The sequence below is a fragment of the Denticeps clupeoides genome, chromosome 10 (assembly GCF_900700375.1).
Source record: "Denticeps clupeoides chromosome 10, fDenClu1.1, whole genome shotgun sequence".
Taxonomy (NCBI): Eukaryota; Metazoa; Chordata; class Actinopteri; order Clupeiformes; family Denticipitidae; genus Denticeps; species Denticeps clupeoides.
The window spans coordinates 20,074,706-20,138,028 of NC_041716.1; the positions used below are offsets into that span (position 1 = coordinate 20,074,706).

The 63,323-nt window shown below is 41.4% G+C and overlaps 6 protein-coding genes across 7 annotated transcripts in view; 2 read left to right on the forward strand and 4 right to left on the reverse strand.

Moving 5' to 3' along the window:
• Nucleotides 1–11,897, forward strand: part of phactr3a (phosphatase and actin regulator 3a) — a 22,075-nt gene extending 10,178 nt beyond the window's left edge. Inside the window, exons 2-12 of the mRNA XM_028993643.1 lie at nucleotides 1,491–1,652; nucleotides 1,730–1,885; nucleotides 2,168–2,392; nucleotides 2,482–2,701; nucleotides 2,873–3,015; nucleotides 3,571–3,724; nucleotides 11,037–11,092; nucleotides 11,173–11,234; nucleotides 11,326–11,466; nucleotides 11,555–11,631; nucleotides 11,720–11,897. Coding sequence (XP_028849476.1) covers nucleotides 1,491–1,652; nucleotides 1,730–1,885; nucleotides 2,168–2,392; nucleotides 2,482–2,701; nucleotides 2,873–3,015; nucleotides 3,571–3,724; nucleotides 11,037–11,092; nucleotides 11,173–11,234; nucleotides 11,326–11,466; nucleotides 11,555–11,631; nucleotides 11,720–11,750 — 1,427 coding nt within the window. The 3' untranslated portion in view covers nucleotides 11,751–11,897. The remainder of the gene's footprint in view (nucleotides 1–1,490; nucleotides 1,653–1,729; nucleotides 1,886–2,167; nucleotides 2,393–2,481; nucleotides 2,702–2,872; nucleotides 3,016–3,570; nucleotides 3,725–11,036; nucleotides 11,093–11,172; nucleotides 11,235–11,325; nucleotides 11,467–11,554; nucleotides 11,632–11,719) is intronic.
• A 539-nt stretch (nucleotides 11,898–12,436) lies between these two features.
• sycp2 (synaptonemal complex protein 2) lies at nucleotides 12,437–28,753 on the reverse strand. Its single transcript, XM_028993531.1, has 46 exons — nucleotides 28,539–28,753; nucleotides 27,435–27,485; nucleotides 27,224–27,361; nucleotides 27,016–27,144; nucleotides 26,832–26,936; nucleotides 26,711–26,735; nucleotides 26,315–26,400; nucleotides 25,983–26,074; nucleotides 25,865–25,899; nucleotides 25,588–25,730; nucleotides 25,443–25,495; nucleotides 25,321–25,366; nucleotides 25,139–25,243; nucleotides 24,992–25,055; nucleotides 24,774–24,922; nucleotides 22,777–22,851; nucleotides 22,109–22,201; nucleotides 21,929–22,031; nucleotides 21,592–21,746; nucleotides 21,170–21,250; nucleotides 21,041–21,083; nucleotides 20,909–20,966; nucleotides 20,699–20,811; nucleotides 18,863–19,131; nucleotides 18,704–18,780; nucleotides 18,381–18,414; nucleotides 18,229–18,299; nucleotides 18,055–18,094; nucleotides 17,920–17,963; nucleotides 17,746–17,803; nucleotides 17,506–17,665; nucleotides 17,356–17,414; nucleotides 16,697–16,864; nucleotides 16,447–16,624; nucleotides 15,901–16,118; nucleotides 15,573–15,809; nucleotides 15,060–15,114; nucleotides 14,829–14,987; nucleotides 14,489–14,653; nucleotides 14,185–14,351; nucleotides 13,530–13,624; nucleotides 13,366–13,465; nucleotides 13,214–13,272; nucleotides 13,002–13,080; nucleotides 12,653–12,709; nucleotides 12,437–12,585 (listed from the first exon to the last, which is right to left on the reverse strand). Exons 2-46 carry the CDS (start codon nucleotides 27,456–27,458, stop codon nucleotides 12,514–12,516), a joined length of 4,536 nt encoding a protein of 1,511 aa, XP_028849364.1. The 5' UTR covers nucleotides 27,459–27,485; nucleotides 28,539–28,753; the 3' UTR covers nucleotides 12,437–12,513.
• Nucleotides 28,754–34,719: 5,966 nt separating this feature from the next.
• ppp1r3da (protein phosphatase 1, regulatory subunit 3Da) lies at nucleotides 34,720–37,076 on the reverse strand. Its single transcript, XM_028993535.1, has 2 exons — nucleotides 36,830–37,076; nucleotides 34,720–36,532 (listed from the first exon to the last, which is right to left on the reverse strand). Exon 2 carries the CDS (start codon nucleotides 36,504–36,506, stop codon nucleotides 35,622–35,624), a length of 885 nt encoding a protein of 294 aa, XP_028849368.1. The 5' UTR covers nucleotides 36,507–36,532; nucleotides 36,830–37,076; the 3' UTR covers nucleotides 34,720–35,621.
• An 88-nt stretch (nucleotides 37,077–37,164) lies between these two features.
• On the forward strand, nucleotides 37,165–40,253 carry fam217ba (family with sequence similarity 217 member Ba). Its single transcript, XM_028993532.1, has 3 exons — nucleotides 37,165–37,768; nucleotides 37,879–38,040; nucleotides 38,116–40,253. The coding sequence occupies exons 1-3, from the start codon at nucleotides 37,671–37,673 to the stop codon at nucleotides 39,449–39,451; spliced, it is 1,596 nt and encodes a 531-aa protein (XP_028849365.1). The 5' UTR covers nucleotides 37,165–37,670; the 3' UTR covers nucleotides 39,452–40,253.
• ttll9 (tubulin tyrosine ligase-like family, member 9) lies at nucleotides 40,226–45,912 on the reverse strand. 2 transcript variants are annotated; one of them, XM_028993534.1, is made up of 14 exons: nucleotides 45,813–45,912; nucleotides 45,421–45,470; nucleotides 45,260–45,352; nucleotides 43,986–44,064; nucleotides 43,686–43,871; nucleotides 43,542–43,610; nucleotides 43,085–43,175; nucleotides 42,559–42,599; nucleotides 42,343–42,430; nucleotides 42,054–42,112; nucleotides 41,767–41,963; nucleotides 41,567–41,680; nucleotides 41,353–41,477; nucleotides 40,226–41,211 (listed from the first exon to the last, which is right to left on the reverse strand). In XM_028993534.1, the coding sequence occupies exons 1-14, from the start codon at nucleotides 45,825–45,827 to the stop codon at nucleotides 41,141–41,143; spliced, it is 1,278 nt and encodes a 425-aa protein (XP_028849367.1). In that variant the 5' UTR covers nucleotides 45,828–45,912; the 3' UTR covers nucleotides 40,226–41,140. The 2 variants fall into 2 exon arrangements, with proteins under 2 accessions (XP_028849367.1, XP_028849366.1); XM_028993533.1 differs by having other exon boundaries at nucleotides 43,953–44,064.
• A 2,940-nt stretch (nucleotides 45,913–48,852) lies between these two features.
• Nucleotides 48,853–60,139, reverse strand: edn3b (endothelin 3b). Its single transcript, XM_028993536.1, has 4 exons — nucleotides 59,902–60,139; nucleotides 59,602–59,788; nucleotides 50,645–50,797; nucleotides 48,853–50,418 (listed from the first exon to the last, which is right to left on the reverse strand). The coding sequence occupies exons 1-4, from the start codon at nucleotides 59,960–59,962 to the stop codon at nucleotides 50,370–50,372; spliced, it is 450 nt and encodes a 149-aa protein (XP_028849369.1). The 5' UTR covers nucleotides 59,963–60,139; the 3' UTR covers nucleotides 48,853–50,369.
• Between the last annotated feature and the right edge of the window lie 3,184 nt (nucleotides 60,140–63,323).

Below are 63,323 nucleotides of genomic sequence, written 5' to 3' on the forward strand. Positions count from 1 at the left end.
CAATGGTCTAATGCAATAACATTAGTCACTGAACGTGACATGATCGCAGCAGATCATCATGCAAGGTGATGATGCCACACTGAAACAGGAACATGTCTGCCTTCACCATTTTTAAGCCGTCTCCCCATATTAAAAATTGAGCAATACTTGAAACATAAATATATAAAGAATACCTGTCCTCTGATTGGATCTCTTGTGAACACTTCTGTATAGCAACAGCCCGCCCCCTCCTCTCCCCTTTCTCTGGCTCCCCTCCCTTCCCCCTCCTCCTCCTCTTGGCAGCCCCCTTCGTGCCCTGGCGAGGGGCTTTTCTGCAGCATCTGGCGGCGTCGCCATGGCAACAGCGGCCCTGACCCCGAGTCTCCGGGCTTTGACCCGGATTGCTTTTGCTGTGGGTTACTCAGGCAGACGCCGTTGGTCGATTGACCTGCTTCTTATTGCCGGGGGGGGGGGGGTTCGGAGGTGGCTCCCTCCTTTGTGTGCGCGTGTGCGGAGTTCTGCTGGTGCCGGAGACACCACCGACTGGCTCAGCCCACTCTGCACTATTTCGGTGATGCTGTCTCACCGAGGGCTCATGCACTTGGTGAATCAGACGGTGGCTGCCTTTGAATATTTAAAGGGAGACGTCTGACTCGCCTGAAAAGCAACAGCATCCGCATGTAATATGACAGAAGAATAAGACGTGGAGCGGCTCTGTCTGGGGGGGCCATTAGATACATTTCACTGGGACTGATTCCCAGACATCAGATTTTGGTGTTTGGCGCCCAACACACCTTCTGTCCTGCAGGATAAAAGATTTCTTGTTCAGAAAGTCGGAATGCTTCCTGGAATGCTGGCCTGGGAAGAGACATAGAAAGCGAGCGTGTGTGTGTGTCCCAGCCTGTTACGTTGCTCGTCTGAATGTGTCGAAGTGAGGATCAGACATTGGTGGAGATGCATCAGTCCTCGTGACGGTCGGCAACCCACTCAGACTATATCTGGCTCTTTCCTTTCTTCACACACCCACAGATGCCGTTCACACCCATAAGGGTGAAACGTGTGCGTGAGCCTCACGGCCATTTTGACGCCCAGCCTTTGCCCCACATCTGCGCATTTGCTTTCAGTCATCATTTACGAATGGTTGGGTAATATCAACGCACACATACCGCACACATTTTTCTTTGTAGTTTATGGTCTGGGTGTGAATATTGAACATGAATAATCATTTTTTACTGTTATTATTAGTAGGAGTAATACTACGTACATTACAAAAGACATATTTTTGTTTTGTATATTGTTGCAGACCTTATTTATGTGTATTTTGTTTATCCAGCAGTATCCCTTGCATTGTGATGCTGAAACAGCATCTGACCTTATTGCAGCACCGAAGGTCGCTTGAATCAGTCTGGTATCTGGCAGCGTTGCATTTGACTGTATTAGCACAGCCAGTGCAGCAGTTTATAAGACAGGACCAGGGCGATGAATCCTCACCCCTCTGTCTCCATCCGTAGAGATGATTGACCAGCAGAGGGTGCTGCGCTCCAGCTGCCTGGTGACCGGGGTGCACACGCCTCCAATCCGGCGCAACAGCAAGCTGGCCACCCTCAGCCGTATCTTCCGGCCTTGGAAGTGGAGGAAAAAGAAAGGCGAAAAGCTGAAGCAGAGCTCCACAGGTCAGTGTGTGTGTTTGGTGTAATGGCAGCCATATGACTCGTCATAATTCCAGATTCCATGCTTTCCGGACACACAGATGTGGCGCTGGCCTGCGGGCTGCACACACCCGACCCTGGCTCTCCGTTCCAGGGGGTCTCGGACGTGGAGAGTCGCCTCCCCATCACCCAGCCCAACATGCTCAGTGTCAGCAGCATGGAGTACCTGGGCTCAGACCAGGAGAATCCCCGAACAGGTCAGTGGGTCAGGGAACACCTTCCCAAAATAGAAATACTTTTGAAGAAGAAATATTCAGAATATAAAATGACTACAAAGCCTGAACATTATGCTTGCAGACGTAGTAAATTTGAGTTGTTACTAAAGTAGGCCAAACTGGAAACATCTGGAAAATGTCTGGCTGCCCACCACTGGAAATCAAGACGATCACAGGACTCTTCCGGAAAGAAACACTAGATGGCAATAAAGACTCAGGTTCTAGTAACAACTATTCGCACTGCTTCGCTCATTATTTGTGCAGTGGCTGAACACACCACGGAAGACAGTGAGAATGCAGAGGAGCGATCGGAATTGCGAGACGAGGATGAGGAGGAAGGAGTTCTGCATACAGGCTCTCAGGGTGAGAGTGCCGAGGGACTGCATGACTGTTTAGAGAGAGTAGATGGCCGAGGGGAAGACCTCCCACATGGCCACTGCCCACCAGGCGTACCTGGTCCCATGGCATCGCACCTGTGCAGTGAGGAAGGTGAGATGGCATGATGGGAAGGGGGTGGGGCATCTTCTTTGGGAGTGATGAGTTTTTAATCAGATTTGTCTATATTTGTGGTGCTCCAGACTCCAGCCCAGCCGCTGTACCCCTGAATCAGACAAATGCCTTCACCCCTAAAGACACACCACGAGGGCCAGAGGGTCCCTGCATGATCGCAGCCCTGCGAGGACCCCTCACCAACGCTGTGGGGTCACCACACCTTGTCAACATCCACCCACCCCTTCCTCCAACCTCCATCATTGAGGAGCTCCATCGAGCTCTGGCCAACAAACTCAGACAAGAGAGGTGAGACCATTTGGTCCTGTACAGAACCACGACCACCTAAATGATGACAATATCAGGAAAAGCAAAGTAATTAATAACACAATATTATGTAATATTATGTTCTGTGGAGACCTGAGTCCATTCTGAACCAGTTGGCTTAAATGTGAACACTGTTGGTGTTCATGTTCTCAGCATAGAGAAGGAGTCGAGTGGAGAAACGGAGGGCAGGAAGGAATCTGAGGAGAACAAAGAGAATCTGCGGATGGACCAGTACTTCACGGACGCCTCAGGCCGAATATTTGACCAGGACGGCTGGAACGAGTCGGTTATCTCTGGTGGGTCTCACAGATCACATGCAGTCCTACACACATTCTGTCAATGCTTGTTGACAGAACCAATTTAGAATTTTCATCGTGGTTTTCATCATGGTGTCTTGGTATGTTATAGACATCACAAAACGAAGCTTATTCAGCACTCCCAACATTCGTATTTGAGTGCAATGCTGGAAACAAATGTGTGTAGTCTGATCCTGGATTCATCAGATGAGTCCTTCTTAGCCCAAGCTGAACTGGGACAGCCACTAATGTCACATTCCATCTTCAAGTGTGTTTTTAAAGGACCTGGCTTCTGAACTGAGACACACACAACAATGTGGCTAATTCTACTGCCTCTTACTCTAATGCGACCTGAAATAATTTTATATTGAAAGGTCCATTTTGGTTTAGCTTCCACCAAGCTGTGAAATGTATAAAGACATTTCAGAAAGACGTTTGCTTGTTGCCCCTCTGAGGACATATGCAGGATCCTGCTGGGGCTGTGTGACAGCGTGGAAAGGCAGCCTGTGGAAAATGCTGGACTGGGCTGAGCTCACATGTGCGTTTTGCACCCAGGTACTTTACCACGCCGGATGAGGAAGGAGCTGCTTGCGGTTAAACTCCGCAATCGACCAAGCAAACAAGAGCTGGAGGACAGGAACATCTTCCCGGCACGCAGTGATCAGGAGCGGCAGGAGATCCGGCAGCAGATTGAGATGAAGCTGGCAAAGTAAGATGAACCACGTGATCAATTTTGTGATGGGCACTGTGTGGGAAACAGAAGGGAAATGGAGGAGAATGGTAGGATGTATGAGAGTTGTCAGTCATGCATTTAGGCTCCTCCCATTTCCTGCTTTGTTTATAACTGTGTATTACTCCACAACACCAACCAACCATATCCTGACAACGTGGACCTTTCATGTTACAGGAATGAAGATTATACTTCAGAGTGAAACATTGATGGTTATTGTGAGATTATTATTGTCTGTGTGCAGTGGTGGGTTATGAGGGGAAACTGAAAACGGAAGTAAAGCCCCGTCAGGTTATCCTGAGTGGCATCAGTGTTGTCACGCGCAGAGATTAGAGAGGTGGTGAACAATCTGATGGGATAGTGAAGGATTATCCTCTCTGTCTTTTATTGGATTCATTAATATTGTCAGCATTTCTGGAGCAAATCAGGCATTACTGGTTATTGTGCAGATTAAAAATTCATGCGTTCTGTGTTTTGAACAGATTCTGCTCACAGACATAATGACTTTAACACATACACATGCATACACATTTAACAAACAAATACAAAATGTATAAATACATTATAATTTTTCTTAGTCTAGCACCCAACACTCTCCGAGCATGTTCTTCAATGACAAGTCTAAGCCTTATCAGGGCTCTTAGTTTGTATACTTGATATTCTATAGAAATCGAACGAGAATTGCTGGTGTCTTCCCATTGTAAGTCGCTTTGGATAAAAGCGTCTGCCAAATAAAGTAAAGTAAAGTGACTATTGAGAACCCATAGCACTTCAGCAGCACTCATACTGCTGACTTCTAAAGGATGTTGCTCACAGGACAGCCAGACAGATAACAGGCAGTATTTACGTAGGTAGTGAACAGACACCTGAACCACAAGGCTGCCAAATGATCCAGAAGCCTACAGCAGGATAACAAAACAATTAAAAATCATATTCTTGTATAGAAATACATCTAATCTAATTTAATATTACAAACCGGATTCCAAAAAAGTTGGGACACTATACGAATCGTGAATAAAAACTGAATGCAATGATGTGGAGGTGCCAACTTCTAATATTTTATTCAGAATAGAACATAATGGAACAAAAGTTTAAACTGAGGGAAAATATGTTGATTCAGAATTTCATGGTGTCAGCAATTCCAAAAAAGTTGGGACAAGGCCATTTTCACCACTGTGTGACATCTCCCCTTCTTCTTGCAACACTCAACAGACGTCTGGGGACCGAGGAGACCAGCTTCTCAAGTTTAGAAATAGGAATGCTCTCCCATTGTTGTCCAATACCGGCCTCTAACTGTCTTGGGCCTTCTTTGTCGCACCTTCCTCTTTATGATGCGGCAAATGTTCTCTATAGGTGAAAGATCTGGACTGCAGACTGGCCATTTCAGTACCCGGATCCTTCTCCTACGCAGCCATGATGTTCTGACTGATGCAGAATGTGGTCTGGCATTATCTTGTTGAAAAATGCAGGGTTCCCTGAAAGAAATGACGTCTGGATGGGAGCATATGTTGTTCTAGAACCTGAATATATTTTTCTGCACTGATGGTGTGTTTCCAGACATGCAAGCTGCCCATGCCACATGCACTCATGCAACCCCATACCATCAGAGATGCAGGCTTCTGAACTGAGCATTGATGACAACTTGGGTTGTCCTTGTCCTCTTTGGTCCAGATGACAAGAACTTCGAACTCGTCTGACCACAGAACAGTCTTCCATTTTGCCACATTCCATTTTAAATGATCCCTGGCCCAGAAATGGCTTCTTTTTTGCACTGTAGAGTATCAGCTGGTAAAGTCGGACGCCACAGTGGATTGTGTTCACTGACAATGGTTTCTGGAAGTATTTCTGAGCCTATTCTGTGATTTCCTTTACAGTAGCATTCCTGGTTCTGGTGCAGTGTTGTTTAAGGGCCCGGAGATCACGGGCATCCAGTATGATTTTACGGCCTAGACCCTTACGCACAGAGATTGTTCCAGATTCTCGGAATCTTTGGATGATGTTGTGCACAGTTGATGATGATAGATGCAAAGTCTTTGCAATTTTTTTGCTGGATAACACCTTTCTGATATTGCTCCACTATCTTTCTACACAACATTGTGGGAATTGGTGATCCTCTACCCATCTGGACTTCTGAGAGACACTGCCACTCTGAGAGGCTCTTTTTATACCCAATCATGTTGCCAATTGACCAATTGACCTAATTAGTGTTTCAGCTCTTCGTTATGCTCAAATTGACTTTTTTTCCAGCCTCTTATTGCTATTTTTCCCAACTTTTTTGGGATTTGTTGAGACCGTAAAATTATGAATCAACATATTTTTTCTTTAAAATGATACATTTACTCGGATTAAACGTTTGATCTGTCATCTACGTTCTATTACAAATAAAATATTGACATTTGCCATCTCCACATCATCACTTTTTTGGAATCCGGTTTGTATTAAAGCACACACACACTTTGGAACCTTGGAATTAATAAATGGTTGAACAGCTTTTGGCAGCAATACCTGCACATGATTCAGGAGGAATCTTGTCATATTCGTCCTGGCAGGACTGAAAGTGAAGTGAAAGTGAAGTGATTGCCACAGCACAGCACATGGTGACACCACAAAATGTGTCCTCTGCATTTAAACATCACCCTAGTGAGCGGTGGGAAGCCACAAAACCTCTGTGTGTATGTATTGATGGCTTTGCATGAAATTTTTTTCTGAATTCCTATAAAACAAGCAGTGACCCAAGAGTTATCAGGGCCTTTTTTATAGAAGCTTCAGAAATATTAAATAACTGTCCTAAACTTGAGCCCACAGACTGTGGTACAGAAACATAATAACAAGATGATTTAAAAAAAAATAAAAGTACGCGCTTTTTCCCCCCATCCCATCGAGATCGCTATGTCAGAGACCAAGACACGACCGAGACAACAAAAATGTTCCTCCCAAACAGTTCAATCTTGGCCGCCTCAGTCCACATCTTTATCAGCATGCTCTTTCACAATCTTTGGGCATGTAGCGATGTGCTTTATATTTAAAAAGTGTCTTCCTGTCTGCTTGTTCAATATTTTACATGCTGTAGACTCATGAGTACAGATGTTAGCCAGTTCCAATGATGCCTTCAAATCTTTGCCTGTTTCTTTACTTCACTGATGAGCCTTTGTTGTGCTCTTGGGGTCACTATTATGCCCACTTCTTGGTAGAGTAGCCACAGTCCCAAAGTGGCTCAATTTTTAGATCAAAGATTTTGTAGATCAGTATGCTGATGAATATCTAACATTTATTCCAGCTTTATGGGAACCAAAAAGTCCTGACCGTAGATCCCCTGAAAGTTAGTTTTGGTGAGGTATGTCTCATAGAGGCATATTCTTCTGGTGTAGGGAAAACTCAAAATGTTTGAGTGGATTTTATTAGTCAAAGTTTTATTTTAGGCACATTATATTTCTCAATACTCTTGACTTGTCCGATCACATCACATATTATGAGAAATGAATGCAGAAATACACCAAATCATTCCAAATCATTCAGTTTCGTCATACTTTTTCTTGCAACTGTATATATAGTGGTGTGAAAAAGTGTTTGCCCCCTCCTTCATTTCTTACTTTTTTCCATGTTAGTCACATTTTAATGTTTCATTTGATCAAACAAATGAAACATTACATCCACATTTAGAGCATTTAGCAGACCCTCTTGTCCAGAGCGGTGTGCATCAGTGCTTTATTATACCTGATATCTGATCGTCACACCTTCAGGGAGTGCAGAATTATTAGGCAAATGAGTATTTTGTCCACATCATCCTCTTCATGCATGTTGTCTTACTCCAAGCTGTATAGGCTCGAAAGCCTACTACCAATTAAGCATATTAGGTGATGTGCATCTCTGTAATGAGAAGGGGTGTGGTCTAATGACATCAACACCCTATATCAGGTGTGCATAATTATTAGGCAACTTCTTTCCTTTGGCAAAATGGGTCAAAAGAAGGACTTGACAGGCTCAGAAAAGTCAAAAATAGCCAGATATCTTGCAGAGGGATGCAGCACTCTTAAAATTGCAAAGCTTCTGAAGCGTGATCATCGAACAATCAAGCGTTTCATTCAAAACAGTCAACAGGGTCGCAAGAAGCGTGTGGAAAAACCAAGGAGCAAAATAACTGCCCATGAACTGAGAAAAGTCAAGCGTGCAGCTGCCAAGATGCCACTTGCCACCAGTTTTGCCATATTTCAGAGCTGCAACATCACTGGAGTGCAAAAGCACAAGGTGTGCAATACTCAGAGACATGGCCAAGGTAAGAAAGGCTGAAAGACGACCACCACTGAACAAGACACACAAGCTGAAATGTCAAGACTGGGCCAAGAAATATCTCAAGACTGATTTTTCTAAGGTTTTATGGACTGATGAAATGAGAGTGAGTCTTGATGGGCCAGATGGATGGGCCCGTGGCTGGATTGGTAAAGGGCAGAGAGCTCCAGTCCGACTCAGACGCCAGCAAGGTTTGGGCTGGTATCATCAAAGATGAGCTTGTGGGGCCTTTTCAGGTTGAGGATGGAGTCAAGCTCAACTCCCAGTCCTACTGCCAGTTTCTGGAAGACACCTTCTTCAAGCAGTGGTACAGGAAGAAGTCTGCATCCTTCAAGAAAAACATGATTTTCATGCAGGACAATGCTCCATCACACACGTCCAAGTACTCCACAGCGTGGCTGGCAAGAAAGGGTATAAAAGAAGAAAAACTAATGACATGGCCTCCTTGTTCACCTGATCTGAACCCCATTGAGAACCTGTGGTCCATCATCAAATGTGAGATTTACAAGGAGGGAAAACAGTACACCTCTCTGAACAGTGTCTGGGAGGCTGTGGTTGCTGCTGCACGCAATGTTGATGGTGAACAGATCAAAACACTGACAGAATCCATGGATGGAAGGCTTTTGAGTGTCCTTGCAAAGAAAGGTGGCTATATTGGTCGCTGATTTGTTTTTGTTTTGTTTTTGAATGTCAAAAATGTATATTTGTGAATGTGGAGATGTTATATTGGTTTCACTGGTAAAAATAAATAATTGAAATGGGTATATATGTTTTTTGTTAAGTTGCCTAATAATTATGCACAGTAATAGTCACCTGCACACACAGATATCCCCCTAAAATAGCTAAAAATAAAAACAAACTAAAAACTACTTCCAAAAACATTCAGCTTTGATATGAATTAGTTTTTTGGGTTCATTGAGAACATGGTTGTTGTTCAATAATAAAATTATTCCTCAAAAATACAACTTGCCTAATAATTCTGCACTCCCTGTATATCGATAGCTAGGCTTCAGCCAACAATGGCTGTTAAACACAGACTCTCAGCTGAGTACTGCATATATACAAATACATACATTGTTTAACAATAAATAAATAAAATTCTCATATATGAGAACCGGCTGTCATAATGCAAGTGATTAAGGATGACGGGTGATTATGTGGGGATTGTGCGAACATTATTCCATATTGTTTTGTTGCTATTCTAACATAATTTAATTTTCACTTTCCTATAGTGCCAATAAATAGTGCTTTACTGTTAAATGGACGGCCATTCATTCATGAATATTACTAAGAAATGACATTTGTTATGTACTGTGTAAAATTTAGGATAATAAACCTGCATTTTTACACCTAGACAAGTACTACATGCTCTCACAATGATCCATCTGGTATCATGTCTATTTTTTGCTCTGTGTGATTAGTTAGGTGTTAAATTTTGGAGATAAAAAGACACTGCCAGACCAGAATGTGTGAAGGATTTTTTTTTTCTTTCTTTTTGCCCTACTGGGATTAACCCAGTCTGGAAATATCCAGATCACGGGACCAGGATCTTAATTACCGCAGCAGCTCCCGTCAGGCTGCTCTGTATTCTTGACACACTGCTCTGTTTTCAGGTGAGCCAGCCTCCCCGTTGTCCTACTGAATGTGACTCTGTTCACTGCGACCTTGCGTGAAACGCTGCAGCACTGCGTCGTGACCTTACTATCTTAGCCCCCGACGCCCAGTGCTCCCACTCAGCCACTGCTATTTTTAGAGCCACTGGCTGTTAAATAATGCAGAGTGCTGCGATTCCCTGTTGTCTGGAGAAAGGGATGGAGGGGGCGGGCACTCTGCACCAATGAGATCCATCGGAGAGGCCACGAGGCTCAGGTCTGTCAGGAATCCTTATCAGTTTGTCCTTCGCTGCTGGGTCATTATCCCAGAAAACAAAGCCCTGCTGTTACAGTGCAGAGTAATGAGCCTTACCCAAACGGAATGCTTTTTTTTTTTTTTTAGATTTCCCTGAGCCTCTATGGAAACCTCGGTTGCTCGGCAACATAGGATACAGGTCAATAATATCCCAATTGCTCCCACAGGGGATTTGGGACAGATCCTCCATTTCACTTAATGAAATATTAATGCCCAGCATCTGTTTGGTATCCGTTCCAGTGTCTTCATGTAGAAAAATGCCTGTGTGGTAAACATATGCAAAAACCAGAGTTGAGCCATTTAACACCAGTCATACTGTTCCTGCACATAGTTAGACGGATCAGGGGATTAACCATTGGCCTGTAAGCCCCCTGCCTCCCTGCTGCTTTACACAATGATGTTTGCTTTACAAAATGTTGTTGTTAGCAATGCAAAAAAAAATAGCTTTGCACCTTTATAGTTAATAGAATAATACATTAAATGTGATTTAATTGGAAATGCATGGAATACACAGGGTTTATTTCGAAGCGTCCGTGCTGCGGTGTGTTTTATGAAATTATGCGCGCAGACGAAGAAAGGCTCTCTGTTGCCAGATCAGTTGGAAAGTTATTTTTTCTTAAATAATAAATGTGGTATATATGTGGATTCCGCTGTTTGGCTGTACATGGAGTGTGGGGGCGTTTTGGTAAAACCGGGTATGATTTCTGTTTAATTGCCCCATGCTGATTTGTTCGTTTTTTCGCGTAAAGGCGCCCAACCTGGCCGCCCAGAGGCAGGGATGCCCTGGTAGTATTTGAGCGGGCGGTGTGTAGTAATGTGAAACTGTCGAGCAGGGAGCTGCAGAAGCCCGAAGCTCCGGGAAAATATACGTTTATTCTGTTTTTATTTATTCGTAGTTCAGGAGCGAGCGGATTGTAATTGGGCTTTAGTTCATCCAGATGTGGGGAAGATCTGCACCGAAGCTCCGCAGCTCTCGGGCGTCCAGTTTGAGATGGAGAGATTTTGAGTTCCCGTTCAGGATACTCCAGCAGACCCGCAGGTTCTGCTGATCCCGCTTGCAAATGGTCCAGAACGTCATTGTGGTGTTTTTCCGTAGGAGGCTCAGCCAGAGACCCGCGGTGGAGGAGCTGGAGAACCGGAACATTTTAAAACGTGAGCTGAAATCCCATCATATAATTATTCATTTTAATACTATTATTATTTGACATCCCCTTTTTATACACGTGCCGTAGAGAGGAATGACCAGACAGAACAGGAGGAGAGAAGGGAGATCAAGCAGCGATTAAACAGAAAGGTAATAAATAAGTAAAGTTAATATTGTTACTATGATACGCAGTGTGATATATTATGAAATATTGAATATGATTTTTGTGTAAATGATGCAGCTCAACCAGAGACCCACAGTAGATGAACTGAGGGAGAGGAAGATTCTGATCCGTTTCAGCGACTACGTGGAGGTGGCCAAGGCCCAGGATTACGACAGGAGGGCAGACAAGCCGTGGACGCGGCTCTCTGCGGCCGACAAGGTGGCGCTTCCCCCCGAGCCCAGACGTCGCAACAACGCACACGGCTGCAAAGTCGCTGATTTCTCTTCTCTGGCTCTGCATTCAACAGGCAGCGATCCGAAAGGAGCTGAACGAGTTCAAAAGCACCGAGATGGAAGTGCACGCCTCCAGCAAGCATCTGACGAGGTACCTCCTGTAGCTGGGTTCAAACCCGCTCTGCATCGATTCCCGGTCTGACGGCGTCGTGCATCAACCACAATGTGTCTCCGCGCAGGTTTCCACCGTCCCTAGAGTTTCTTCTGTGAAGAAAGCAGTGCAGTCCTGGAGCTGATGACACCAGAGCCACCAGAAGTCCTCCAGTGGCCTGAGCGCGAGGCTGGGCGCCCATGGGAGGCCGCTCCTCCGTGCCGGCTGCCCGCCTGCGGTGTGGAAGGAGTGGAGCTGCGGTGGAGGTTTTTTTTTTTGTGTTGGAAGACAGCGAGCTGCAGGTGGAAGTTGTGCATGTCACCAGCTCCACCTCTAAAAAATACTTTAACACTGGAGGGTGGCTGTGAATTTCATATCAAACTGTACAAAATTGAACAGGGTTGTTCACGTCTTCACTTGAAGAACAATTTTACTTTCTAAGCACTATTTGTCTTCATAATACAAGCCTTTCGAAAGTATTTTGCGTCTGTTCTAATTAAACAGAAACCGTTTGCCATTGGAAATGAAAAGATGTGTGAGACGTTCATTGTGTAATAGTCATGGTCAAATCAATTTGCCTTTGTTTTGTATGTTTTTTTTAAATCATGACTAATATTGTATTATAACAATTTTGTTTTTATATTTAATTAAATATTTTCATTTAATTGCATATACATTCATTATTTTAAATGGAAGATCTTGAAGATGAAACCTCGTTCAACACATATGTGAAATGTTTTCTATAAAATTTCACATTCTTAGAACATTTTGAACAGAGTTTGTGTTGAATAAGACTAAACATGCTAAAATTGAACATTTCTTTAAATGCAGAACATTTCTTTAAATGTAGAACATTTTTTTAAATAAGGTTCCCAGTGCATATCAGAAGCTGTTGGCTTCAGACAGGAAGAGGGCCTGCAGTGCCCTGCGCATGGTCAGCAGCTCCTCGTCTCGCTACACAACAACAAAAATAGCATTTTAAAAATGAAAAGGGTCAAACTCAGAATTCTGTGCATCTTACCATTTCTTGAAGGAACTGCTCCTGTATGGACTTCATGTCATTCTTCATCACATTCATCTGAAAACAAGTGACCAAAAGAGGATCATTCTGATCGAATCAAAATCTCATCATTCCATCTTATTACATGGTTTACAGTAGTGATAATATCACATGACCCGTTACTGAATGCCCTTGCTCTGGAACAGCTGGGTCAGAGATGAACTCGTTTATGATGAAAGATGTAAATCTCATGTTACAAAGTAATAAACAAATATGAGCAATTGAATAAACCACAGTCATCCACTTAAGATGGTCCTATCAGCATTGATCTACTAATCTGCAGCAACAAAACGGTTGATGAAACCATCACCTCAGAAGTGAAAATCTCCTCCTCGTACTCTAGGTTTTGGAAGATGTCAGTGTTGAATGTGTTCTTCAGCCTCTGTAGTCTGATAGACATTAGCACAGAAGATGCTAATAATGTCAGTAAATATCAGTTAAATAAAAAAACGTATTACATGTCTAATAAGTTCACAAGTTTCTACGGAGGCCTTATAGGTGAGTTGCTTCCATCACACTCACCTTCTGGCTTCTGCCTCGTGGTATGAGTGAAAGGCCACCTCCTGCTTTTTCCAGTAGTTCTACCAGAAACACATGGTCAGATTCCTCACCGTGGTACAACTCGTCTTACTGCAGTCTCGCTCTTTATCGTACCAGTATTAGTGAGTATTTACCATCAGCTCTTTCTCCATATTCTGGAGGATAAAGTCATCTTGTTCCAAGTTGCTAAGTTCCTCTGTCAGAACCTGTTTGACATGTTCCAGCTTCTGAGCCCTGCGAGAAAAGAGACCTTACTATCAGCCGTCACTGTGCAGAAGCAGCAGGGCTGGACACTGACCTGTGCTGGTGTATCTGTATTCCAATGGAGGACACATGCTGCTGGACTGCCTTCACAGAATGCCTGGTGAAAAGCTCCATCCTTTCAGAGCGTTTCTGAGAAATGACCATACACTGATGAATTATTTCTACTTTTGCGAAGTGTAACTGATGTAAAATACAAATACAATGAACAGGAAATGAAACAAAAAGACAGGCGATCTCAACATTTATCTAATGAAGTGCAGGATGTAAATAATTCACAGAAGAGAACATGGACAAAACAAATAAAGCAGGCAAGCATGCATATAAACGGCATGCACGTAAACATTTCATCACATGGTGAAGTCTATGGGTTAACTAATCAACTAATTAATTAAAAATGTGTATTCTTTTTGTGTTTCATAAATAGCAGAGAACACTGTGCATTATAAAAAATAATCACGTTTGCATGGACAGAGGCATCACAACCAGAAAGTGAGCAAAAGCAAAGACCAGAAGTCAAAAGAGATCTTCAACTCATTTATGGTGGCATGGCCTCTCTCTGAACTAGCCTCATTCATGAATGTAATTATCAACAGACCTACCCCACAAGTAACATGATTTAACCAGTGTATTTTTATACTCTCAGAGTGTATTTATAACTGCATGAGGGCAGAAGAGGTGTAAAAATGGACCTGAAACTTCCTGCTGAGCTCAGCACCGAACTCGCGGCAGATGTTGCCCATCTCTTGCGTTGAGCTGATCTCTGGGTGAGACGGGTCCACCTCAGCCTCTACAGTGGCCTTGCAACTGCTGGATCCTGTGTGGGACATGATGGACTCTCTCTCTACTGTCTCAACTACTGAAAAACAAAGAACAATGTGTATTGTCATTGGTTAATGGTATGAGGGGGTGCTGTAGTTATAACAATGAAGAGTGCACTACATGAAGACACGTCTGTGCAAAGTTCTTACAAAATCACGCATATGTGACTCGTACCTTTCTTGCAGGTGTCCTCATCTTGTCTTCTGTGATGGGACGTCCTGGTCAGTCTTTGTCGTGCTATTTTCTTATTTATGCCCTCACCTGCCTTTAACTTAAACTCATTCAGATTCCTCTCATCTTCTTCGGCCTCATCACAATCTGCCTGCTTTGACCCAGTATCTTAATTGTAAAAGAACAGCAGCTTAATAAATTAAATGTATTACAATGAAATAGAAAAACTATGTTTATTTTCCAATCATTTCTAACCATCATCATAAACCACATTATAACCATTATTATATGGTTTACATTGAGCCACTGTAAATAGACAGTGTTCAAAGGTTTATAAGCATACTTTTCTCTTTTTCCATTTCACTCTTATCAGCCCTGAACAGCTTCCTTGGCTTCATTTTGATGATGTGCTCTTTAGGTGTAATATTCTCCTTCTCCTCGCAGTCAGAATGTGAGCTGCTGCTGCTGCATGAAATCTTCCGCTTCCAGCTGAAGCCAGGGCCTGAGGAGGGTAAGAATATCTTCTCTCATGAACAGTCCACATCCCTTTATTACCACACAAAGTCCACTTTACCTGACTGAAATTCCCACAATGCAGACTGGCAGTCTCTGTTGGAGGATGGTGTTCTCTACAGACAGAGTGAAGCATTTTTACAGCTGTGATAATGTAAAATATCTCAAAATTCAGGGTGAGTTTTCTTCCTAGTCCCAAGACAGCTTGCATTGACAGGATAAAAAATTTCAAGTTCAAGTCTGACAAGTTCTAGCAAGACTGGAAGAAAACCTGCAGGTACATCAGCCCTTAACACTACACGTGTGAAATGTCGAACAAAAACGAGGAAAGGCAAAATATCTGTATAACAGGCATTTTTACATTACACTACTTTTTGTTCATCAAAATATGTTAAATATTCAATTGATAATGGCAACTGCATTTTCTATCATGTGATAGAAAATGAAACGTGTGCACACACACACACACACAAGACAAGATGAAATAAGAGTGACGTGCTAGACTTCTTCACACTGATAAAAAAATTAAGCTTCGCAATGACAGACTGCTCGTACTGGGGAAAATCTTCAGCACCTCATGTTCATGCAGAGGCTTCACTTTTCCAGGCGATGACTGGCGCACGGTCCGTGCGGCAATTGGAGACTCCCCGTCAGACCAGGTCCTTTGGTCGCATTGCACAGCCTCAGGGTCTATCAGCTCCAACCTCAGGTCAGAAGACTTGTGTGAGAGGGCATCCAGAGACCTCTCTATAGCCGTAGAGGTGAGCAGGGGCTGGTCATGCAGGACCTCAGCAAGACTGTGCTGTGGTTGCTGTGGAAACCAAGACCGACCAAAATCAGTTGCATTGATTTGCTAAAAGTTAGTCAGTTAGCTACACCACACCGCCTCAGCTGCCACTGACCTTGGAGGCGGTTACAGTCATCTTGTCGTCTATGGTTAAAGAGGCCAATGGGGTGGCATTAAAGCTGTTTTTACCAACACATGGCCGATAGAAAGAAGAGGCCCTGATTCCCTTAAAGCTTCTACGCATTTTCACAGCCGGAGCCCCAACAGGCGAGAGGGAGAGCTGCCGGAGAGGTGTAGTAGGTGATGCAGGTGAATGTGTAGACTTCTCTGAAGCTGTGAAACAAACAGAGAACATCTAGGCTGAGGGGATGGTGTGCAACCAAAATTCAATACTTTTTTGCAATAGTGAATCAAATTTTCAGAAGCATAATACTGAAAATAAATTCAGCACAATATATACAGTCTATAGTCACAGTTTGAAATTTGTATGTACTTGTTTTTTTTGCATACCATCTATAGTCACATGGTTGTGGCATCTTTACACTAACATAGTTTCAAAACATCGACACATTCCCTTATGTACATTGTCACAATATATCGTGATATGTATTGCACCATTCCCCATTACACAATCATAGAGTCAATCTCATTAATTGCTTACATCTCATTATCTCAACAGGGGACGGGCTGGGGCACAAAGATGCCACTTTGGCAACCCAAGATCCTGCGTGCTTTTCTCTAGTTTCCTGCATGTGAGAAATCTTTTTCTTCTTTATGTCCTGTTCCAGAGAAGATTTCTCACTCTCTTCTGTTTGTACGACTGCCCTCTTCAATTTGGTCTGTAGATAAATTAATATAATTAAGACCCTTTAAAGTCACAAAAGGTGACTGTGTACATTTTCAATGTGTACCTTCAAGGCTGGAGATTCCTCCACCTCTGATTGGCTAGAGATATCAGATGGGTCTTTGTAGCTTTTTGTAGCTTTGGCCACAGCTCGCTGCGGTCTTTGGCTTAATCTGTTTGTAACAGCAGGCACCGGGTTGTCCTTCAGTTCTTCAGGCTTCTTCTGTGGTCTTTTCTATGATTAGGGAAGTTAACAAAAGACACAGAAAAGTTACAGAAAAATCGTTATTGATGCCTCTATTTTTCAGGTGCACAGACAGCATGAACCAGCTTTACAAGGGCACACGGTACCAGTTGTCATTATTCCGTTTCAGCTCCTGAACTAATCAGTTGCAGGCTTTTATTTGGGATGACCGAAGACAGTGTAGGATTAACAACAAGGGTTCTGTGTTTCAGTATTTAGCTGCTTAGTATGTGCAGTGTATGTACATTCATGTCATATAAGTTGCTTTCTGCTTAAATATTGATTTCTTAGCAATAGCAGGCACTACACCGATCTTCAGATCTATAAACACGAGTACTAAATCTCAATGTAGCCTAAAGGCAGAAATATAATATTGCTGTTAACAACATAGCTCACAGCAAGTACATTTCTGGCTTAAGAGCAAACGCTGCACATTCATGACAGCACCCTTCAGTAGAGTACCAGCAGTGCATCACACCAACCCTTTTGGCCTGTTCTTTCACTGCTTTTGGAGACAGACACTGCAAATCCGGGAACTTATCTGAAAGACACAGACCAACATTTCAGCTTGTTTTCTAGCATGTTCTGAATGAAAAGGCAAATGCTATAATACACGATTCGTTGATACACACATGCACTGAAGGCTACTGGAAGGGGTTTATTTGGCTGCCTGCTGTAGTCCACCACTTTAGGCTTGGGCTTCCGTCTGGATGACTTCAACCAGCTGTGCTCAGTGGCATTGTCTGTGTCTGTGTCACTGAATAGATACTTCTTATCATTACGTCTTGGGGCCTTGGGGTAAAATCATACACATTGTGTGCATGGCATAAATTGTGCATGTGATTGTAGTTGCTAAAGACTAAATAGCAAACCTTAAGACCTGGAGCTTTCTTTGTAGAGCTGGGATAAGCATAGGAGGTACTGATTTCACTATAAAAAAAAGTGATTGAGCATTTAAATGTAGTCAAAAAGCTTTTAAATGTAGTCATAAGCAACACATCAGTTGCCTTAATATTTCACCAGAGGGCAGTGTTGCAACATTTCACCTGCATCTTATCCCAGATCTATCCAGGTCCATTCCTCCAATTTTCTATTAAATACAAACATGAGACAAAATTAGGCCTTGTTTTTTTTAAGCATTTTTATAATATATGTTAGAAGAAAGCAAATTATGTTCTCACATTAGTCTTAAGCGTGTCCCTTTTAAAAGTGTAGACATCCCTAATTAAAAAGAAACTGTTAATTTCTGTGGTAAAATGTGTTAATATTATAACTGGAAGCACATATTTCTTTAAATGTACATCAAGGATCTTGAAAAAAAACCCCACAACATTGTGGTCAAAAAAGGGCAATACTCATTTGTCTCAGCGTTCTTCAGCATGCTGCATGATTTCTGAAACCCCGATGCACGGCTTTCTCTGTTCTCCTTCAAGAACCAGTGAATGACAGTAACGGAACAATACAAACTCAGACTATACAAAGCAGACATACAGTTATCCAAACTCACCGCAATAGTATGAGATGACCTTTTATTTAAAAGTCTGTCAGAACAGAACAAGAATAATTCAGTATTATGTTATGTCAACTAGTAAAATCTTATATCATATGCCACTGTGTTGTGTATCTGTCATTTTTCAGTGCCATTGGCTAGCCAGCTGGCTTCAAGGACTGAAACTGCGCTTCTATCTACAGATAAAAACACATTACCAAACATAAAACTGACCAACTGTGTTTTCTTTTATGTTCAGTCATTATACATACCATCTGACAAATGCCACTGGAAGAAAATGGACTGCCAATTGTGAGACTACAGACTAAAGCACAACTCACCTATTGGTTGCAGGTGTAGAGGTGGTGTGTTGGTAATGACTAGAGATTATCATGCTGCCTGTCATATTTTCTGATTTCTAAAAGAATGAGACCAACAAAACAATTAACTCATTAACATAATCAAACTGGATAATACAGAGATGACAGTAAAATGCTCACTTTGTCATTCTTTATATCCAGTGATGTTACTGGTGCGCTTGGTCTTTGCTTCGGTAAGGGGCGGGCTGGCATTGGCCTTTCTGAGATCCGTTTGGACACGGACCTTGGTGTGGTTTTACCTCTACCATACCCCAATGATGAGGCCTGCTCCCTCTCCCTGAGAACAGCTTCAAGGCGCTGTGTCAGCTGGGCATGCAGTGTTTTGTGGCTTAGGTCTACAGAGCAGTGTTCGGTGGAAGAGGGACACTTCTGCTGAACCGAACACATAACTGGGTGCAAAGAAGATAAAAAAAACACACAAGAAGTTATTAAAGAAGCATTTTACCTTTCTGATCAAATCAGGAAAACAATCCTGGATGGACCATTCCATCTGCCCTTTCTAACTCCAGAGAAATAAAACATTTACACGGATTCTGAAAGAATCATGACTTATTGCTGTATTGTTTTGTTTACAATTCTTAATTATTTAGAATCAATAAACAAGTTTGTGGCTATGTATTTTTCTATTGCACCATAAGTCATTACCTCTATACTTGTAATCAAACTGAAACAAGAAAATATGGACACCTCTCATGTACTGTAACTCATCCACTGTAAATTTTGCTCTGAACAGTGGAAGCTATGGAGGTAAAAATAAATGATCAACAGTCACTCCAGGAGTGCTCCATATGAAACAATAGGAGTGAAGAAGGATGTGATGCTCTCAGAAAATAACATAAAAAATGTAGAAAACAAGCCATGTGATGCCCAGACATTTATTCACACCAAAACCACAGGCTGTGAACTGTCCATCATGTATTCATGTATTGGGGCAGTGGTGGCCTAATGGTTAAGGAAGCGGCCCTGTAATCAGAAGGTTGCCAGTTCGAATCCCGATCCGCAAAAGGTGCCACTGAGGTGACACTGAGTAAAGCACTGTCCCCACACACTGCTCCCCGGGCGCCTGTCATGGCTTCCCACTGCTCACTAAGGATGATGGGTTAAATGCAGAGGACAAATTTCACTGTGTGCACCGTGTTGCTGTGCTGCTGTGTATCAGAAGTGACAATCACAATCACTTAACTTATTTACTTATTCAGTGGGTAAAATTAGTATTCAACACAAAAGTATTTCTAAAAGAGCTACTGACATGAAATTCTGTCTAGATGTTGTCATAAACCAATCCACACATGCATAGAAATCAAACCATAGATGTACATAAATTATATGCAATAAATGGAACGAGAAATTGAGAATTGTATTGAACACACAAAGAAAAGAAGGTGCAAAAAGGCATGGAAAGTCATGACACCAACTGAAATCTGGCCCAGTTCCATCTGATGGCCTATAAGAAGGTGTCTCATTTCCAAGGTGTCACACAAAAAACATCTCATGATGGATAAAATCATCATTCAATCACCATCATTGTGACCTTGCACATTGTGATCTTTACAACCTTATTGTTGTAAATCATACTGATTCCATTGGTAAATAAACAAAGGTTCCAGTGAGCACTGTCGAGGTCATAATCTGGAAATCCAAAGACCACTTGTGGAGAGCTTTAGAAAGAATTAGCAGGTCCAATTGTTAAAGAAATGTACTTATTGTAATGCAACTGCCATGGCCTGTATGCACGCTCACTTCACAAGACGTCGTTGCTGAGGAAAATTCATGTTGGAGTGTGAGTTTGCTGAACAATTTTTACACAGCCCTGAGAATTACTGGGATAATATAGTCTAGTCAGATGAGACGCTTTGGTAGTCATAAATGACACCATGTTTGGAGGTCAAAAGGCACTGCATATCTTCCAAAAGACACCTTACTAACAGTCAAATGTGGAAAATAAATCAGGGTCACCTGTTTTGGACACACTCTTTGAAGCGGCCATTGTTGGTAGCTGTGTCAGTGAGTTGGACTCCTCCAGTGAGAGGTTCCTCTTGCTGGATTCAGAGCTCTGGTGGCCTGCAGATCTTTTAAACACAGCCCACTGGTTCCAATGCAGCATTTTACCACAATTAACTATTCAGCAATGTCCCCCACCAAACCAAACATTTAAATAAACCTTACACAGAACGTTTCTTTTTCTTAGCTGGTTGAGAGTCTGGAACCACGTTCAGGCTACTGTCTAAAAGAAGAAAAAAACTGAATAAATAAAAAAAAAAAATCACATTTTAATTCTAGATAAAGAAGAATTTGAACCTAAGTGTTCTTCTCTGCTGCCTTTATCTGTTTGCACCATTCGCTGTGAAGGAGATAATAAGATTCCTAAACAGATAGACAATAGACAGGTAAAGGAAACTCACAAGTGCAGAACAGTGCAGAACATACCCTGAGGAACTTCTTACTGTACTGTTTTCTCAAGTCAGCATTAAGGTCCTTGTGTGGTGTAAGCACTGCAGTAAAAGAGGACTGAGAAGAAGAAAACTCATAAACAACCAATGCAGAATTAAACCACAAGACAAAATACAAGATCAGTGAAATATAACTATACAAATAAAATAAGTATTAAAATAGATTGTAAAAATCATAGAAAATACTTTTTTCAAAAAAGGATGATAAATAGGAGCAATAAAAGTGACTAACATAAATACAGAAGATAGTTATACCACATAAGAAATATTCCTTTCAACGAATGAAAACACTACCAAGCCCACTGCCAGGGCTGAGGAATGTAAAAGAATTTGATTATGGCCACTGTTAACTGTTGAAATGTTTATTCGGCCATAACCCTGGCATCATATGTGTGTCACCTGCTCTCTTTGCCCATCAGTGCTCTCGTTAACGGCAGAGATGCTGCAGCTCCACTTTGTTGCCATAAGGTCTCTCAGCTCAAACTCCCTCTTCCTCTCAGAGGAACTTGTCATCTGTAACACTGGCTTAACTTTAGCCTTCGAAAGGTGAATTGCTGATATAAATTAGAAAAATATATTATAAACAAATGATGTAACTGTTCAGCCTGTTAAAAATATAGGGACATTGAACATCTACAATACAGGCCAAAAGTTTGGACACACCTTAACATTTACATTGGTAAATTCTCACTGACTATTAACGAACACATGTGGAGTTATGTACAAGGCCACCTACGTGTTGTTATGTTGCTCTCAGATTTCATACTCTGTCTGTGCCCGGCAGTGGTGGAGATGAACGTGGTCGACTCAGACACCTTCTTCCTGGAAGGGGTGGAGGTCTGTACAGAAAATACAGTTATAAGTGTGTTGTTTGCTCAGTGAAATTAGAGCTAAAGGAGTGCGTTGGAACTCTTGCCTGAAGAAATGTGTTAGCAGGACCCTCAAATGCTGGCAGAGCTTCATATGGCAAAATCTCTTGGGCAGAGAGCTGGCTCTCAGGAATAAGGACCTGTTTGTATTTCCCCACAACCAAAGTTATGAATACATATTACAAATTTTGCATTTATACTTTGACATTTGAAAGTTTCATAAGGGTACCAGCACCTAAAATACAATACACATGGTTTAACTGAATCAACTTTGCAAATCCTATGAGGAACAGGCATGATTAAGGCATTATCAGCTCTACTATATACTTAGCAGCACTACTTGTTGGTCATGAACAGTAGCAAACTCAAACAACATTATTTAGAACATTATTTAGAATTTATGAGTATAATTTAATAATGGAAATGGACAGTACAACAAGCCAGGCATTTCACTGCCTGAATGTGAAGGAACATCGCTTGATGTTTGGACAGATTGCTTTTGATTCCACCATTGGAAAAAAGGCAGTGAGCACTGTAAGCATCACCTCAAGCAAAGTGCAACCAGAGAGAGTCATACAGAGTACACAGGTTCATTTGGTCAGATAAAATGTCAACAATATCAGTTTACATTCCTTTACAGTGATTTAACCAGATCTGTTATGTCTACAAAGAGTCAGAATCAGTTGGGCCTTTAAAGTAGAGATGAAAATATCACCTGTGAACCAGTTTCATCCAAGAGGATCTGGACTGCAGTCTTCACCACAGAGGTACGATTACTTTTGACATATTTCTAAATTAGGCAGAAAAAAAAGGTGATTACAATCTGTGTTTCACCATTTCATCTGAAAATGAGGTTACTAATATGCTACATAGCTTACAAGGTTGATTCATTGTAAGGTGTATTCAGATTTATTTGTACATAAATAATTATATATATGTGTATCAATAAATTATGTATCTAAAATACTGTGCGAATATCTGTGCTATTAATGTTACAGCGGCTTCTCCTGCCCCCTACTGGATCAAATTTAATACATAGGACTGGGGTTGGGAAACACTGCATTACAATACCTCTTACATGAGTTATACTTTCAAATGTGTTATATAGACAAGCAATAGTGTAAATAATAAAATTATCCTTATCTATTTTATTTTTAAGTAATTATAAAGTGAAGACTCAATAATTATAAAAAAATAATACAAATGAAACATATCTAAACAATAGGACTGAAATTATCAAATATATTTAGTCTTTTAAGTGTTACAGCTATCATTCATTTACATTTACAGCATTTATAATACGGCCTTATCCAGAAACTTACAATCAGTAGTTACAGGGACCTAGGGTTACACGTCTTGCTTAGGGACACAATGGTACTAAGTGGGATTTGAACCTGGGACTTCTGGTTCGTAAACGAGTGTGTGGCTACTACCATTCATCATTCACCCAATTTGTGAGACCATATAGTAAGGTCTTTTGAATTTGAATAAAATGAACACTAAAACAGGCAATTATTCAGAACAGAACATAAGATAACATAACAAATGTTCAAACTGAGGAATTTAACAACCGTATGCCCAAAATCAGTTAATTTAAAATGTGATGCTTACACGTCTCAAAATAGTTAAAATAGGGGCATGTTTACCATGGTGCAGCATCTCATCTCTATTCAAAACTGTTTGAAGACATTAAGGTTATTCGCTTGTAGAGTTTGCTGTAGGAAACTGGTCCCTTTCTTGCCTGATGTAGGTTTCCAGCTGCTGAAGAGTGTGGAGTTGTCTTTGATGTATTTTTAGTTTATGTGAAAGATCTAGACTGCAGGCAGGCCTAAAACCTTTACACACCTTTCAGCATTCACTGCTCCTTCCAAAGCATGCAAGCTGCTTGTACCACATGCACCCCATATCAGAGATGAACTGAACGCTGATATCATTCTGGAAGGTCCCCCTCCTCTTTAACCCAGAGGACACGGACCGTGTTGAAACATGGCTTCTGTTTTTGCATTTAGAGCATGGTGGTTTTCCGGAAACAGTGATTTCCGGAAAGATTACTGGGTCCATTTAGTAATGTCATTTACACATCATGACGATGAATGATGCTGTGATGTCTGACGGCCTGAAGACCACGGGTCGCGGTCATCCACCACGCCAACAAGGACCCGCTACCAGCGACCCGCTACCACTGAAGATATCCAGTGATATCCTTTTTTTTCATGTCAAAACTGCATTGCTACTCGCTGTTGTATGTATGTTGCTGTACTTGTATGACCCATGATCCCTGAACTCTCTTTGGCCCTCAACTCTGCCTGACTTCGCCTCCCATTGTCTCCCGCAGCGTTGCCACCTCCCTACTGGGTAACAACTCTTGTGCCTTGCACACCTCCTCCTCCTGTCACCTTCTCCCACGCCTGCCATATATGCACATGTGTCCTCCAACCCAGCCCCTGATACATTCCTTTTAACATGTTACAGACCTGATATGAAGACCTAATGCCAAATGTGAAATTAGTTGGAAAAAGTATACAGTATCTATGTTCTGTTGTGAATAAAATATTGGCTCTAATTTTCAATTTAAGGAACATACAAACTATTTGTTGCATACAGCATAAATATCAATAGCATATGCATAATAATAGTGTAAAAAAGAATAAATCAACAAAAAAAAATATGAAAGTATAATGGCCTTGTACAATGTATTATGGCTCCACTTACTGTGTTCTTGATGCTTCCATACACCATCTGAGTGACCAGTAGGATGTCCAGCGAGGAGGTGAAGTGGATTGTGAGGTTTGAGCCTTCAATCCCACCCAGTGACAATGGCTCAGTCAGCAAAACCCACAAGACCTTTCGGTTGTTTTCCTCTAGGGAGTGACCACACTGTCAAAACACTGAATTCACACAAACACTTGTTTACGCAATAATTGTCCCACCTTTTACTGAGTAAGTCTGAACTTCATTTTCAGGAATGCAAAGGATCTCCCATTGGCTGTCCATCTGTAAATTAATAAATATTATTGTTTGAGGCCTTTAAGCCTTTTCAATAATGTCAAACATAACTATATAAGAAAAAAAAATACCTGCCCCTTCTCATTGATAAGTGAGAAGTAAAAAGAAATACTTTGGCTTCCTAAATTGAAATCAATCCAAAAGTCTTCCAGTTTTTCATCTGATGGCATCAGCAGCTGTAAGCATCAGTCTTTAGAGATTCCATCAACTGATATGGTTTAGATGCAGATTTTCATCACATGTATCAGCTCACCTCATGCTTGTCCAAAAACACCTCAAGACAAGGGTATGAGTGCACTCTGCAAAATATAAAAATAACAGTTTTATCTACTGTCATCTGAGCTGACATTAATCACACTGTCTGATGGCCAGTACCTCCTCTTGTCTCCTTGCATGCCATTCACCATGTTTAAGAACTTCCGGCAATCCTTACAAGACAAAATCAATGAAAGAAGAAACTTTATCAAAAGTATTTTTGTAGAATAATTAAAAAATATCTATATTTGGTAAGGGCACGTACAGTCTCAAATTCAGAGTCCTGGATCTTGATAAAAGCGGCTGAGATGAACTCCATGGTGAACCAGTGGTGAGCCATTTCTCTCCTCTGAGCTCGAGAGGTCATCCTGCAAAGGGCCTCCAACAGGGCAATCTGCAAATCAAAATCTGGAGCAGGACATTATTATTACCTGACAGAATCTGAAAATAATCCATTTACTATTCGCTGAAATATATGCTAAATAACATCACATAAACTACAATCTTCTTTTGTTAGATTGTTATCTTATTCTCAAACTAACCTCCTCCTTCAAGGATTCTGCTAGCAAGGTGATTGCTGTAAGAGACACCCCAAATGTTCATTACACATAAATATGTTAAACCCTGTCAAATTTAGTTAAGATTTTTTTTCATACATACATAAGATCTGAAGCCTCCCGTGAAGACAAGATCTTCTCCTTTTTCAGTTCCACTGGTATTTTATCAAGAATAACATTAAGCTTTCGAGCAGCCTGAAAATTAAAATGGTGTGAAGCAGTCAGGAAGAATGCACTCTGTTAGAACGAACTGCTCCTAAAAAAGATAAGTGATCATAAACACAACAGACTATCAGGAGCCAAAACCACATGTTAACAGATCAAACTGCAGAAGAACTCTAGAAAAAGAAGCTGAGAACGAAGACAAAAAGCTGAACTAAATTACATTGTGAGCACTCAAGCTTCTGTGTCCTTAAACATTCCAAACAGACCGACCTCTTTCTGGACCAAGATGTGTATCTGCGGATCAGTTGCCAGCTTGCCCGTAAGATGCAGGAATGATTCTGTCACGTCATAAGTCCCTTGAGAAATGAGAGCAATATATATTTTTTTAATTTAATTACCATGGCTATCCGTAAATTACATAAGAACCATAACATTTAAATTTAATTAGAAACTGTTGATACTAACTATGGAGTGCTGCGAATTAAAACTAAATAACTAAACACAGAAATAAATAAATAATAAATGTTGTGAGTTCTTTGTGGGAAATTAATAACTTAATTTACTATGCCATGAATGATAAAAATTGAAATAAAAACATTATGAATGAATGTGTCGTGCTGAAATTTTTCACAATTTTTTCATAATTGACAGCTCCTAATACATTACCTTCTTTGCCACTCTCATGAACAGCCTGCACAAAGTAAAAAAAAAAAGTTTTTTTTTGTTTTGTGATCACTAGAAACACATTCCTAAATAGTTATGCACACCTCAAAAAGCAGTAACTCACCATAAGAGCATCAAAAAGGTCCTCGGCAAGATTAAACAAGGCAACATTAGCCTTTCCCCGTTCCTCTACCCACAGGTCCCATGTTTTTTCAAACCACTGCACCATGTGCACAACCAGAAGAACCAAATAGCAGTAATTAAAATAATAATTCACAGAAAGTACCACATAAGACTTAAATACTTATCTTTTTGACTAAGCCCTGGGACACCATCACTGACAGACCCTGACCTCCAGGCAGAATTAGGCTTCTCCCAAATCTATGCAAGATTATAAACCCAAGACTGGCATTTTTGATGTTCCTGCAATCCAGTTCCTAAAAGATTGATTGAATTTAGGCAAACACGAAACATGTTTATCTTTATGTTATTTTTAAAGAGCCAAGAATGTCTTACCCTGTTCATGAATTTGTCCAACTTGGACAAGAATAGTTTGGAACATTTTGAATGGACCTGTTCTTTACTTTCGTCCTGCAAAAATACTTCTAATGCCCGACTTTGATTCTTCAGAGCCTCATCTAAACATTTCTCCAGCTGACGGGGAGATTTAGTGGATAAACTTTCTTTCCAGCAGAGTAAAAACGATGTCTTGCAAACAGGGCCCTACCTGCTGCTCCATACGAGGTGCCATACTTCTCCTTTTCAAAGTAAGCTACAGCTAAAAGATGGGGAGAAATAGTTAAGGAAGAAAACCACAAACGAAATTTCTGGCCTCACAAAACTGTTATTTCTTCTTTAAGAAGCTTGTTTATCCTTCACTCATTACCTGTATTAATGGGGAAGAATGCAGAGTTGCATCTCAAGAACACCAGAGAGTATCTGTGCCCATGACAGCACCAAAACATCACAAGTCTTCAGAAGATTTGCATGAAAGAATGGGCCGAAATACCAGCTACAGTGGGTACAAATCTGATACATGAAACATTTGACCTCTGTCATTGCCAACCAAGGTTACATCACAAAGTAGTGAGGTGAACTTTTGCTATTGACCAAATACCTATTTTCTGCACCATTATACAAATAAATTATTTTATAAATCATACAATATAATTTCCTGGATTTTTTACATTCTGTCTCTCACAGTTGAAGTGTATCCATGATGAAAATTTCAGACCTCTCTCATCTTTTTAAGTGGGACAACTTGGTTGCTGCCAAATACTTTTTTAATGCACTGTATTTTCTAAAATACAAGAACAATGATTCTAAGTAATATGAAAAATAAAAGCTAAATAACATCTTACATCACATAGAATCTGTTCGTGGAATTGTATTCCATTCATGTATGTTTTATTACATCTAGGGACAATACTCCCTGCTCTCTAAATTAAGTTTACTGGACCAATCACACGGAAGACTTTAGCACAACTCCTTTCTGAAAAATTAGTTTTGATTTAAATTCGATTTTTCTATATAAAGGACATTATTTTCCATACTGACACTTCACTGCTGCGTTTATATTGTAGTTCTACTATTGTGACTCAACTGAGGAAAAACATTTTACGCAGCTAAGTGTTAAAATGCCTTTTCTGCACTTTAGGTTCCAAAGAACTTTTCCAGGTTGAAAATGTTACTGGCCAGTCTTATGTGAACATGGTTAAGATGAAAGCTGCAGCTGCTAGCAGGAAATGCTAGCCAGCTCAGAGAAAACCTCAGATAGATGTTACTCTCGTATTAATATTAATATCATTAAACGGACATTTTCCACACCTACCTTTAAACTGCACTGCCTTTCCACTCCACGTTTTATCCACACATACATACGATGAGACTCGGTATTTACGCGGTTTTTTAAAATATATATATTAAAAAAAAATTCTCGTCAATACTCGTCGGCGGGAAATAACGTGCGCATGCGCAGTTCAGAACCTCGAACGCAACGTTCAGAGGACGACAGGAAAGCATTCCAAAATAAAGAAAATACGGATTTAAAACTTAGAAAGTAAGTGTTATCAATAAAAAAAACATACGTGTGTCAAACTATAATTTACGACTACGTTTAAGGGCAACCTTAGATGTCCTTTTTTCATAACATCCATAAACCTCCTACTAGATCTTCCTCTTTTCCTCCTGCCTGGTAGCTACATCCTCAGCATCCTTCTCCCAGCATAGTCATTGTTGTTTATCCTCTCCGTGGGTTTGGACGGGTGCAATCTTGCCTCTCTGACTTTGTCTCCAAAACATCAGCCCTCCCTCTCATTCACACACATGTATTCAGTTTCAGCTCGCCTGACCTTCATTGTTTTCCTCTCTGGAGCAGACCTCCACCGCTCCAGGTTCTCTTGCCCCTGCATCCTACTGTCGATACAGACCATTATAGCTGATCCTTGTGGTCGAGCCACCTTCAACACATCAGTCAATCTTACTGCAGACCTCACCACTGTCACACAACAAAGTGAAGTGATTGTCACATGTGATACACAGAAGCACAGCATACAATGCACACAGTGAAATTTGCCCTCTGCATTTAACCCATCACCCTGAGTGAGCAGTGGGCAGCCATGACAGGTGCCTGGGGAGCAGTGTGTGGGGACTGTGCTTTGCTCAGTTGCACCTCAGTGGCCCCTTGGCGGATCAGGATTCGAACCTGATTACAGGGCCGCTTCCTTAACCACCACTGCTCTCATACATGTCCATTTTAGGGATTGGCTGCATTGATGGAACTCACATTCCCATCATAGCTCGTTCAATAAATTAAGGAGATTATGTGAATAGGAGATCTGTCCACAGCATTAATGTACAGGTAAGTGTAAATAAAAGCTTTTAACTTTCCAAATGAAATATATTTTACAATACAGCTGCTGCAGCTAATTATTTGTCTTCCCCTTGAAGATCATAAGTGAAGCTGATTACATGATTAGCAATGTGGAAGCAAAGTGGCCTGGGTCTGTACATGACTCTCAGATTTTTTGTGAGTCCACCCTGAGTGAAAGAGTTGCCCGTGGTCAGTTTATATACAGTACAGCTTTATCCTGATCAATATTCTGCATCTGTAAATTGTATCATTGTACATTGTATCATCATACTAGAGTTTGATGGATATCTACTGGGAGACAGAGGGTGCCCCTGCCAGAGCCATCTGCTGACCCCTAACCCTGACCCTGAGCCCGGCCCACAGCAACGCTACAACGTAGCTCACAGCAAGACACGAGTCCGGGTGGAGATGACCATCGGGATGCTCAAGGCCTGATTCCAGTGCCTTCGCATGCTTAGGGTCACCTAAGCTGTGTAGTTCTACACAACGTCACCACAATCAGAGGGGAACAATGTCCTACCCCTTTCCCTGATGATGCAGGCATTAATCCCAACCACCCTGCTGATGTACAAGACGGGAGAGCTATTAGAAACATGGTCTGCCACAATCATTTCTGACTGAAACGTCACCTCCCCAGAGTCAGAGAAAGACAAAATGCCTCTTATTTTATGGTGTCTTCTTTATTTCCTGCAAGTACAAAAGTTGCATAGTTAATCCTTGTTGGTTATACAATTAAACATCACCCACCTTTAACTGATGATCCAGCAGTTGTATTTCTCTTTGTGTTTTTTAATTTGCAGCTTGATGTGTTCCATTTCCAAATTAGACTTCTCAATTTGGTTTTGTACCAAATTGAGAAGTCACAGGGAGCTGTGAAACACTCTATAGGAACACAAATTAAGTTGAATTTTAGTGCCATGTCTACATAGTGTCATAGTAAGTGGATGCTGAACAATATTCCTACTGAGGTAAGCTGTGCTGTGGAGGCTGATGGACCCTCTTCCTCATTAATGGACCCCGTATCATTTCCAGCATTGCTCTGTTGCAGAGAAAGAAGCTGTAAATTGGATTTCAGAACAACACTATTAACTGAAACCAAAGTTATTTTACAAAAGTGTAGACCTCAACAGGCCTCTCTGCATCTTCCCTTTCTGTGGCGGCTGATAAGGTGTCTTATCATCCCCCTGTAGTGAAACAGAATTTCTCCCTTATATTCCACCCATTGTTAACACATTGGAATATTAAGTGTAGCTACTTACAACAGCATGGAGGTCTGTTATAGTAGAGGGCTCCACAAGACAGATTACACCATCACTAACTGGTAGAAGAAGATTAGTCATCTGATGATTTCCCAGAACAGTGCCCCATCTAATGTTTTCTTTTGTTTAATTACAGTGCATGTCTCATCACATTTTTTCTGAGTCACCTTAGAATAGATTGATATCTGAGAGCAATAGGTCGCCCACTGTTTTGACTGAGGGCCATCTCTTCAACCTCTGTGAGCGGGGGTGGTGGTGGTCCACCACCTGTTTTACGGGCCTCGGCCTTCTTTCTGTTGGATATAATGGGGGGTCAGATTTGAACATATCTAGAAAAACTCACATTTTGAGAGATGCATATCTAACAGGCAGTTACGTGTGGCTTTCATATAGACAATATTAAATACTGGCAGTGATGGAATGGCTGAAGATTTGCCTTTTTCTTTGTTTAGGGGATTTCCCTAAACAAAGTACTTAAATATAGCTATCACATGTAGAATATAACCACAGTTTAATGAGAGCAGGCTAAACAACATCACAATTGCTTGTAAATCAAAAATAAAAATGTAATGTAAGTGATACCTCACCAGGGTGGTAGTAGCCTAGTGGGTAACACACTCGCCTATGAACCAGAAGACCCGGGTTCGAATCCCACTTACTACCATTGTGTCCCTGAGCAGGACACTTAACCCTAAATTGCTCCAGGGGGACTGTCCCCTGTAACTACTGATTGTAAGTCGCTCTGGATAAGGGCGTCTGATAAATGCTGTAAATGTAAATGTAATGTAATGTAATGTTTGAACTATATTTTTATATTTCATCTTTAACTGCTGCCATGTCCTTTTTGCGCCTGTTGGGTTGCACCCGTGCGCTCAAAAAACATGGAATATGAATGTTGAATGAGTGGAACATTCAAGACCAAACTTTTTTTTTTCCCCCTCTAATTAATACTCACGCATTGACTTGGTCTGCAATTTTCTGCCACACAAGCGCTCTCTCTTTTGCTGCTGCTGCAGTATTGCTTTTTTTTTTTCTTAAAATATGCTCATTTTCTACATATGCAGTCATTAAAGCGTCCAATTCTAATGGGGAGAAGTAGGAGGCTCTAACTTTTTGTCCACTAGTTGTCATGGTGAATCTTTATCTGCGTTCCATTGATGAGGGCTTTTTATATCCTCATGCACGAGCGTAACTCAGGTTAACTTTGACTCAGAGTTGATTGAACTAATTCTTAACACCTGTTCTGAAACTGAAAACTCTGAGTTTGACAACTTCGAGTTGGCCAACTTCGAGTTGAGGTTTTGACTTAGAGTTTGTTAAACCTGCTTTCTGAAACGGGCCCCTGATCAAACAAGCTGACTACAAGGTGGTAGTAGCCTAGTGGGTAACACACTTGTCTATGAACCAGAAGACCCAGGTTCAAATCCCACTTACTACCATTGTGTCCCTGAGCAAGACACTTAACCACATTTACATATTTAATTGTTACATAATCCTATTGTTTGTACTCACGGCATGATGCTATTGGATGGAAAAAGTGTTTATAGGTCTGGTCATCTTGCCGTGAACTTACTCTACTTGCAAACTTCGCATTGAGCTGATCTCCTGTTTTTGCAGGCGTGGATTTGTCAAGAATTAAGTAAGTAAAATCTCTAAAATATTTTTGTATGTTTATTACAATGTCTAGAACATATACATATTTAGTTATTTTAGAAAACATTGATCAAATTTGATTTAGAGCTTATTATGTCTATGTTATAATTCTACAACATTGGGTCAGAGTGGTAGCCTGTTGCATTGTTTAGGGACAGGTGTGAATGGTCTTGAATGTGAACCTGTTAGTGCGCTGGGGGGGATGTATGTGTCCCTTTTAGTATGATAAGTAGACTATAATAGGCCAATTAGACAGCATTGTTTGAATGTAGTGGAATTTTGATCAGCATTTGCATTGAAATGGTTATACTTTGATGGATAATACTGAGCTCTCTACCCTTGATACATGGTCTACTACCCTGTCTATTCTTTGTTTATCTGCTACAATATAAGACCTATATGAGTTATTCACATATTTAATTACATTTTTCCAAACCTTTTCAGTTTCAGAATGCCACCAATGCAGAAAGGTCATCTATTCAGTGTACAGGATGTGATTGCTGCAGTTCAAAATGGAGAGAGCGATTTTGAAATGGACTTGGATGACACCGATGAAAATGATTTAGAGAATGAGGATGTAGGTGAAATGGACAAAGAAAACCACCAACCCATTGACTGCCCAGCTAATGATGATGTGGACATCAAGCCCCAACCAAAAAAAAACACAGTGCCCTGTGACAGGTTTCGTTGGTTGAAAAAGGAGTTTATCAGTCCTAATACAGATTTTTCTGGTTCAGAAATCACCAATGATGCCACCTCCCTCCTGACCCCACTAGAGTACTTCCAAAAGTTTGTGACGGAAGATATGATTGAGACTCTGACAAGAAACACAAATGAGTACAGCTTGCAAAAAAATGGAACATCTGTAAACACCAATAATAAGGAAATTGAGATGATGCTTGGCATGTACCTGAAGATGGGCCTAATGCAAATGTCTGGAGTCTGTATGTATTGGGAGACAGACACACGGTACACCCCTGTTTCTGATGTGATGTCCCGGAGCAGATTCCAATCTCTGTTGACTTCATTACACTTTATAAACAATTTAACTGTGTCAGAGATGGAAAAGAAGGACAAACTGCACTGCAAACTGCACAGACCATGGCTAAATTCATTTAGGGAAAGATGCCTGCAGGTGGTACCTGAAGAACACAACTCTGTGGATGAAATGATGATTCCTTTTAAGGGGAGATTCAGTAACATCAAACAATATATGCGTGGCAAGCCACACCCATGGGGGTTCAAACTGTGGGTGAGAACTGGAATCTCTGGCATGCTCTGTGATTTTGATGTGTACTAAGGGAGTGTAGATGGAAAACGACAAGCGAAATCTGAACTTGGACTGTCAGGTGAGGTTGTGATGAAGCTCGCCTCCACACTTCCAGAGGGTCAAAACTACAAGGTACAAAAAGGTCAACTACTTCACCTGTGTCCCACTGGTGGTCAAGCGTGGAATTCATTATGTGGGAACAGCGAGGCAGGTACGTCAACTGCAACCTTGAAGATGAGAAGAGCTTGAAGAAAAAGGGGAGAGGAAGCTTTGATGTCCGAGTGGAGGGGAACCAGAACATTTGTGCTGTCAAATGGTATGACAACAGAGCGCCACACTTGTGTCATCCTTTGCTGGACCAGAACCTGTGCAGAAAATTCAGCGGTGGGACAAAGTCACTAAAACCATCATTGATGTTGAGAGGCCTTACATTGTTGGTACCTACAACAAACACATTTGTTGGACTCATTTGCTGCCAAGTACAAGTTTCCCATGAAATCTCACCGCTGGTACATTTACATATTCTGGCACACCATCATCCTTGCTGTAATTAACAGCTGGCTCCTTTACAAGCGGGACTGTAAAACTCTGAAGATGACTAAGAAAGAGATACTGAACAGGAGACAGTTTCAGGCACAACTTGCATCCTCTCTCATCCTGGTGAACACACACAACACATCAGGGAGCCCTTTGGATCCTCAGAAGAGACCATCCTCATCAGATGTGAGTTCCCCAGCCAAGAGGTCATCGGACCACCCCCCACTGGATGTACGCAAAGACATGATTGCGCATTTCCCAGTAAAGACAAAGAGAGGGCGCTGTAGACACTGCAATAATGGATACACAAACACACGATGTAGCAAGTGCAATGTTCGTCTGTGCTTCTCAGATAAAAAGAACTGTCTGAGGGACTATCACTGCAAATAAACACAGACTTTATTCAAACCCCCCTCCCATTTGCCACAACACTGCCTGATCAGGCCTAACAAATCACACACACAGTGACATCAAACCACACTGAGTGTTATTTCCAAAAAATGTTATTAATAAATGCTTATTCATAAAATATATGATTGTTGTGTGATTATTATAAATTATAAAGTGAAGTGATTGTTACATGTGATACACAGCACACGGTGCACACATTATTACTTATGATATATACTGCTATGGGGCTAAATAAGTGAACAACCCTGCAAATTAATGCTTAAATGTTCTGTATACCAGTTCAGGGAAAGTGAGTACAAATACAGAAATTCTGCTCACAACTAGGCCCAACGTTGCAATATTACAACATTTCCCTAATATCAGAGTTTTGTCTTGTAAATTTGCTTATTTTTTCTCACAGTTCCATGACTTTCCAGAGAGTTTTTTTTTTTCATAATTTTGTGACATTGCATGGCCCTAATACGCAGTCGTACTAATCAGAGGTAATGAGCTGACAGCGATTTTAATATGCACATCATGCCAGTGAAATTGTAGAATGATTATTTTTGCAGTGTGATAACAGATTTCACAAAAAAAAAATTCAACCCACAGAAAAAAAAACAGGAACCAGGATTCTGGTTCAATTAAGCAGTTCACTAGTAGGAAATTATCTCATGATTAAACTTTGATTTGTTGATTGATACACGATCCTGCTCAAGGCTGCTGACCTATTCATTAACCTACATAACCTAACTAAACCTAAGGAAGTATAGAATTTGAGATACACAGGATACGTTTATACAGCATATTAACACACAAAGCTGGAAACATTCATGAAGGAGCATTATGAAAATGCTCATGGTTTTTGTGATTGCTCGTGCTCACAGCAGTGAGCAACAATACTGTCAGCAATGCAAGAGTCTGTCCTCTGACCTAGAGAAAATGTATCATGCTGTCCTCACATTCCTTGGGGACACTCAACTTGTAGCTGTGACAAGTCAGCTTGTAGTTCTGCCCTTCATTGTTGTCCCAAAACTCAGCGCCTAAAACTTTATAACAGATGGCAAATTCCAGTGTGGCCCCTGCGTGGAGCACGAATGGTGGAACCGGGAGGGCGAAATGAAAAGTGTCACAGTTCGTCCTGGCTGCCATTTCTTCCCCATTTCTGCGAGACACCCAAAAGCCCCTGGTGTCCGAGCAACTCTGCCAGTTTGTGAATGAGTAGCGCACACTGATGTCTTTCTCAAATGCCAGATTCAGGACTTGCACAATGCCGGTGATGCCCACTTCAAAGCAAAAAAGCCGCTCAAGGCACACCTTCTGGCGACCCAGGCGTTCCTGGAAGTTGGCCTGATCGCCTGGCTGCAGTGGGAACACGGGTTTCAGTATTGGCAGTGAAATTTCTAAATTCCATTTTGAATTCAGTTCGGCATTCATCAGTAGTCTAAAAAGCACATGCTGTGGCACCAGGGGTTCTTCGGCGCTTGTGAAACTCTTCACATCTTCCAACTCCAGCCCCAGGGAGTCCACGAAGCGCACACCGGCCCGCCTGGTGAGCCGCCTCTCGGCAGGCACGTGTCCGCGAATGATAGATCTGGGCACGGGCTCGCAGGAAAGGCTCCGGCGCAGTGCAGGCCTGAGGACTCTGGGGTCGGGAGGTCGGATCTTCACCATGTTTTCCTTCCCGTCTGGGTCAAATTTAGTGCTTCCATCTACAGCACAGTGTTCTGTTGGCCTGCCAGAGTTGCCGATATAACCAGACTCTTCCTCAGTCTTCTGTGGAGGAGTCTTTTTGCACCATGTCATAAAACACGCCATGTCTAATAACAGCTTTTGATAATCACCTAAGAAAAGAATGACACAAACAGCTTGATCTATAGTGCATAACATGATATAAGATACACTATGTAAGACTGCATATAGAGCAGCATGTATGAATGTATGATGCATGTTTGAATAGGCATGCCTTCTAAATCCATTCTTTTAAGAATGCAACTGCGCAAATCAGGCAGCGGTAGATAATCTGACTGCAGCGACACTGTTTTAGTAGCACGGCGTAACTTTCTAGAAAGCAGCCAGGCTGGAGTTAGCAAGCACGCTGTCGGGGGAAATGCAACAGTGCAGTCAGTAAATATCCTCACCATCAGATTAAAAACAGTGTTTGTACGGTTCCTCCGTAAATCTTGACAAAGTGGGCGTTTCGTAAGGACAGCAAAAAACGCATACACTTGGGTGGATATATAAGTGTTGCGGACAGTTGATTACTTTGGTATTAGGAATGAAAGCCGACTGGAGATCAGCGCAGCTGCGCAAGCGACGTGTTGGTGATGCTCGTGAACGCGCACTCAGCGCACGCGTCACCAAAAAAGCGTTTTACCGGCTACCTGGGAAATGTATTCGCATTAACAAAGCGAGAGCTGTATCGCTCGTCTTTATGTGAAGTGTCAACCTAAGGCGAGCTGTAGTGTATTTAAAGCCGCCGCTCGTCTCGATAAGGTTCATAAACGTGCTTTGAACGAAATGGAGCAGAGCCTGAACTACATTTCCCACAACTCCCCGGACGAGTGACGTCAGCGTGACGGAGGCGTAACCTACGCTGCAGTTGCAGCAGCAGGTAAACAACAAAAAAAAATTGAACCACGATACGCACATCAAAGCTACCACAGAGATGCTAAACAGTTTGTTCTCACGTTCCGTGTGAGGTGGGCACCGAACACGGACAGCCGCTGATGGGACTCGCGGGACAATGCGCGCAGCTGGTTACAGTATTTCCATTTTCACCTGGAATATGAATATTGAGGCGAGTTAATTTAGTCTCGTTTCCCGATGGCTGCCGTGCGACAGCTTCCACGCGTACGTGCGCTGGGTGAAATGGAGGCGCTTCGCAGCGTTCCAGGACCAGGATGCGTGAGACGCAGCGCCGCGTGCCCTCGATAGCAAGGACGAGCTCTTTTGGAAGCTGGGACTCCTCATTACTGCGCAATGGGACCCATCCTGCAGGAGCAAGCTCTGAAGGGACTGACTGCTAAAGACAAACTGCGGGTGAAAAATGCAGAAAACCACGGAGCTCTTACTACTGGGTAATAGTAGCTTTGCACGTCCGTTTAAAAATCTTACAAAACTATCACTGATTAAAATAACGTGCAGTGTTTTCATGCTGAAATAGTGAATTATGTTTTTTTTTTTTCAGTTCTAAAAAAGGCAGCAAGATGATGAACCAAAACTGCAGACCTGTGAAAAAGTCAGGAGGTTATAATAAAAATGTTCCAGATAAAGATATGGTCCCAAGGACTGAGAGGACGAGAGCAAATTCTGACCTGAGTCCTGTAATTGGCAACCGGAAATTGCCTAGGTAGGCTGATGTTTGAAATTTTCCAACAATTTCTTTGTCCGTGCAAAAGTTTAACCATGCCATTACTTCCCTCAGAGCACAGGCACAGGCAGAATCAAAGTCCCAGCTGCAGAAACACGTGACCGGCCTGAAAGCCGAGGACAAACGCAACATGCACCTGCAGCCCAAACGCTGCGGCGAGCTGCACCAGAGCCTTTCTGTTCAAGGGATGAACCGGCACGGCCTGTCTCTGCCCTTGGCTCCGCAGGCGGTGCTGCAGCAGGGCCAGCTACGGGAACAGATCTCCAGTCTGGGCTCGATGGAGCTGTTCGAGCACAGAGAGGACGACACCGACAGCGCCAGTGATTTGTCCGATTCCGAGCGGCTGCCTGTTCTCCCGTCACCCTGCACTCCACCTCAGCTCAACCTGCGAGCCGAAGTCATCGATTCTGTTGACCTACGTCCACAGATCCCTGGCCCAAAGACGGAGGCAGTGGAGTCTGACAGCTACAGCTATTCCGATTTCCTCCCTCCACCGTTTAATACGTGGAGCCTGAGGCAGTTGGCCATCTTTCTCAACACCGAAGGAAAGGGCGCACCTCGTCCCAGGCCTGTAGGACAGCTTGAGAAGTTTCTGGAGAGGCTTCTACAACTGGAATGGCACCAAATGCAAACTATCCAAGCTGAAAATGGAAGGCCCACAGTTCCCATCATTCGCCCTAAGGGCCATGTGCCATCTGCACAGCTAAATGCCAGCCGTCCACGGCCCCACACAGCCCCTCCTTCCCGTCTGAGCTCTCCCAAAAGCCTCCGTCAGGGTCACCGCGCCTTTCCGTTTACTGCTCTCTCTTCCCTGACAAGCCCGTCATCTACACACTTGTCCCGTCCCATTTGTCCCTACTGCCACGTTCGTTACCCACTCTGCAATGGGACCTGTTATTCATACGCTTACCAGCGCCATTCACGTCTGAGCCCGCTCTTGGAGCGTAAAAACTCAACACCGGCTACACAGAAGAGGAGCAGCAGCGAGAGTCGCGCCGCGGCCTCGGAAAGCAAAGCGAATGCCCGCGCACAGAACCCGACGAGCCCTCAAACCGGATGGAACCATCTGAAGAACGTGCAGGCCACCATCAAGCTTTGCACGCCATCTCAGGATTTCAATGGCAGCAGGAAGAGCCGGGCTGGAAGGGTCTCGGAGACCAACCGACAGTGCGCCTCGGCAGCCATGAGAAGTGGTGCAGAAAAGCGCACCCCACCTTCTGGTAAACAGGATGTGGGTCTTATGAGAAGGTGTGACAAGGATGGACTAGGCGCTGAGAGTGGACGGACGAAACCTGCTACAAAGAGAACAGATAATGGCCTTTCTTCCAAAAAGACATCTTCAGCAAGACCTAATGGAAAAGTGAAAAATGTTCAGTTTCTTGTCAAATGAAATTTTGTGGTTTTAATATCAGTTGCAGACTGCATTTTCAGTAATAACAGTCACAGATAATACAAGTTACTAAAAAACGTTTAAGCCACATTAACCTTTTAATCTCAATACTCTCAAATAAGAATGTTAGTTATTTGCACTAGCCACTTATTTCTGATTAAGTACATAGAGTATAATTGTATTTCTGATGAAGATGGTTTTGTTTCAGCCTGGCTTTAATACATTTATGTTTAAGGGCTTTTCTTTATTAATATATTTAATACAAGCAATGAATGCATTCTAGGAATTTCTTTTAAACTAGAAAACCATCAACTTGTGGGAAAATTACATACACATATATATTTTAGATATTTATACTATAAATACTATATTTATGTGTTGAAGAAAAAGATTGTTGTTAATATTGCTGTTGTTATATGAGCAATGGATAAAAATGTATATTTTTCTGTGCTGTGTGAACATCTTCTACCTTCGCAATGTAACATGCAACAAAACTACCTGTATAAAGTGTGCCATCTTTGGAATCTTTAAATCTTTCATTTACTGATTTTGTTATTTATTCTTATTTATTTGCTTGTTTCTTTGACTTCTTATGATGAAGAATTAACTTTATTAGTTTACATGAGTACCTTGCATTGTGTTGTTTCTGCCTTTAAATGTTAAAGTGTTAATATATGTCTGTCATCAATAAGATGTTTCAAAATACATTTTCATGAGGAACTGGGTGAATGTAACACAGTTTCCATTGAGATCTAAATGCATATTTCCCCCCCAAACATTGAAATAAAACATTTTCACATCATGTTTTTGATATTTGTTATATATTTTTAACCTTAATGTTGACAAATCTCAAACAAATCTCATACAGGAACAAGAATAATATTTGCATATCAATATTCCAGTTAATGAACCAAAAGCCCTTCATGCTTGGGGTGCCATTGAGGTTTCTTCTCCTTCCAATACTGAACACTTTCCACAAATGCATCATCATGCAGGACCCCTCACACCCCTCACATGGACTCTTCACACTCCTGCCCTCCAGAAGAAGATACTGCATATAAGGGTGGTAGTGGCCTAGTGGGTAACACACTCGTCTTAGTGTCCCACTTAGTGTCCCTGAGCAAGACACTTAACCTTGAGTGTCTCCAGGGGGGGACTGTCCCTGTATCTACTGATAGTCGCTCTGGATAAGGGCGTCTGATAAATGCTGTAAATGTAAAGTAAATGTACTGCAGCATCAGAGCCAGATATGCCAATTTGAGGGGCAGCTTTTACCCACACACTGCCCCTAGGATCATCTCAAACACGTCTGAAGCCTTAAAGTATCCAAAACTTTTCTGCAAACTGCACTAAAACAAAGTGAGAACAATTCCTGCATTCCCCTCTACACTAATGAGCACTGATTTACCTATACACTGATATATTATCATACGGCTGCCGGTCCATCTGCTCGACTTGTTATATATTAATAGGTCGGTGTCCTTTTCAATGTTTTTGTGTTGTGTGTTATTTTATTTTACTGGCAACCTTCTCATTACGGGGTCACTTCCTAGGCCACCACTGCCCCCTTTTTTCAAAAGAAAAAAGAAAAGAAAAACCACATCGTGAACTTAACATAGGATGTTTTTTTTACAGAACAAAAAAGTTCTGTAAACTTCAGTCACGTTATCCACTCCTTAGGGGGTGACATCACGCTCTCTTCTGACCAGGAAAGGGCTTGAGAAGGTAGCGTAGCTGCTTCTGCCTGTCGTTATTACACCCTGCAGTGTACAGTAGTAGGACGACATCAGTGTGCATTACCAACAATACACACAAGAGGGAGCAACATCGCCACAAACAAGACTTGCAGTGTCAAATAAAGTATATAAAACACAAGCATCATGTGGCACAGGACCAGGTACCTAGATGTGTGTTTGCGGTGAGCGAGGTGCTTCCCAGATTCTCAAAATGTATGATTTCTCTGTAGACTGGCCCATCGTTCCACATCAGGTCAAAACCTCCTACTTGTTTCTCCTTGCCGGTGAGTCTAGGACAGTTTAAGGAAAGGGTAAAAGCAAAAAGTCACAGAATCTATTACCATCCACACCTCAGTTTGAACTCATTAATTGCAGCTACCTGCCCTCCATATCCACAACGTGCAGGGTGTCTTCCAGCAGACAACTTTTCATCTCGTAATCCTCCTGGCTGCTGGCAGTGAGCGATGGAGAAGCGTTCACCTCAATCAACCATCTGCAATCGGCGGAAGTGCACAGACACCGGTCACCGGCAGGGTATGCCTTTGAATGCAGAGGTAACTGGAGAGCACCGGGACTTACGGTTTGAGGTCCTGGTCCAGCAAAATGTCATAGCCATAGAGTTCAAAACAGTGCTTGTCATTGATGATGACCTTCTGCACACTCAGTAGGCTTCGAACAAATATGTTGTCAATATCCTGAAAAAGCCTCTCAACCGTTTCACGGCCGTGTTTTGCGGTCAAATACCGACGTAGCTGCTGCAGCTGCCATTTACAGTCCTGCAAGGAGATGCAGTTTATTGGCATACAACTAATAGAACTGCCCACTTGAATGGCAACGTGCATCTTTACTACGTGCGTTTAGCATACTTTTTCTGGGTCGTAATCTGGTGCAGTTTTCTGCACTGCCACATTAGTCAGGTGAACATCTGCAAACATTTTATTGAGGAAAAGTCACGATTGCACGATGTACTTCATCTCAATCCAGTTTTAGGATGGCGTAACCTGCTTTTGACACCATGGATTTAAAAGAAGGTCAGTCTGCTGTGAAATTAAGCTGAACATCGGTGTTCTTTAATGAGGAGGGCAATGCAGGAATTGTTCTCAGATTAAAGGAAAGCGGCGGGATTACTGTTGACTGAACCCATGTAAAGGATACACTGATCATCAATGCTGCTGAGTGAGAAACGCGTGCTGGAGAATCGTGCAAATCCATCCCGGTACAGCCAGGCCTTTAATGGAGTGTACTGGAAAAGACACAGATATCAGGATATTGGCACACACCTTTCTTTGATCATCTGAGAAACATTTTATGGGGATCTATTTTTACAATCGATCAGTCCTTAACGTGACATGAATGTTATGGGTTACCTACAGATGTCACAAGAACGTAGACTCTGAGGTCAAATTTTCTGCCTGTGAAAAGACGAGAACGTCAGTACAGGAAGAAATGCAATGTATTATATAATGAAATGGGGTTTAATGTAAAGAAACACACACACAGACACTACCATACAAAACTTCAGGGTCATTTAGACATTGCTTGGGTAATGACATAATCAAACCCACATTTGATGCATGACAACCTAGTGAAAAAGCCAGTTTTATTGTTTCTTTAATCAGTGCTAAATCAAATACACTAAGATAATTGAAATGGGTTTTCTAATAATGAATGACACGTTTGAAGTGACATACTAGGGTTAATGAACACAGCATTCCATTGGAAATAATAATTTCTGATTAAGTGGCTTTCTATATGTATGCAGAGTTTCCATCCATTTATTTATAGCTATCAGTCATTTACAAAATTAACAATGTCTGAAGTTTGACCCAAACAATTGGTTCATCCAAAATATAAGCCTAAACTTTTAGTGTAATAGTTTATATATAATCATAAGCACCACTAATGAGGTAGGGATTCTCTATGTAGCGCTGGGCAACATAGCTCTCAACTTGATTCTCTTCTCTCTGGTCATCTGAACGGGTGCCATCCTAACCAAAGACAAACCAACAAATTATTATGTGTTATGCCGATCAAAAACCACGAGCCGTGGTGAAATCAACTGTCAACACGCCACATCATATCCTTCCATTACTTCATCTTCTCTCCAAAGACAGCGTGGTACCCTCACATGAACATACCGGTGACACCTAATGTGAATAGAACACAACTGTGTTCTAGTGAGTAAAAGATGTAAACAGATGTTGGAGGAGAGAAACACATCTGGCCAACACAGATGCTTAAACATCTGATGACTTGAGTCAGTGGCTGAGCATCAATGTCAGTTCATCTAAACAAATCTGAATATTGGTCTCTGCTACAAATGTGTTCATTTCAACAGTGATCTGCCTAGCTACCTTTTTCCAGTCCATAATGTCCTTTAGTTTACGAAAGAGGAATATTCCCTTCCCTTGGGATCGTGCCACCTAGAGAGATAAAAGAGACGTGGTTTACTAGTGAGGGGCTGAAAAAACGATTTTTTTTTTAATGTAATGTCTTACAGGCTTCATGATCCAGGTGCTGCCTTGACTTCTTTTGAATTCCTCTACAAAGAGATGGTACTCGTTGGGTAGCTCAAAAGTGCGTGGGAAAAAGTCACATTTTGCAGCTTCCAAGCGGCCAGCTTCTCGCTCAAGGGTTTTCCGGTACCTCTTCAGGTTTTTTACCATTAGGTTTTTGCGTGTGAGCTGAAAGGCAGGCAAAAGTGACATCAGTGCAGCACAACCAAGAGTATGGAAATACGGGATGAAAAACCAATGACTAATCACCTCATAGTTATTCCGAAAGTGGCAAATTCTTACATGTTCTTCCAGGTAGGAATGGTCAAAATTCTCTCTAAGCCATCCAACATCACACCAGTTAAAGTCCCATTCGCAGTCACTGAAGGCAACACATATATTCAACACAAATTTTTTAAAAAACATATTACCAAGAGTAAGAGATTGTGAGTTCTGGTTTAGTTTTTTAATGGCAGACTTGTCATTCATGGTAGTATGTGGACAATTTTCTTGTTTACTGCTATATTAAATGCTGAGAAATCAGGACGAGGTGATATTGGATTGTCTAGCTTCCTCTTGCATTTACCCCTGCCAGAAAGTTTTCATTATATCCCAAACAGTATTATTTATTATTTGGTTGCAATAGGAGATTTCATACCTGGTTACATTAGCTGGTTACTGCACCAACACATGAGATTCTTGTCAGGCTAAAGTGGGTTCTTCTGGACATACCCCTATACTGGGTAAATGTTGAAATGAATCCATTTCAATAATTAATTCCCTTTGCAATTTTAAGTGCAGGTTATTAACTTAATACTTTAGATTCCTGTATTCCCTAAAACAGGGCTTCCCAGCCCTGTCCCAAGAGCCCCTCCTGACAGAATATTTTCATTCCAACTATTTCTTAATTAAGATCCAGAGATCATAATCAGTCTTATAATGCATGTGGCAGGTTGGAAGCAGAGAAGACTGGAATGAAATAGTTCTTTCTGGAACCCCTGTCTTAGTAGTGAATGCAGCAAATGGTAAGTGTCATTAATATGACATAATTATTTTAGTTGATCATACTATACTAGTATCAATTCCTGAACTGTAGTAGGGTGGTAGTGCATAAGACACTTACCAACTAACCAGAAGGCCACAGAGTTCAAACCCCACTTACTACCATTGTGTCCCTTGAGCAAGACAACTAATTCTGAGTGTCTCTAGGGGGACTGTCCCTGTAACTACTAGTGTTGTAGTTCTTGAGACCAATTCTTTCATGTCTCGGTTTGGTTTCTGTGCTATTTGTTCTTGGTGTTGTCTTGGTCTCAATCATAGTGGTCTTGGTGAGATGATGAAAAAAAGAAAAAAACAGCACCTCCATACAGAACAGTATTATTTAGGTGTCATTGCACACCTTCATTTAAAATGAGAGACATATGTACAATATAATTGAAATATAACATTTACAGCAACCCCTTTTTTTCCACAGTTGATCGGAGTAATGTGATGTCAGTTCTAGGCCCAGTCTGTTTTCGGTCTTGGTCTCTGGTCTGGTAAATGCTGTAAATGGAGTAGTAATTTATATGACATACTCTTTCACCTCGATCCAGCCAGGGCGCTGGTGCAGGACGTCCTGTATTGTGTTTGAAAGTCCACATCTGTAGCGCACGGTGCTCCTCCCTTCTCTGGGGACACGATGACGTCACGTTACTCAGAAATTACTGTAAATATCAGAAACAACTCACAAACTCACCCTTCCTTTCTCTTCGGAGAGGTGTAATTGCTCTTGGGCCCGCCTGTTTGCTATAACAATAAAGCAGTAAGTCACACTATTCAGAGGGAATTAAGGTTTTATTGATAAAATCAATTGATCAATTGTTTCATTTTGTGATAGCAATAATCATGTAAGTGCATTCTTCCGCCAAGTAATCTAGTTCCTCGATCAGATCACAGGCGCATTAATATATGAACGGGGATCAGCCAAACAGTCTTTAGTTCCGTAATTATCATTAGAACGTCGTTTCTCTGGCCAAAAGGACAGAGCGCCCATGTTTTAACGTCCGCTTTACTTAACGCAGCTGGCCTAGATTCTTTGGTATTTTTCTTTCAACGGGAGAAGAAATGTAATTGACGCGAAAAGCTTACCTTACTCCGCGACATGTGTAGCAGCAGAACTGTAGCGGCATTCTGTTGTCTTGGCAACCGAACAGGGGACCTGTCGACCGAAATGTCGCCCCCCTGTGGACACGTGCTTCCCTGGCGGTCCCTTTCACCAGAGCTGGACGCGTGGAAAACATGCCGTTGGTTTCTTCAAGCAGGTGTGACTTCTCGAACCAAAGCGCACCTTTTCTCCCACAAGGTGGCGATATGGCGCTTTTAACAAAACCTCCTGCAGGAGAACGCCTCGCCACGCCACGCCACGCCTCGCTATCTGCGCAGGAACACGTCGTGTGGAGTGGAATCAGATGTGCCGTGCAGTAGCTTTCCAGGACCAGCCAAAACCACCCCAAACCCCCAAAGTTGGACAAGATATCTTCATTTCATCCCCAAAGTGCTATGGGAATCACGGATGTAATATTTTTGCTGTTTGGTTTATTCATTTATTTAAAATGTATTGCATCTCTCTAATGTGCCCTAACAACATGAAAAGTGGAAATTCATAGATAATTGGCTATCTGAGATTATGTTGTGTTTGCTGAATACTGAAAAGCAGTGTTTGTCACTGCTGCCAAGGGTCCAGATTCAACAGGCAAAATATAATATTAAAAGCAGGTAAGCAATAATATAACAGTACGAAGCTGTATGTTACATTGTGGAATAGCTTGTCTGAACTTGGGTTAGACATGCTTTCTGTTCTTTCACAAAGGCCGTTATCCTATACAGTATTTGGGGGTTTTCTGCCGTTGTTGTGGGATTAGCCTCTATTTGTCATATTACATGTTTATGAAAACATTTCCTATTGACCCCATCATATGAAAATGAGCACAATGCCGGATCAGTTTATAAAATCCCCTAGGTATTGCCCTAGCTGCATTAAATATACAAATTCAAGCCAACAGGACATGCCCATGCCAGATTCCTCATTGGGTCTCTAGGAACAGGATGGAGAATGACTCTTGTGTAGAGGGTAAACTTCTGATGTGTTAAGGGACACTCCTGGTTAGTAGGAGACCAGTGGTCAACTGGTCTTTCTTTCCTGGACTAATGCAAGAATTTTGGAATCCTATTCATAAATATGTTTATATTTGAGACGAAAATGTAAGAAATATGCAGATGAAGCATTAATGGACTGGTAATGGTAATGGATACCAGAGCTACCCACTGCAGGCATTATGCATGATCAGAGTAACACTTCTGTTTCTGAAATGTGTTCTTCAGTACGTCTGTCATTTCAAATTTATGGCCGAACCTTTCGTGTTATTCCATTCATTTCCTAAATTATTTACTTAATACACTTATTTTAGTCTATAGTGGTTAACCACATGTGTTTTGTGGGGTGGTGGCGGCACAACCGGCGCAGAAGTAAACCTTTCTTTTTATTGCCTTTGCAGAGAGTTAAACAAGACTTTGAAAACTCTGTGTGTAACGATTCATAAGAACCAGTGGTCACCATCATATTTCCAAGATGTCTTTAAGTTTAGTTTTTTTCCTTTTACCCATAAATCATTATCACAATTTATTTTTTCAACGACCACCCTGAAACCACGGCAGATGACGAGACCACAGTCTTATATTATGGAAGCCACAACATTTTTGTGTGGATGTGTTCCAGTGAAAAAAAATGCACTGTTCAAAATTTTTGGAATTCAGCAAATTGTTGGCTTTTGGGGCCACTGAGCCTTGACTGCTGCCAAAATGCTTTACTATGAATTTAACAAGAATTACATTACAATCCTGTTCCATCTGTAGTATAACATTTAAAAATGTTTTTGTAATATGGAGTTTTAATGTAATAACGGTATTTTGTTATATAACCTCTCCAGTCCCTGACCTCAGCTTGTGAAAGTGTATTGGCACAGAACAACCATTAAGTCTTAATTGGTGCTATGGTTGTACAGGGCACATTCATGAGAAATTACGTTTTATTTTGGAGAAAGAGGTCTAGGTTTGGGGTCTAGGTTTGACCAGGAAACAACTTCCATGTATGCCATATAATAAGATGGGCATAATGTATAAGAAGAAAAAAATCACTGCATCACCAAGGTAAACATAATCTGCTGGTAATATGGTAAATTTGTACTGCAGCATGTTAGTTAACATGGTTTAGCTTTGTTTAATTTGTGAAAATACATTAATGAATTCTAAAAGGAACTATGGGAAACCTTTTGGAAATGTGAGAATCATTGGGAAAATTTACAAGGTTCACGCTCATCATCCTTTCCTCCCCAACTTTCCAGGCAGGTTTTTCCCTTAAGAGCCAGCTAAAGTACATTTTCTTCAAGGATTTTCTTCAAAAACAGCCTTGTTCTTTGGAAGCCAAACAGGGTTTTTAGTTCAAACCCTAAGCATTGCTGGATTTGTGCTGGAATGCTGGAGATGAGGTTAATTGCCTCAGACTTGGGCAGGAGTCTTATCCTGAGGACAAGGCGTGCAGTCTTTATCCCAACAGTGCAGCGCTGAATTGAGCAGATACCCTGAAAAGGTTGTGATTCCCATGCTGTGCTTCCATGTCTGAGGTTGTGGTTGGAGTGTCAAGAGTGAGGATTAAGAAGATCTGCTGCTCTTCAAATTACAGCTCCAGACACACTAAATAATTGTCACTGTGACATTTAACACTTTAGTCACCAATTGAAGAGCCTGGCTCATACATTAAAATAAAAGAATAAGACTAAAAAAAATCATGACAAACAAGGACACATCTTTTCAACAAGAATTTTTTAATTTGTGTGTAATTTGTGTAAATTCTAAAACAGAGAGGTTACTATTTTGAATCTGTCACTATTTGGAGTGCTACATGATGAGCTTGTTCACTTGTGTAAAGTCAAAAGTGTTATCTTTTAATGCAAATCCTGAGAACTCATGGGATTTTACTGAAAATGCCTGTCGCTTGTGGGCACAGTTGTAGACTAGTAGACTAGTGCCCAGAGGAAGAATGTATGACAACAGGTACAACATTTGCATTCAGACAGATGTGCAGCCGAGAGTCCCAGATTGCACGGAAAGAATGAGACTGCGGAAAAAGCACTGTGGGAAATGGGGATTTATTTGCAACCAGGTTTATTGATTTTTGGAGAGTAATCTCAAGGGCCTGAGGAAACATTCCTAGACAATAAGGGCAATAATGAGTGAATGACTCTCATGCTTGCAACACAGTTGGTCTTTGTTAGGAGAACACATCAAAACCCAAATGCAGGCATAATTATTGCATTATCAGTTTTTTATGCAAATCAAGCAAACCAATAGTAAACATTTTAGATTATAAACCTGATGTATTCAGATCATTTTAGAATGTCCTTCAGTTGAATGGATTTTATGTTAAATCACATTTTTTTTACATCTAGCTGTCTTTTATTATTGATTCCCTCTTAGTCATAATTTTCAATAGAAGAATCTTATTTAAATGTATTTGTGCATGTTCAAATTATTTCCTTTTCAGAATACTGTAAATGAGTGCTAATTTTAAAAGCTTATCTGATAATAAAGCAAATACATTCTGTCTACACAGAGCAATATATTGTACAGTTATCTGCTATATGGAAAACATGAACAAATAATTATTGCTCTATTTTCTATGACAGGCCTACTCAAGAGCCGTACATATTTTGTTTCCCCTTCTTATCATATATAATGTTTTATGGACTGCTCAGCAGTCTTGATAGCTTATACACTCCAGTAAATATCCTATTGTTTTATTATCTATAATTGATAATGGGACAAGTAGCTACCTGCTAGCAGCATACTATACTGTAGTCAATTCTGTGTGCAAAAATGATAGAAATCACACAAATCGTTTATTGACCGTTGTACGCTGCATTGGAGTAACTAGAATTTTTTTAGGACAATGTTTTTTGTACAGTAGATTTACTTGATGTCATTTTATCCTGCCCCTTTGTATTCATTTAACTAGACAAACCTGCAAAAACTATATATCAATTTTGCGACTTCAGCACAGGTTCTGTCCACAGTTATTGACATTTGCAAAGAAAGCTGTACATGTTTTACTGTAAGTATATACAATTTTTACAAAGTGCGTAATACATACAAAAATGCTGTAAACTGTTATACAAAATAACAATATGCTTTGCACGGCAGTTGTCCTAATTTGCAGTTAGTCTTGTTCAGATCTATATTAATTATTAAACAGTTGTCAGACAAACATTTAAAACATAATTCAACGTCACATAATATGTTACAATCGCTAAAATGAGTATACTTTTCTTTATGAGTATGATAGGGTTTAGGCCCTGCATCTTCACTTCTTAACCATTGCGTTGCTGACTGGGGTCGTCTGGAACGTAGGTGCTCAAGTTGGAGGACTGTCTCATTTCATTAATAGCAAAATGTCCAGGCCTCTCGCTCTAGCAGGTGATCATCTTCTTTAGTACCCAAAACCGGCAAAGAGGTGCCTCTGGAATTTAGTTTTGGAGACATATCACAGCCAATGTAAAATAAGAGCCACGCCTTTGCATCTGATCAATAATGGCATAAGCAAGTGAAGTGGATTTTATTTCCCAAAGCATGGAAATTGAATATCCAGGGAGGTCAGGAGTTCATAAAGGAGTGCCTTGCCCTCTGTCCTGCGGTTTTAGACCTAAAAAAGTAAACAACAACGCATTATATTATATGCATTCCCATCCACATCATTACCAAGTGATTGTATTTTGTCAAAGAATGTTCCTGCGCTTCTCCAATAAATCTGTTGTGCCACAGTCATACCAGGAATTGCTTCACTGACAAACCCAAACCAAGGAATGCTAGCTGATCAAGTTATATCTCTATACTGATGAAATCTCGTGTCAGTCGCTTTGCATGAGTACCTTTCACAGAAGCCTGCACAACGTCGGTCCGTTTGATCCATGCACACACACCGGTTCCAATCTTCTCCCGCCGCTCTGTGCACCACACTCTCACTGGAGCGTCGGATTCGCTGTGATCCCCGGTAGCTCGACATACCATATGGAACAGTGCGTCTAGGAAAAACAGACATTTAATACCATGTAAAGACCCAGATTACAGAACAGATGACACATCACACAGATGGAAGCCATGTCCTGTTTTTTAAATGGCTGTCATCAAGCCTTTTCCACATTTAGCTGCACAGCACAAAACTGCACCCTGGAAAAAGTGTTGGAGATTGATTCACAATCAACCATTTAAAAATGTTGCACTTTGTGCTAAAAACAAATATCAAGGCTGTACTATGTGTACTGCATCAATTAAAAAAAGTATATTTTAATGACTTTACTCTCCACATTGCCAGTTTTATGAACAGTGATGACTAATATTTGATATTTGGCAGAATTATGGTTTGTGTATGATGATGATTTATTCATTTGAATCCACACTGACAAAGAAAAATATACATGCTCACAAAGGTGCCATGCTCACAAAGGATATATGTGAGTGATTACTCAAAATGGCTTAAAAATGTCAAGGCTTAAAAAAGCCTTGACATTTACATTTACAGCCCTTATCCGGAGCGACTTACAATCAGTAGTAAGAGGGACAGTCCCCCTGGAGCAAATTAGGGTTAAGTGTCTTGCTCAGGGACACAATGGTAGTAAAATGGTGGTAAAAATGACTGTTTCTCATAGTTATCTGAACATGAGAGCTTCAAATTGACAGTTCATGAGAGCTCTATAATTGACAGTTCTAGTAAGTGCTTAATTCTGGATGATTTAAAATGCACGAACATCTTTAAAAACCTTTTTTTGTTATTTGTTTATTTGTGTAAATCCCAAGGACCTCTTTGGTCTTACCTATCTTAATGCTAGCACCATCAGCTGCCATTCATTTCTCTACAACAGGGTGGGTAGTAGCCCAGTGGGTAAACCCCAGCCAAGAGGGTTCAAACCCTCCCGTTCATCACATCCATCTTTAATAAGTCCATAAAATCTGGTCTTGTCTCAACAGCCTAAAAAAGGATAGAATCATTCAAATTCTTAAGAAATCCTTCGCCAATCCCTCTGATGTCTCTAAATATAGACTCTTACCTTTTCTTTCCAAAATTCTATAACATAGCAATTACAATGAGCTCTCTATCTACCTTATCTACCTTATATACCTATCTATCCTATCTACCTTATGTGGGGGCCTAGCGTTTAAGGAAGCTGTAATCAGAAGGTTGCCAGTTCGAATCCCGAGCCGCCAAGGTGCAACTGAGGTGCCGCTGAGCAAAGCACTATCCCCACACACTGCTTGCCTGTGATGGGGTGATGGGTTAAAAGCAGAGGACACATGTCGTTGTGTGCACCGTGTGCTGTGCTGCGGTGTATCACAATGACAATCACTTCATTTCACTTACTTTCAGGACCCAAATCAAAACCACTCACTCCACAGAGACTACTCTGGCAGTTACAGAGACATGAAGGTGACATGGAAGAAATGTGCCACATCGGCACCTCACAAGACAGGTGTCCCTCAGCGCTCAGTACTTGGTCTTCTCCTGTTAGCTCTTTACATCAACTCCCTTGGTGAGGTCATATCTTCCCATCTGTTAGCCCATCACTGCTATGCAGATGACCATTAGATTTAAACGTGTCCACCAAAATCTCTGCTTGCCTGTCTGACATCTCATTATAGATGGCAGCGTATCATCTGAAACTCAACTCAACTACTAAATGTCTTTAAACAATATGATTATTCTATAAAAAAATTAACACAATTGTATGTGAATCAAAGTGCAATGTAATCTGGCTGCCTTAAAATACCAATGTGCCCAGCCACTCTTCATTTGAAAACCAAGAGGCTGCAACATCTTCCTGAAGATGTTTTGCTCAGAGAGTATTTATGCCCTTCCAAAGAATCAAAAATGCAGCTCTTGCAGAAGACCTTCTTTTTTCTTTACAGACCTCAACATGACCTCCAGAGCTTCTGTTAAATACCATTATGAACACAGAAAACAGCTACTTGAAAATGCGGCACTTTTTAAAGTTGTAAAGAGTTGATTTAAGGAGCCCATGCTGTTGCCCATGCCTGCCAGCTATGAAATCAGCCTAACCTAGCCTTTCCTGACAATTACGGTGAACAAGCGGTAGCTCAATTTTTTTTTTTACGGTCTGTAACCTTGGTAAATGTTAAAGGGAGATCTCAAATGTATTGGGATGCCCCATCTTGTGAATGGTGTCCATCACTGGTAATAATCAACATTTATGGCATTTATCAGACTCCCTTATCCAGAGCACCTTACAGGGACAGTCCCCCTGGAGGGTTAAGTGTCTTGCTCAGGGACACAGGTTCATAGGCGAGTGTCTTACCCACTAGGCTACTACCACCCCTGTATACATCCCTGTATCAGTATACATGTAAACATTTACATTATTAGACATGCAGTATAAAAGCATGTATATAATCACATTATGGTGAACATAATGGTATGAATAAAGATGCTACAGACTGATGAGTAATAAAAGTGTATTTTCATATTGTCACTCCTAGGAGTCTTCTCAGCCAACTGAATGCCAATTCAAAATTAACTGTGGTATAAATAACAATAAATCTTTGAATGGTCTTAAACCCCATAAAACATGTCCATGATGCAACCTGTCCCTGTGTTTTTCCCAACACAAATAAATTTTAAGATCAGAATCCTTAGAACATGCTATAAAACTTTACCAGATATTATTCCACATAGCATGAACCCAGGCATTGGGGAGACACATGACAGTGTGTTTCTTTGAGGAGGGTTGCATCAGGAAGGGCATCTGGTGTAAAACTTTTACCAGCTCAATTGTGCAGACAACCAGACCAGTTGATCCACTGTGACGGGAGAAGATGAAGGAAGAAGAATATGAATTGCATGATTTAATTTAAAATGCTGTTTAGTCCGGGATACTCCAGCCTGAGGTATGACATCCAAATGCCAGTTTAAACAAGCTCAATTCAGCAAATTACTTTCACAGGAGCGATCATATTCTGGGGCAGTGGTGGCACTGCTCCCCGGGTGCCTGTCATGGCTGCCCGCTGCTCACTCATGGGTTAATGGGACAAATTTCACTGTGTGCACCGTGTACTGTGCTGCTGTGTATCACATGTGACAATCACTACACTTTAACACTTTAACTATCTGTGAAAATTGCTTGATTAAATTGAGCCTATGGGCTAAACTGCTCATCCCTGGGATCTCGCTGTATCTGCTGCAGATTCTTCGTTCATTTAAATTAAACTTCAGCAATAAGGACATAGCTGAAAGAATAAGTACATAAATGAAATAAGAACCATGCAAACAAAGATTTTAATTGTGCTGGAGGATTACAACAATTTGGCATCCGTGGCACAGAATATATATATATTTTGAAAAAATATATATAGCACAATTTAGAACAAGACACGGTTACAAAGACTGGAGGTTCTGTTACTTACACCCCAAAAGCCTTGGTTCTCTGATGGAAGAAATATCACATAAACAGCTTACAGGTATCTGTACACCTAAGCTGTCTTCAAAGAGTGAATCGCTTCTTTTACTTAAGGTGTCATTTTCGACAGTAATCCACTGGTTTATTTGCAGCATGTGGCGTGGTAAATGTCTGTGCTTATAATAAACATATGTTGGTCATATATAACCCGGTCAGCAGGAGTTGGCCTGCTAAAGACCGTGGACAATGCTAAAGATTTCGAAACCCACACCCTATTACACCGGCATCAACCTCCCGTTCCTCTCCATCGTACAAAAATACCTACGCCGTAGCTCACGTACCTAACACTGCCTGTCACTGACCCGCCTTTATTTTTTCCCCAGGCTTCTCATGTCAAATGCATTCGTGGTCCCATGTTTGTTTTTGTGTCTAAGATCATTTTCTGGCCACGGTTGTAAAACTGGGCTTGACCGGAGCCCGACTGGCTGCTGTTTGCGTGCGCTGCAGGAGACGAAGTGTACTGGGCACCTCCTGAAACCAGACAAGTGGGGGCTTGGCATGAAAAGAAAGGTAAGGAAAGAATGTTTTCGAGGTGTCTTGCCAGGATGCCTTGGGAATATATAAGAGTGAACACAACAAAGGCTTCAACTAAGTATCAAAGCAGGCAGAGCAGTGAAGGCCTGTGATTCTGGGGTGGAATAAATCAGAAGGTCAACCACATGTGGATGAAGCACATCTGGACAACAATGGGTATCCTGCTGGGATGATTGTCAGTGGATATAGCATATTTTATCATACTTCAACCACATTTTGGTAAAGTCCTGCAGCGCAATGTTTTCTGAAGCTGTACATCTCATATCAAATTCTAGATCACTTGACACAGTGAGAGTTCAGTTGGAATATTATTTATTACCATGCCAGTAAGAACAATCTCAAAATATGGGTCATACTTTTTCAATAATGCTGCACATCAACACAGCAATTCCCCTCCTTTGAACAAATATTAAAAAAGACTCAATTTGTTATTTGATCAGCAGTCATGGTTAGGCCTTCCATGCTCTCCCGGGCAGGTGCTCGATCTTTCTCTGAACTCTGCCCACTCTGCTTGAGAAGTTCTAAAGTTCTGTGGTATTGTGAAATCAGTTATTCTTTTTGGTGATGCTAGTTGATGGATCACTCAACTTTAAACTTTGGTTCAGATGCTACAGTAAAAGTCCACAAGGCAGCCCACAAGACAAACGAACAAACTCTAATCCCATGTCAAGGAGTTTAACTTGAGAGTTTGTATGGATAGGTAGATTACTGAACAATCCTCATGATAGAATCTTAGTACAGAACTACTTAGTACAGTAGTAATATCAAAAATATTAATCCTTCTTATCAGCACCTTGGAGAGTGACTATAACCATGGAAACTAAACATTTCTTCAAAACATTCAAGCACAATCATATCCGTTAAATTGTTTTGTGTAGTTATATAACAGATGTTGGATCGATCTTCTAATAATGTTTAACATCAGACACTCCACAACCCTCGCCAAACAGATATTAACAACTGTTATCCTCTCAAAGTCAAAATAACCTGCCCTGAGATAAAACAGAAAATGAAAATATGTTTACTTTGAATAAACTGTTAGCCATCACAGGAAACTGTAAGATGTTCTCTTCCACGACTAATGTGCAAATATCAAAACAGGAAGGTTCCATATTTGCATGTGAATGGATTGTGTCTTTGTTTTGATGGAAACTGTAACTGCAGCTTCACTGAGGGTGGGACGAAGTGTTAATGGAAAACAATGAACAAACTTGTCCACAGACAGCTGTAATTGGAATTATAATATAAAGATAAAGGTGACTTTTGAACCTAATAAGGAGACATAATAACATTCAAACTGAATACACACCCACACTGACTACAGACTCACACCGTATCTATTCCCACACTGAATCCTACACCCACACTTCCAATACAGCCACACTTGTCATCTCCCTTCAGCTGCTCCCGTTAGTGGTAGCCACAGTAGATCAACCGGCCTGGTTGTCCACATAACTGTTTTGTCAAAAGTTTTACGGCGGATGCCCTCCCCGAGCTTGGGGCCGTCACCAAGAAACACAAGATCACCAGCATCTCCAGTGGCTGGGTTCCCACTATACCCACACTGACTCATGCTTATTCCTATAGGCTCACTTATCGTCCCTTAATATATGTGCAATTAAAACCTTTCATCCAATAACACTCACATACCGCTGCATGTCATTTGTGTTGGTGCCACTGTTACGCAGCATGTCCATTAGAGAGTAATTCCCACAACAAACAATGGCAACGGTGGAGGAGGTGGTGATAATGGAGGAACAAATACTTAACAAATAACAAATACTTCAAATACTTTTTTGAAATACCAACATCTCACTTTTAGCAATAATGCCCCCAAATTTTCCAGTGGTACTGCTCTGTTCTCTCTGCATTCACAAGCTTTCAAAAAACATGCACAATACAGACAGAGCACAAATGGGCCTTAACCCTGCTTCTACATAAAAAGCTCCACTCCAGTTCTCCCTTAATTAGGCCCAGGTGTTTCTTATAGGCCTTACTAAGAGTGTGGCATGTTTCAAACCCATTTGAGTTGGAACAAAACCCCTTCTTCAGGACCAGGGTTGAGAACTATACCCACACCGCTTTTAAGCCCTAACAATGTCAGTGATGTGTGGGCTGAACATGGGCACCAAAATGATAAAGATAAGAAAATAAATAACTTGATCTTTTACTGTAAAGTCATTTAAAGAAATGTCCAATCAATATAGAGAAAGAGACAAAAGACATCATAATGTGGTGGGGACAGTTTAATATGTGGGGTGGATGGGCATACACAAAAACTATACCCGCATGTCCCATATACTCATGCTGCTTTTATACCCACCCATTCCCTACATCAACATATGAACTATACCCACATTTCCCCTACACTCATGCTGCTTTTATACCCACCCAACCCCTACACCAACATATGAACTATACCCACATTTCCCCTACACTCATGCTGCTTTTATACCCACCCATTCCCTACACCAACATATGAACTATACCCACATTTCCCCTACACTCACCCTGCTTTTATACCCACCCATTCCCTACACCAACATATGAACCATACCCACATTTCCCCTACACTCATGCTGCTTTTATACCCACCCAACCCCTACACCAACATATGAACTATACCCACATTTCCCCTACACTCATGCTGCTTTTATACCCACCCATTCCCTACACCAACATATGAACTATACCCACATTTCCCCTACACTCACCCTGCTTTTATACCCACCCATTCCCTACACCAACATATGAACTATACCCGCATGTCCACTAGGGGTGTGTATTGGCAAGGATCTCACAATACAATATTGTCACGGCTGGACACAGCTGGATTCACAGCCTGCACCAATCAGAGTGCTGGTAGAGGACTCCACAAAGACCACCACGAAAACCCCAAAAAAACGTAGATACAGAATGAGTGATTGAGGCAATTGTTGAGGCAAGTTAATCAACTTTTGTTTTTCACACAGTACATGGCTGGCTGTAGTGCTGCGTTTGAAAAAGCTGCTTATTCTTCTAACCCTGCCCAGCAATCTGGCCACTGATTGGTAGCTTTGGTGCATGCTATGAAGTTAAATTCAATATGTGAGTAAAGCCTTTAAAATTTGTAATATCTGCATTATGCACTGCAATGGCCATGTTTGACACGCTGTCTGTGACTATGGTAGGGTCTTCAGTTTTTGTCCCATTCCTCTACTGCCCCTTTTTTCATCTTGGCAATGTTACTACATTAATGTGGGGCGATGTGATGGTAATGTAAGATTCAGTGGCTCGCAAAGTCTAGCAATTGCACATAAGTAGTATTGTGGTTCTGGCTTAAGCCATGTAGCACGGCTCCATGTACCTGAACCCGGTGTTTTAGTACTGACTAATAAAATGCACCAGCGAGTCTGTCATTTTTGGAGCGTGAGGCGAGTTGACAAACAGACAGGAAGCAGCAAGGTGTCACGACGGCGAGCTGACGGGGGAGGGAAGCGCAGAGTCGGGACATTCTGGGCAAGGGATTTAATTTATAACAAATAAAGGAACTAAAACAAAACCAGGCTCGGTTGCCGTAAACAGTGCAAATAGGGAAAAACACAAACTTGCCCGGAGGCGTGTGGCAATTGCCAGAACTCAAAAACAACCAGTTGCACGGTTCATCAAAGTGCTGTCCCTGCAGAGGGGCAGAGTCAAAGGCTTTTTATGGCTGTCTGGATTGGGCACAGGTGATGTGTCCAGGTGCCTTCAATCCTGACACTGTGTGAGATTGTTGGAGGATTGTGTATGTTTCTACACTGCCGCCCCCCTCCCCTGCAAAATGCTCTGTCTTTCTAATTAAGAAAAAAAATCATGCTTTACAATTGGCCCATTTGAATTGGGGGCACATCCCTCAATGCCTCCTCCACTAGACAGCACTGTGCTGCTGACAGTTCACTTTGCCATGTATTTTGATCACATGTTGATCGTATTCTTTATTTAAAACAGCACATATGATCCTTTCTTCTTTTATTTTCTGGTTGGTAACACCAAAAGCTATGCATTGGTGGCTTATCTTCAACCTCTGTTGCTCCACAGCTGAGCACTGCCCAGCACTGCTGCTACCAACATCAGGAACTGAAACTCCAAAAGATGTAGATAAACATACACAATCCTCCAAATTTGTGCCTGTGTCGGATATTCCAAACCATTGCCTTCAACACAATATAAAGTCCGGTCTGCCTGACTAAAACATGGATAGATGTCTTTTAGTCGAGGCATCCCATACATCAGATCCATGTCTGTATGACAAGAGCATCGGTGTACTATATTGTAGATGTAAGACTATATTCACAAAAAAAGATTACATTTCAATTGCCTCTGTTAATATTACTAAATTACAGGTAAGGATTTCTGAGACATTTGTTGCTTTTATATGTTATATAAAACAAAGTTACTATTATTTCTTAAATAAATAATGGGTTGAATATTTTTTGCCCCCCAGACAAGTCAAAATTCCAGTCATACATGATTTTCTAGGCCACAAACACAATGATTCTACTCTCATACTGGGAATCATTTATCCATACGAATGTATATTTTGGTGTAAAAATCACGTTATGCCAAGTTTTACACGTGATTCACGAAACAGTGTGTGTGGAAATTATGTGTGTGTGGTTTTTGCCTGATTTTTGTTACATATGGTAGGGACCATTTTCTTACACATGAAACCTACACATGTAAGTAGGCCGATATATCAAAATATATCAAGCACTTGAAGGGCTCTACTGCATCACCGATGAAATTCTGCCGGTGTTACACCCACTGGGCGTGTCACCCCTTCATATAATGAAAGGCAGCCTTACTCAGGGGTGTTGATCCAGATGATGTCCAGGTGACAGTAATAGACACACTCCTTGTCTTTGTAGGAGTAGCACGTGCAGCGCTTGCTTCTCCTCGCCGACTCGGACCCAGAACCTGCGGGCTGCTGGGATGGAACCTGGAGGTCCCGCGTCTCCTCCGGCGGGTCGTCGGCGGCGCAGGGATTTTTACCTGCATCCGGAACACGGAGAACCAACACAGCACTCAGAACTGAGACACTTACTTTAAACTCCACCAAATAAAGAATTTAAATACAAAACAAACAAACCAAAAACATAACTCACCCATCACCGATACGAAACAAATGAACAGCAAAATTCCAAGATGAATACAGATTCCAGCCATGACGCGCAGATCCAACACGTGGGCAAAATTACTGCCGTTATAATTTCAAATGAACGAGCGCGAACCGACACACATGCGACCGAATCCCGGTATCGGTTAGAAGCCCCATGTTCTCAGGTACTTTCCGGAACCGAACGCGCCCGTCACCTTCCCTCCGCGATGCGCGCACAACGCGTCAGGTCGGCCGCGGTGAGCAGGTTAAGTACGGGGCTTCGTGGAGCGCCGGGCGCGGCGCCGCCTGCAGGCCGCAGGCGGTACTGCGCGTCCGCGCTTCTGGTGATTGACAGGCGTCCACGGCTTCGCAAATTATCTAAATGTTTAGACAGTCCTGCACAAGATCGCGTTGTTTCTACGTGTTTCTGGGCATGACATATTTTAGGATTGTGGAAATTTGCACAGTTATTATATTAAAACGATAATACAAGTGATTGAATATAGAGCAGAGTGCGGTTTAGCATGGGCTTGACACAAACCTACGCCTTCTATTAATATTTATTCTTATCCATTTCACCAAGAAGGACTTCAGACAGTTTTCCACTGATCGCTCTTTTACTATGATGTACTTTCATAATTCATACAAATAGCAATGTGTCATGTGATGTGATTAAAAACTATTTAGTCACATTCAGGATTTGTTTACATCTTCAAAGACAAAAAATTATAGGTCAGCTCAATTCAGTGAACATGCATGTGCATATGGTCTGGATTTTTCACCATTCATGTTTATGATTATATCTTTTATTCTTTTTTTGCTCATTATCCCCACAAAAACATGGGTACTGAACACCTACCTCACAGAGCTTACACCCATGTTTTTGCTCTAGTCTTGAATTACTAGGTCCATGCAATAACATACAGAGTGTCTGTTTCTTTGAAAACACATAGTAAAATGTTTGCACAGAAGCTGTAAAATATACCGTGTCTCGTGAGGGTGCATTTTCTATTACCGCCCACTTCAAAGGTGGCATCACAGTTATAACAGCGTACATACATTATATCTGAGAATGTATCATGAGTGCCACTATGGCCACAATCCTCAGAGCTCTGTGTGCCATAGACAGCTTTGTTCTTGGTGTGGAATACAGAGAAATTCCTGACAAATGAAGAACATGAGCTCTGTGCTACACCCATTTTTTTTTTTTTCGTAAGTGAGATCAACAGCCAGTTTGTCAAAATCAGGTCCACTTATGCCGTAAAACCTGCTACCGGCTGATTGTTTTAATGCCCTCACACACCTTTCCCTGAGGTCAGTGTTTCACCAGCAGATTACCTGAGTAGCTCTTCCACTTTGCCTCCCGGCATGTTGGGACTGTAACGCACGCTGGCTGGTTATCTTCAAAAAACTAAATATTCCCGACTGCATGGGGACTGGCTCAGACTTCCATTCATATCTAACATTGCGAAAGGAACAGGCTCACAGACGTCCACACGTGAGATTCTTAGATACAATCTAACCACTTTATTTTGCTTCTTTCATTCCTTGGGAGGGCAGAAATACCGGCAGCACAGTTTACACCATTTGTATTTATATAGAAAATATTTGCCAAAGGATTTGCAGTTATGCTATTGCCTTGGAAGACACCCACCCACACACGTACACTCAGGGGCTGGCATGTCTTGGAAATGGGTATGTGTACCCCAAGCTGGTTCAATACAATAATGATGCATGGCTTTTTTTTACATCAGCAGTTCTCCAGAAATTAGTCACAATTATCCCTTACTAAGCAGAACATTCTTCAGCACCAGAGTAAATGTATACTGCTGCATTTGTAATTTGGCCATTTCAAAAGAGTTCACCAAATATGTTAGAGCGTTGCATGCAAACAGTTTATTTTCAGCTGGATATTCCAAGCAAATTTCATTCTTATGATATAAATAATAATAATAATAATAATAATAATACAACTTTTTAAATTCAGGCCAAAAGAGGCCGAACTTCTGACAAATTCAAATACAAATATGTGTAGCAATTAAGCGGATTTGGCTCATTTATGTTTTGCACACTGGTGCAAAAACAAAGGCAGAATTCAGAAGAATGGACTAGTGCAACCTTGAGTTATTACTTAACTGTATGCTTGCAATAAGGCATCAATTCCTAATTCAAAAATGAAGCTGGACCTTCAGGACCAGGACCTCTGTATTTGATAATCTGTGGCAAGAGCTGCCACCTTGTCTCTTAAAAGACGAGCCTCTGTTAGAGGTGGAGGAGGAATATATATCCTTTTTTCCCGCTACTTTCTATATTCTAAGCCCTTTGTTATATAACACTGAAAAGCAGTATGTATATAAGATGTGTTTATTGTCATGGCTGTGCAGAAACATTCAATTAAGAATTTTTTTTACACCATGCACCCCCTACTCTCTGCAACTTACTCATACACTGTACTCCCCAAACTTTGTAAATTTATTGATTATGATGAGGTCAAGAGACCTGATACAGGGAGTTATTAGAAAGCTATTTCTGCCTTGTGACTTTTTTTCTGCTTGCAGATAATCTTTGGTCTTTATTTAGGAGCCTTCATCAGCATGCCAGACGGGGCTCTGACCAGTGGGCGTGGGGGGAAGGGCTGAATTGGCTGTCGACAGGAAGGCTCGTGGAGATCTGGAGCTGAGGAGCCCGTCCAAGATAAACATCAAGTGCGGCTTTTCCCTGCAGCCCAGGGGAATTATTTGTGTCGAAGCAAAACAGAGTGCCGTGTTTTACTAGAGGTGGGTGGCGGTGGGCAAAAAGAAAGCATCTGAGGGAGAGCTCTCAAGCGCTCTCGCGGTTTATTTAGCTTTGAGGGAAAGATTGAGGAAGGTGTTATCTCTTCATTAAGAACTTGTTAATGTAATAATTAGTTTTGGCTGGATAACACAAAGCCCCTTTCATTCTGATAAAGATGCAGTCATGGTGAAAAATTTATGAGATTATGGTTGCAATGAATGTGAGAAAACTGTTGTCCTATTATCCAGATTTTTAACGATTTATTATTAATAATGCACACTTGAAACATTTGGATGACAGTCATTCCATCATTTAGGACTTTTGTCTGCATCTCTAATCTTCCCGATTATCCATCATTCAATTAAGACCACATACTTTAAATATTTAGACTAGTTAATTGGGAATGGTGCCCAGTTAAAGTAATGGGAATAAATGGCTTCATCTGGGGGATCCTCGAAAAACCAGTCACCATGTGAAATGTACGACAATGAATCTTAAATCAATATGTTAGCATTAGCATTTATTTTTTTACATTTTATTTTCATATAAAATTTCCCAGCTCAAAGTGCTTTAAAATATAGTAAAAAGCAAAAATATAATAATCATTAAATAATATAAACACATAAAGTTCTCTTAATTTAAATTGATGAAGTT

What these genes read in the sequence shown, in the direction of transcription:
- sycp2 (XM_028993531.1), bottom strand. Translation starts at nt 27,458, where the DNA reads ATGGCACCTCGTATGGAGCAGCAG. An exon ending in GGGACACGCTTAAGACTAAT is followed by an intron (nt 17,964 to 18,054) that starts GTGAGAACATAA and finishes TGTATTTAATAG; the next exon opens with AAAATTGGAGGAATGGACCT. An exon ending in AGAAAGCTCCAGGTCTTAAG is followed by an intron (nt 17,666 to 17,745) that starts GTTTGCTATTTA and finishes TTTTACCCCAAG; the next exon opens with GCCCCAAGACGTAATGATAA.
- ppp1r3da (XM_028993535.1), bottom strand. Translation starts at nt 36,506, where the DNA reads ATGGCGTGTTTTATGACATGGTGCAAAAAGACTCCTCCACAGAAGACT.
- edn3b (XM_028993536.1), bottom strand. Translation starts at nt 59,962, where the DNA reads ATGGCTGGAATCTGTATTCATCTTGGAATTTTGCTGTTCATTTGTTTC. An exon ending in TTGTTTCGTATCGGTGATGG is followed by an intron (nt 59,789 to 59,901) that starts GTGAGTTATGTT and finishes TTCCGGATGCAG; the next exon opens with GTAAAAATCCCTGCGCCGCC. An exon ending in TGTGCAGGCTTCTGTGAAAG is followed by an intron (nt 50,419 to 50,644) that starts GTACTCATGCAA and finishes TTACTTTTTTAG; the next exon opens with GTCTAAAACCGCAGGACAGA.
- fam217ba (XM_028993532.1), top strand. Translation starts at nt 37,671, where the DNA reads ATGGGACCCATCCTGCAGGAGCAAGCTCTGAAGGGACTGACTGCTAAA. An exon ending in CACGGAGCTCTTACTACTGG is followed by an intron (nt 37,769 to 37,878) that starts GTAATAGTAGCT and finishes TTTTTTTTTCAG; the next exon opens with TTCTAAAAAAGGCAGCAAGA. An exon ending in GGCAACCGGAAATTGCCTAG is followed by an intron (nt 38,041 to 38,115) that starts GTAGGCTGATGT and finishes TACTTCCCTCAG; the next exon opens with AGCACAGGCACAGGCAGAAT.
- ttll9 (XM_028993533.1), bottom strand. An exon ending in TCTACGTTCTTGTGACATCT is followed by an intron (nt 42,431 to 42,558) that starts GTAGGTAACCCA and finishes TGTCTTTTCCAG; the next exon opens with TACACTCCATTAAAGGCCTG. An exon ending in CAGCAGCATTGATGATCAGT is followed by an intron (nt 42,113 to 42,342) that starts GTATCCTTTACA and finishes AAATGTTTGCAG; the next exon opens with ATGTTCACCTGACTAATGTG.